The sequence below is a fragment of the Spinacia oleracea genome, chromosome 4 (assembly GCF_020520425.1).
Source record: "Spinacia oleracea cultivar Varoflay chromosome 4, BTI_SOV_V1, whole genome shotgun sequence".
Classification (NCBI taxonomy): domain Eukaryota; kingdom Viridiplantae; phylum Streptophyta; class Magnoliopsida; order Caryophyllales; family Amaranthaceae; genus Spinacia; species Spinacia oleracea.
Window position 1 is genome coordinate 67,700,284 of NC_079490.1, and position 72,089 is coordinate 67,772,372.

Here is a 72,089-nt window from a genome sequence, read left to right on the forward strand (position 1 = left end):
ACAATGAGTATATATAGAGTTAGGGTAAACATTACAATCGAATGGTCGTAAATAATCCACGTCGCCCAAAAATGACCTAAAAACAAAAATAGAGATTCAGTCGCACAGGAACCTGCACCCACGGGTTGGGCTGCGGGTTTTGCCGAGTTGAAACTGTTAGGATGCGGGAAGGGACCCCGCACCAGCGACCTTTAGCGCGGTTTCAAGAAAGCTCCTCCATGTTGTTATCTAACTAATGGCCTCCCTCTTGACTTCTCTGGTTTGTTTAGCTTAACCCATCTCCACACATATCAAACCCCCAACAAGCAGGATCGGCGACGATTGTATCTATTTGCGGGATTTTTGATGGATTTTGGGTGCTTTAGAGAAAGTGGTGACACAATATCTACAAAGGCCTATAACAAAATAAACTCAATAACGCAATGACAATAATTTGTGAGAATAACTCATTCATTCATTACCCCTCATAGTTATTTATTTTGAATTAGGTACAAATTATAAATATATATATATATATATATATATATATATATATATATATATATATATATATAATCAGGATCGGGTGAGAACCACACCTTAAGATGAGAACTGAGAACTAATCTCAACCGTCAGATCTTTCAATCGAACGGCTAAAATCATGCCCGACCAAATAAAAAAATAAGGGCAATATAGTAAATTTACATTGCTGAATGACCTCCTCTCTCAACCCAATTTTCAAGTTTTCTTTCTCTCTCTTCCCACCATTTTCTCTCTCCTCCTCCAAATCCTCTCTACTGCTTCTGTTTCCTTGGAATGCTCTTGGAAAATTAATTTTGCTCCCCTCGGTCCCCTCACATCTTCAATCGAAGCTTCAGCTCAAATTTTAATTCACCAATGGCGTTTTCGAATAGTTTGCAAGTCTTATATCTCTCCTTCTATACTTTCTCTTCACAAACCTAAACTTAGGGTTTCAAAATCCCTATCTTTTGAGCCCAACGGACGAAGATGTTTTATGTTGAAGAATGAGGGAATGCGAATTTAAGCAACTATTTTGTGGTTAATCTTCGATTAATTCGTCCTTGAAATGTCTGATGAATTCGATTCTACCTTTGTTGCTAATTTTCTTTAATTAGGTTTTCAATTGAATTTTATGTCTTTTATTTGATTTTTTCGTTCTGATTTTATTAGAATTAGGATTTTTATTGTTTTGCCGGGCTTGTGCTAGGTGTTTTGGTATGGTCTTTAGAATTCAGTTCTAGTTCTGGTCTTAGTTTTATTTGAACTTAGTCTTGGCTCTGTTGGTTATCTCAGTTCAGTGGTGACTTATGGGATTTGTTGGAACTACCTACTGATTAGTTTCTTAGGATAACTGGGTATGAGGTATGAGTTTAGTTGTGCAATTGGGAATTTTCAAAATCAATGCGAATTTATTAATTATGTGAGAAACTCCTGAATTTCCAAATAAATTAGTTGCATATTATGTAATTCAGGATTTCAGTCTAAAATTTATAGACTTACTTGGGTGATTTGTTATAGCTTGTCTTACTATGCATACTACCTATTTGATGAATCGTCTAACAGAGACATTTGTAAAGTTTTGACCCTTAATTCTTCTAAATGTTCTAATGGATTTATGGAGTATTATGTACTCTTTCATGATAAATTAGTGATTTTTGCTGTCGGGTCTCTTCCAAAACACCGACATTGTGCCCGTGAACATTTGGAACAAAATGACATGACTATGAACCCTGTCCAGTCAAAACAGTACATGTAAGCTTGCAGACAATATTAACATGGAACTTGGAAGAACCCATGATAGGTATGTGCTTGCACTTTTGAATATAACACTGTGATGTTGTGGTAATTCATGCTTATATTGGGAGGTTTTTTATGTTGCTGTTTTGGAAGAGACATGACTATATGTTCTGAGCGTGATTAACGGCTACCGGCTGATCTTCTGATCTCTGTGTGATGTAGATGATCGTTCCCTTGCTCCTACGACCTTGGGAGTTGGGATGTTCATATGGTTGTCTGACAGACTTCTCAACCCTTTTTTGCTTTTCCTTTTGAGTTTAAGATAGCTTATGCTACCCACAACATTTTTTTGTTCATGCATAATTTTCCAACTTAAAAGAAGAAATTTGTTAGAACACTTGGACAATCATTCTTTGTATTATGATTCTCCAACATCTCTAGCTCTAACTGATTGAAGCAAATCATTCTCTTAAAATTTTCTGTAGATCCTTGGAATTATTTTGCAGAAATCCTAATGTTTTTAAAGCTGAAGAACTAAACCTAACTAGTTGACAGGAATCCTACTTGTCATGATAACTTCTGGTGTGCCAATATGAGAGATAGAAGAACATAAATGACTGGATGCATTGCCTTTCACCAAGGCCAGAATTCAAGCACTATCTCCTCGGTAGTTATCAAGAAAGTCATTCAATTATGATATCTAGTTAAACTATATAGGTCATCGTTGTCAGTCCTCTTTGACAAATGCAGTACTAACCTACTTGGGAGAACACTAATACTAAGGAATCATATTATGCAGTTAGTTGTTCTGGTTCCTTCACTCTTCTACTTGATGATTACTTTTGAATTAATTCTATTTACTAAAAAAGTTATATATCTATAGGGGTTTTTTTTTGTTGTTTTTCCCCGCTTCCTACAAGGGGGTTTAGGAGGCCGCCCGGCTCGTTTAGAGAACCGTTTGAATTTTTGCACCTCGAAGGAGTCGCCACCAAACTTTATTTAAGGTCTTGTTTGGAAAGACCGCAAATAACTCTATTTTTGGATAAGGCCTTGAATCCTTGAAACGGATGGGTGAGATCCGGGCTCGGGAACGAAAATTCTTATTCGGCGAGATTTAGAAATGTTCAAGTACGTTGGCACAACATTAGTTCCAAAATAAACCCTAGATTATGTTAGGTTATGATACATATGACAAAACATAAATCATGCGGAAAACCTTAATGCCAGGAAACATATTATTTACACATAATCATTTAGCATAATTAGGAGCATAAGCTTTGTAGCGTGCCCTCCCTAGCTGCGCCCGAACCGAACAAGAACAAGTCTTTAGGACTCCAAATGTCGTCCCTCCGTAGATAGTCCACAGTACGTCCGGATCCGCCTCAAGTTAGACCAACTAGAATCGCCCTTAAGGTTACTAGGAATTTCGGCTATTGTGTTTGCAAGTGTATGGCTGATTTTTCTTTCAAAAACTTACCCTTTGAATACTTCAATCGTCTCTATAAATTATGACCCTAGGCACTTATTTATAGAGGTATGGAAAAGGAATTACAATCCTATTAGGATATTAATTAGTTTAATTAGAATCCTGCTAGGACTCTATTAAATAATCATTATCTAATAGTTTTAGGATTTAATCATATTTCGAATCCCGATTGGTTTTGGATTCCCGCACGAGCATTGCACGAGCACCGTACACCCGCGCAAGCCTTGCGGCCCACGCTAGGCGTACAGCGCTCGGCCCATTGCTGCTGTGTTCTCGCGCGCGCGCCCCAGGCCTTGGCTGGGCCTGGCCTTGCGCTGGGCCTGGTCGAGGCTTGGCGTGCGATGGTGCGTGTGGCTCGCTGGGCGACGACCTGGCTTCGTGCTGGGCCTTCGTCTAGCGGGCCTCGTCCGATGCTAATTCGTACGATACGCTTCCGATTAAATTCCCGATTCCGGAATTCATTTCCGATGCGAACAATATTTAATATTTCCGATTCCGGAACTAATTTCCGTTTCGAACAAATATTTAATATTTCCGTTTCCGGAATTATTTTCCGATTCCGATAATATTTCCGATTCTGACAATATTTCCGTTTCCGGCAATATTTCCGATTCCGGCAATATTTCCATTTCCGATAATATTTTCCGATACGTACCATGTTTCCGTTTCTGGCAACATCTACGACTTGGATAATATTTATATTTCCGATGCGATCCATATTTCCGTTTCCGGCAATATCATCGTTTCCGGAGTAATCATTTCTTTCTTGTGACGATCTCAGCTCCCACTGAAACCAAGATCCGTCGATTCCGAATATCCATAGATGGAGTATTTAATTCCATTAAATACTTGATCCGTTTACGTACTATTTGTGTGACCCTACGGGTTCAGTCAAGAGTAAGCTGTGGATTAATATCATTAATTCCACTTGAACTGAAGCGGCCTCTAGCTAGGCATTCAGCTCACTTGATCTCACTGAATTATTAACTTGTTAATTAATACTGAACCGCATTTATTAGACTTAATATTATATGCATACTTGGACCAAGGGCATTATTTCCTTCAGTCTCCCACTTGTCCTTAGGGACAAGTGTGCATTTCCTAATTCCTTTGTCGCTCGATGCTTGCTCTTGAACATAAGGTAAGAGTTGTCATCCTTATTATGTCCAGAGGTGTTTCTCGGTTTCAGAGTTCAACTGATCAAATAAACAGATAATCATAGCCTATGATTCATCCGAGCACGGCCATATATTTCACAGTTTCTAGCTCTCCGAGTGGCCTTGTACAACTTTTAAGCATCTCATCCCGATTTATGGGAGGACAATCCCAATCTTGCGATCTTGAGATTAGACTTCGTTTGATAGGTGATTACCTGAGCGTTGCCTTTATAGCCTCCTTTTACGGTGCGACGGTTGGTCAACGTCAAAGCAACCAGTTCTCAAACAAGTAATCTCATATCACTCAGGTATTGAGGATTTAGTGTCTAATAATTTTAATGAAATTTACTTATGACAGATTTTCATCTCTTACAGTAAAGTTTCATAGGTCTGTCCGATACTAGTCTTCCCAAAGTAAGTATCTATGCAAATGATTATAACATTGCCATGTCCACATAGTTCAAGAAACAGAACTACTAGTCATCTTGCATTCTAGTCGTCTAACGTTTTCTATGCGTCCAATTTTATAGAAAACTCCGGCCAGGGACCATTTTCAACCTTTGACATTCAAGTTCACTTGATAGATATTTCTTAGTCACAGGACTGGTCCTGACAGTCTATCTTGAATATATCGTCAAATTGAAGGGACTCATCATTTAATAAACCACAAATTAAATGGAAAAATGAATTCTATTCATTTATTGTGAATGATTGACCAATAATGTTTTACAAAGAATTAAACTCTAAAACTTTAAAACATTAAATAAGGACATCAAAGCCATTCTCCAACATGCTTGATTCCCATAGCTGCAGTGTGCGAGTTGTGCTTCGCCTGCGGCAGAGGTTTAGTCAATGGATCTGATATGTTGTCATCAGTTCCAATCTTGCTTATCTCGACTTCTTTTCTTTCAACGAACTCTCGTAGAAGGTGAAATCTATGAAGTACATGCTTGACTCTTTGGTGGTGTCTAGGCTCCTTTGCCTGTTGCAATAGCTCCGTTATTATCACAATACAGGGCTATTGGTCCTTTAATGGAGGGGACTACACCTAGTTCACCTATGAACTTCCTTATCCATATAGCTTCCTTTGCTGCTTCATGTGCAGCAATGTACTCCGCTTCAGGTAGAATCCGCAATGGTGCTTTGCTTAGCACTTTTCCAGCTTACTGCACCTCCGTTGAGGCAGAAGACAAACCCAGACTGTGGTCTGAAATCATCTTTGTCGGTTTGGAAACTTGCGTCCGTATAGCCTTTAACAATTAATTCATCATCTCCACCATAGACCAGGAAGTCATCTTTGTGCCTTTTCAGGTACTTCAGAATATTCTTGGCAGCAGTCCAATGTGCCTCTCCTGGGTCTGACTGGTATATGCTCGTAGCACTGAGTGGTACGCAACATCCGAGCGTGTACATATCATAGCATACATTATTGAACCAATCAATGATGCATATGGAATCCCATTCATTCGTCTACGCTCATCAAGTGTTTTTGGGCACTGAGTCTTGCTTAGAGTCATTCCATGAGACATGGGTAGGTAGCCTCGCTTGGAGTCTGCCATCTTGAACCTATCAAGCACCTTATTGATATAAGTGCTTTGACTAAGTCCAATCATCTTTTTAGATCTATCTCTGTAAATCTTGATGCCCAATATGTACTGTGCTTCTCCTAGATCCTTCATCGAAAAACATTTCCCAAGCCAAATCTTGACAGAGTTCAACATAGGAATGTCATTTCCGATAAGTAATATGTCGTCGACATATAATACTAGAAAAGCAATTTTGCTCCCACTGACCTTCTTGTATACACAAGATTCGTCTGCGTTCTTGATGAAACCAAAGTCACTGACTGCTTCATCAAAACGTATATTCCAGCTCCTTGATGCCTGCTTCAATCCGTAGATTGATTTCTTTAGCTTGCATACCTTTTTAGCATTCTTTGGATCCTCAAAACCTTCAGGCTGTGTGATGAACACAATTTCTGTTAAAACGCCGTTTAAGAAAGTAGTTTTGACATCCATCTGCCATATTTCGTAATCGTAATATGCAGCGATTGCTAACATTATCCGAATAGACTTTAGCATTGCAACTGGTGAAAAGGTTTCATCGTAATCCACATCGTGGACTTGCCTGTAACCTTTTGCAACCAATCTAGCTTTGAAAACTTCAAGTTTCCCATCCTTGTCCTTTTTCAGTTTGAAAACCCATTTGCTTCCAATGGCTTGGTAGCCATCTGGCAAATCGACCAAATCCCATACTTGGTTTTCAGACATGGAGTCTAATTCAGATTGCATGGCTTCTTGCCATTGCTTGGAGCTAGGGCTCGTCATAGCTTGTTTGTAAGTCGCAGGTTCATCACTTTCAAGTAATAGAACGTCATAGCTCTCGTTCGTCAAAATACCTAAGTACCTTTCCGGTTGAGATCTATATCTATGCGATCTACGCGGGGTAACATTTCTAGATTGACCATGATTCTCACCAGATTCTTCTAAAGATCTCTGAGTTTCATCCTGAATGTCATCTTGAGCATTCTCTAGAGTTTGTTGTTCGACTCGAATTTCTTCAAGGTCTACTTTTCTCCCACTTGTCATTTTGGAAATGTGATCTTTCTCCAAAAAGACACCATCTCGAGCAACAAACACCTTGTTCTCAGATGTATTGTAGAAGTAATACCCCTTTGTTTCCTCTGGATAGCCCACAAGGATACATTTGTCAGATTTCGGATGAAGTTTGTCTGAAATTAATCGTGACGTATACTTCACATCCCCAAATCTTAAGAAAAGACACATTTGGAGGCTTTCCAAACCATAACTCATATGGAGTCTTTTCGACAGCTTTAGACGGAGCTCTATTTATAGTGAGTGCAGCTGTATTTAGTGCATGTCCCCAAAATTCTATTGGAAGTTCGGCCTGACCCATCATTGACCTGACCAGGTCTAGCAAGGTTCTGTTCCTCCGTTCCGACACACCATTCCATTGTGGTGTTCCAGGAGGATTCAATTCTGACAGAATTCCACATTCTTTCAGATAATCATCAAATTCATAGCTCAGATATTCACATCCTCTATCAGACCGCAGTGCCTTAATCTTCTTGCCTAATTGATTCTCCACTTCACTCTGAAATTCCTTGAATTTGTCAAAGGATTCAGACTTATGCTTCATTAGGTAGACATAACCATATCTACTGAAGTCATCGGTTAAGTGATAAAGTAGCTGAAACCACCTCTAGCATTTGTACTCATTGGTCCACATACATCTGTATGGATTAAACCCAATAGTTCATTTGCTCTTTCTCCAACTTTAGAGAAAGGTTGTTTGTCATTTTGCCAAGTAAACATGATTCTCATTTACCATAATCCTCTAAGTCAAATGGTTCTAGAATTCATTCCTTTTGAAGTCTTTCTAAGCGTTTCAAGTTAATATGGCCTAATCGACAATGCCACAGATAGGTGAGATCTGAATCATTCTTTTTGGCCTTTTTGGTATTTATGTTATATACTTGTTTGTCGTGATCTAGTAAATAAAGTCCATTGACCAATCTAGCAGATCCATAAAACATCTCTTTAAAATAAAACGAACAACTATTGTCTTTTATTAAAAAGGAAAATCCCTTAGCATCTAAGCAAGAAACTGAAATGATGTTTTTAGTAAGACTTGGAACATGGAAACACTCTTCTAGTTCCAAAACTAGCCCAGAGGGTAACGACAAATAATAAGTTCCTACAGCTAATGCAGCAATCCGTGCTCCATTTCCCACTCGTAGGTCGACTTCACCCTTGCTTAACTTTCTACTTCTTCTTAGTCCCTGTGGATTGGAACATAAGTGTGAGCCACAACCTGTATCTAATACCCAAGAAGTTGAATTAGCAAGTATACAGTCTATAACGAAAATACCTGAAGATGGAACGACTGTTCCGTTCTTCTGATCTTCCTTTAGCTTCAAGCAATCTCTCTTCCAATGCCCCTTCTTCTTGCAGTAGAAGCATTCAGATTCAGAAGTGGGTTAACCGACCTTCCTCTTTTGAGATTTGGCGCCAGCTGGTTGCTTAGTCTGGCTGGCCTTGTTGCCACCTTTCTTAGCATTCCTCTTCTTTCCAGATTTCTTGAACTTGCCCCCACGCACCATAAGCACATCTTGCTTATCACTTTTGAGCGTCTTTTCAGCGGTCTTCAGCATACCGTGAAGCTCAGTGAGCGTTTTGTCCAGACTATTCATACTGTAGTTCAGTTTGAACTGATCATACCCGCTATGAAGAGAATGGAGGATGGTGTCTATAGCCATTTCCTGAGAGAATTAATGATCCAGCCGACTCATATTCTCAACGAGTCCAATCATTTTGAGAACATGTGGACTTACGGGCTCGCCTTTCTTAAGCTTGGTCTCAAGAATTTGCCTATGAGTCTCGAATCTTTCGACTCGAGCCAGATCTTGGAACATGTTCTTTAACTCACTGAAGATCGTGAAAGCATCTGAGTTGATGAACGTTTTCTGCAGATCTGCACTCATGGTGGCGAGCATTAGACATTTCACATCCTTGTTGGCATCAATCCAACGATTGAGGGCTGCCTGAGTGACCCCGTCGCCTGCGGCTTCGGGCATCGCCTCTTCCAGGACATACTCCTTTTCTTCCTGCATAAGAACTATTTGCAAGTTCCTTTGCCAGTCAAGGAAGTTTTTCCCGCTCAACTTCTCCTTTTCGAGAATAGATCGGATGTTGAATGAATTGTTGTTTGCCATAGTAAAAACTACAATTGAAAAGAATAAACAAATAAATAATCATTCACATTTTCTTTTAATAAACTTAAATTCTAGCATACATGCATAATTCAATGTTCATTAAGCATTTTATTCAAGTTATGTGTTCCGGCAGGTGTGAATGAAATGATTCCAAGATCCTAAAATCCATTGAAGAATTAAGCACATTATGTATTTAGACTTAATTCTAAAATATTTTGGGTAAGCAAAAACCTTTTGCTAATAGTCTAGAAACTATTCTTGGTTGATAGGCACGTCTAAGAACTTATTAGGTAAACCTATCGATTTTGCCACGACATAAAAGGACTCCTTACTTATATCGTCGAGTTTCACCAAAACTAAGATGTACTCACAATTATTTGTGTACCTTGCCCCTTTAGGACCAATAAGTAACACCTCGCTGAGCGAAAACTATTACTAGATTGATGTAAAGGATATCCAAGCAAGTGTATATTTTGGCATGGCACCTTTTAACTCAATTTTTAAGTTTGGAACTTAAGGCTCTTACTATGTTGGTTAGATTTTTAAGTGAACTAAAATCCTTAATCATGCAACATAATCAAGCCACAATCTCATGCATAATTAAGACATATTTAAAGCAATAAATAACTTAAAGCATGCATTAGATAAATGTGATCTAGTATGGCCCGACTTCATCTTGAAGCTTTAACTTCAAAGTCCGTCTCGAAAATATCTGTGGGAGGCACCATTTTCTTCAAATAGGATAAGCTATAATTAAACTAATTACAACTATTTGATGGTACGCAGACCATATTTGAATTGAAAAACAATTTTGGTACTTTAGACCAATTACATTCAAATTAATGGTACGCAGACCATATTTTCTATCCTATTTGGGCCATACTAGTCACTTCATAACCTGCAAAATAGTACATATACAATATATACCATTCACCCATTCATTATCATGAATGGCCCACATAGCTGGTTAGTAAAACACGTTATGCATCACATAAATATTTGCAGCAATTAATCAAGGGCACCAATAATCTACAAATTATTCAGTCCTTATTAATTCTAATCAAGTTGTTTTAACCTTAAGGATTTGTAGACCTAATCAAGAGTTTATGACTAAAAGGGCTCCCACTTAAACCAATAAATTCATATGCTTTACTAATTTTAAACATAAAAATGTATTTCTAGTCTAAACGGAAACATACAAATTTAATTAAAATTTAAAGCTCATATATATTTATAATTGAATCCACATATTTAATTTATTTTCAGTCGTATTTAAATTAATTCATGATTTTAAATTTAGTAAAATAATTAGAATAAATGAAATTTATTATAATTATAATATTCAAAATTAAAATCCAAGAAAACAATTTAAATTATTAATTTTAAAATTAATTAAAATTACATAAACTGAAAATTTCAAATTAAAATTTTAAAACGATCTAATCGTAACACAAGGTACGCAACATCACCACGCGACGCACAGCCATAGGCTACACGCACGCAGCCATCGCTGGCCATGTGCGCGCAACCTATGTGCTGCGTCGCATCTGCTGCTGCTCACCATCGCAAGGCATCATCAAAGCACGCTAGCCACTGCTCAATGCGCGCGCCAGCGCTCGTGCAGGCGCAGCGCTCGTCGCACATAGCATACGACACAAGGCAGGGCATCATCGAAGCACGTTAGCTACTGCTCGCTGCCTTGCTCCTCGCCCTTGCCCACTCGCCCATCGCACATAGCATACGACACAAGGCAGCGCTGCTGCCTTGTGCTCGTGCACCATAGCCTTGCTCGCTGCATTCGTACCGCATGGGCGACGAGCTCCCTTGCTCGTCGTCGCATGCCCGCACTATACAACACCCCTTAAGGGTAACACGTAGCGTCCATTGCTTTGTGCGTGCAAGTTATATGAGCGAATCGCATAAAAATTAAAAAAAAAAAAAATCAAAATTAATGACAAATTAATAAATCATATTAATTTCATAATTTTAGGGCGAAAAATCGAAAATTTATTAATTTATTGATTTCCGATTAACATGGATTCAAGTCTAGGTCATAAAAATTTAAAATTTAACAGAAATTTACAATTTTTATGGTGGTTTTTAATCATAGGTATCTAATTAAATTATTAATTAATTATGAAAATCAAATTAATTCTAAATTATTTCAATTTTCAACAAATTAATCATAATTACAAATTAGATTGCATAGTTAACAAGGCTAGGCATTCAAACTTGTTAAACATATACAGTAGGTCAATCAAAAATTCAAGATTTATCAACAAGAAACGCAAATATTTAATTTAACATCTTAAATTTACAAACTTTTGCGTTCGAAAAACTAAAACCTCCGAAAAGTCATAGTTAGGCTTCGAATTTGGGAATTCTGGGAATGCCTTTTACATGCGGAATTGACACAAAAATCACTCGATTTGGATGAGTAACGAAGAAACTGCCGAAAAACTGCGTACATATAATTAAATAAACGCAATTTGCAATTAATTAACAATTACGAAAATTAATCACCCCTTTTAATTCCTTGCAAATTTGTGAAATTTAACCATGTTATGCAATTTAGATTATGAAAATAATAAGAGGCTCTGATACCACTGTTAGGTTATGATACATATGACAAAACATAAATCATGCGGAAAAACCTTAATGCCAAGAAACATATTATTTACACATAATCATTTAGCATAATTTAGGAGCATACACTTTGTAGCGTGCCCTCCCTAGCTGCGCCCGAACCGAACAAGAACAAGTCTTTAGGACTCCAAATGTCGTCCCTCCGTAGATAGTCCACAGTACGTCCGGATCCGCCTCAAGTTAGACCAACTAGAATCGCCCTTAAGGTTACTAGGAATTTCGGCTATTGTGTTTGCAAGTGTATGGCTGATTTTTCTTTCAAAAACTTACCCTTTGAATACTTCAATCGTGTGTATAAATTATGACCCTAGGAACTTATTTATAGAGGTATGGAAAAGGAATTATAATCCTATTAGGATATTAATTAGTTTAATTAGAATCCTGCTAGGACTCTATTAAATAATCATTATCTAATAGTTTTAGGATTTAATCATATTTCGAATCCCGATTGCTTTAGGATTCCCGCACGAGCATTGCACGAGCACCGTACACCCGCGCAAGCCTTCCGGCCCACGCTAGGCGCACAACGCTCGGCCCATTGCAAGTGTGTTCTCGCGCGCGCGCCCCAGGCCTTGGCTGGGCCTGGCCTTGCGCTGGGCCTGGTCGAGGCTTGGCGTGCGATGGTGCGTGTGGCTCGCTGGGTGACGACCTGGCTTCGTGCTGGGCCTTCGTCTAGCGGGCCTCGTCCGATGCTAATTCATACGATACACTTCCGATTAAATTCCCGATTCCGGAATTCATTTCCGATACGAACAATATTTAATATTTCCGATTCCGGAATTAATTTCCGTTTCGAACAAATATTTAATATTTCCGTTTCCGGAATTATTTTCCGATTCCGATAATATTTCTGATTCTGACAATATTTCCGTTTCCGGCAATATTTCCGATTCCGGCAATATTTCCATTTCCGATAATATTTTCCGATACGTACCATGTTTCCGTTTCCGGCAACATCTACGACTTGGATAATATTTATATTTCCGATGCGATCCATATTTCCGTTTCCGGCAATATCATCGTTTCCGGAGTATTCATTTCTTGCTTGTGACGATCTCAGCTCCCACTGAAACCAAGATCCGTCGATTCCGAATATCCATAGATGGAGTATGTAATGCCATTAAATACTTGATCCGTTTACGTACTATTTGTGTGACCCTACGGGTTCAGTCAAGAGTAAGCTGTGGATTAACATCATTAATTCCACTTGAACTGAAGCGGCCTCTAGCTAGGCATTCAGCTCACTTGATCTCACTGAATTATTAACTTGTTAATTAATACTGAACCGCATTTATTAGACTTAATATTATATGCATACTTGGACCAAGGGCATTATTTCCTTCACACAGCCCTTTGTTCCTCCTTCCGGTTACTACTTCGGGGGAAGTGGCCCTCGGCCTTGGGGTGCAAGTCCATGGGCTTGCTATGCGGAGATGGAGAGGATGCGTCAGACTCAGATGTTTGGGTCGTATCCGTATATGCCGATGCCGCCGCCTTATCAGTATTCCTCTTCTTAGCAGGGAGTTCATCCCTCCACTAGCACACTTCGTATCTCGGAGGAGGATCCTAGTACCCCTGGGACGGAGCTGGATCGGGAGCTGGAGCGCCTTAGGAGGCGTAACAGGGACAAGGCACCCGTGATTGATGTCACTGATGGTGATGATTCAGACTGGCCCTGCATGGTAGCGAGTTCCAGCTTGCCTGGGTTGATTTTGTATAGGCTGGATTGTATTGTATTTGTATGGTTTGACACTTGAATTTTGTATCGTTGAATTTGCTTTGAACTTGAATTGGTTTGAAGTTTTTTGAAGATTGGCTTTTGTATGTTTGAATGCTTGAAATTGTATGCGTTGTGTGTGCCTTGAAATTTTGTAGCTATATGCATGCATGATAATTTTGCAAAAAATTTGAAAAAAATTTGCCCATTTTTTCCGTGTGTATATACCCACTATAAGCCCCCACTTTGACTGAGGTTTTTTGGTTGGAAAAGCGCAAGTCAAAGTATATTCAAATTTTGCTAATGCGTATGCAGACTCGACTTAGGACGCCGATCTAGGACTAGAATGCTTGAATTTTGAATGAAATTGACCCGAAATCTGTCCGAAGCGTTGATCCGGATTGCTTGAAATTGCGCGGTTTGCGGCTTTGGAATCTTGAATAATGGAGGTTGTACTCTGCTGTCCGAAACACTAAAGAGTGTGTACTCGGAATCATAAGAGAGGACGGTGGCCTCGTCCTTTGGTGCAGGCTCCCGGCGTCTGGCGCGGGCTTGGCGCCTGGCGCCTGTGGGCTGTCGTGCAAGCCGACTTTTGTATAAATAGGGAGCTTGTTGGATCATTCCTTGCATCTATCCCTTCCCTGCTATTATTGCATATTGCTTCCTCACGAAAAGGAAAGAGAGTATGGTTGTGTCCTTTGAAAGTGCCTTGAACTCGTAGCTTGGTTCGCTAGGCAAATTGGAGAAAAGGGAGCTTGATGGCATGCATCTTGGCGTGCTCGTCTCTTTCTGGTTTGTAAAATTGGATTTGCACTTCATTCTTGCTGCTCTGGAGGCTTGGGACCCGAGTCATCATGTCTTCCGTTTTAGAAATAATGAGGTATGTCCCCTCCCTGAGGAATTTAGTGCCATATTGGGGTGGCCCTTGATGCTAGATCCATGCATGCCTAGTGTTGAAGAACACTTTTTCTCTAGTTTTGAAAGGTATTTGGGCTTGAAGCCCCCACTTTTGAGTGCTGTTGTATATGGCAGAGGGGTGGATTTGTCCCTCTTTGTCACCTACTTTGCTGGGCTTGATGTTCCCAAAGTATTCCTCCTGAGAGCCTTGAGTTTTTGTATATTCGCTCGCTTCCTCTTTTCGAAGCAGGGGTTTGGAAATGGTGATGCCTCCCTAATAGAGATTGTAGAGCGGTTAGCTAATGGTCGGGACCCAATGCCGCTTGTGATTGGCGAAACATTGATGGGCCTTGATATGCTGAAGTCGGACCCCTCTTCCTTGCCATCGGGAAGTCTGGTGTTACTCCAAGTAAGGATCTGGAGCTCTCTTGTATGTTGAATTTTGTACTTGTATTTGAATGTTGAATTTTGAAATGCGCTTCTTGTATACTCCCCAAGGTTTGGCTTATGGACATGCTCATGTTGGTGGCACCACCGGAGAACATGGCGAGCTATAATAGAAAGGGACTCACTGTGCGACCCATGCTGCATGGCCGGCTTTCATTGGATGAGTGGCGGTGTACACTCTCTAGGGTTGAATCTTGTATAAGGTGGGTAGTTCCTTGGTGGGGGATTGCTGCTATGAGACATGCCCCTGGTTCTATTGCTTTGAGGGTGCCAAGCCTCACAATGCTGGTCTTCTACTCGCCTGCCCGAGTGATGAGACAGTATGGCTTGAAACAGGAGATCCCGGACTGTACTGAAGAGAACCCGAACCCTGTTGCGCTGAATGCAAATCGACTTGAAGTTTGGAGGCGGTATTGGGTCGCCAAACCATTCTTGAATATCCAGTTCCCACCTGAGCCAGTTACTCTGTCTGCTGGGTATATTGTATGGATGAGAGGCCTAAGACAGAGGGACATTTCTCTCTCCGGACCAGCTAGAGTCCGAGGTTCTAGAGCTAGACGTCCTGCATCAACTGACTATGAGGAGGGTGACGGGAGTGTGGCCCATCCGGTGCTTGACCGTTAGGAATCCAAAGGAGGTTCGTCGTCCTCCCGTCTTGGAAGGCTTGCAAGTTCCTTCTCTCGCCGCTTGGGCAAGGGGAAGATTGATGATTGATTGCGGGAGGAGCCAGGGGATAGTACTCAAGGTGCCAAGACTCGAGAGCATAGTCGCCTGACCCTTGATCTTTGTAGGCAAAATGTGTTTGAATTGTATTGCGATGAATTGTGTTTGGAATGTGTTTGGAAGATGTGTTTAGAAAGATGTGTTTAGGAAATGAAAAGGCTTTTGAACTTTGCTTCACTTGATCCTGACTTTGTATTTGAATTAGCTTTGAAGGCCTTAGGGCCAAATAAGAGTTGCTGTGTTAAATTCCGCTCGAACATGCTTTGCTTTGAATTGGCACATTTGGAATAACAACAATTGAACTTTGAAATTTGATTTGATTTTTAGGATGCCATTAATTGAGGAAATTTTGAATTTTTTTGTATTAAAGTGGCCGGGCCTCGTGATGAGGTTACCTACGTGTCCCGTTAGGGAATCAGGCCGGACGTAGTTCTGACTACCTTACAGGACCTGAATTTGGATTCTTGTACTTGAATCATGGAACTTAGACATAGAACTTCTTGAGTTGATCGAGGTTGGTAAGAGATCTGAATTCTGTTCCGTCGATGTCTGTTAGTTCGACTGCTCCCCCTGAGAGGATCTTCTTGACAATGTATGGGCCTCTCCAGTTGGGTTTGAATTTTCCCCTTGGGTCCATGGTGCTTTAGCGAAGGGCTTTCAGGACAAGCTCGCCTTCCTTGATGTTTCGGGTTCTGACCCTTTTGTTGAAATGTCTGGCCACTCGGCGCTGATAGACTTGTACATGGTGAGGGGCTCGAAGTCGACGCTCATCGAGCATGACTAGCTCGTCATACTTGCTTGTACTCATGCAGCTTCTGGGATTTTGCTTTCGAGGACTATCCTTAGAGAAGGTATCTCCAGCTCGATAGGTTGTACTGCTTCCATTCCATAGACCAATGAGAACAGAGTTGCACCAGTTGAAGTGCGAATTGAAGTTCGATATCCCCACAATGCGAAATGCAGCTTTTGGGGCCAGTCTTTGTAATTGGTAGTCATTTTCATGATGATGGTCTTGACATTCTTATTGGCTGCTTCGACTGCCTCATTGGTTTGTGGGCGATAAGGTGAAGAGCGATGATGTTGAATCTTGTACTCGGTGAATAGATCTTCACACTCTCCTTGAAAATGGGTTCCCTAGTCACTGATGAACTCGTGAGGAACACCGTATCTGCATATGATGTTTTCTTGTATGAACTGGGCCACTTGCTTGGAACCCAGTACTTTGAATGACCTGGCCTCGACCCATTTGGTGAAATAGTCGATGGTGACCAGTATGAACTCATGACCCCCGGTGCCTGTTGGAGTGATTTTTCCGATGACGTCGATACCCCAGGCTGAGAATAGCCACGGTGATGATTGAGAGTATAGTAGTGATGGAGGAATGTGCTTCAGATTCGCACACTTCTGACACGTAGGACACTTCTTGACAAAGAAGTAGCAGTCCCGTTCAAGGGTAGTCCAGTAGTATCGTGCCCTAATGATCTTGAGGGCTAGCATCTTCCCATTCATGTGGGTGCCACAGACTCCTGCATGTATGTTGTCCATGACTCTTTGAGCTTCGTGCTTGTCAACACATCTGAGGTTAGGACCGCTAAGGGACCTTTTGCATAGAATGCCGCCTTCTATGACGAAATTGGCTGATTGTAGTCGCAGAGCCCTTCGATTCTTGCTTGAAAAGTGCGGGGGATAGTCTGAATTTTGTAGATACCTTTGAATGTCTGTAAACCAAGGCTCATCTTCGTCTTGCTTGACGTTGTCAATAGCATGGACATATGCTGCTTCTTGACGGGTTTCAATTGTAAGTGGCATTTCAGCCATGCTGCTTGGAATGCTGATCATTGAGGCCAGTTTTGCCAGTGCATCGGCGAATTGATTCTCCTCTCTTGGAAGGTATGTATAGCGAAGCTCTTCTATTTGTTCAGACAGTTGTTCGAGATAGGACTGGTATGGAGCTAAACTCTCGCTTCTTACTTTCCATTTGCCGGAAATTTGATTGATGATTAGGGAGGAATCCCTGTACACTCGAAGTTTCTGGACACCCAGTGCTAAGGCGGCTTCCAGGCCCATGATACATGCTTCATATTCTGCCGCATTGTTTGTGACGTTGAATTGCAGTTTTGCTGATATAGGAATGTGCGTGCCGTCTGGGGCTACTAGAATTACTCCAACACCACATCCGTTCTGATTGGAAGCACCGTCAAAATGCATTGACCAACTGTTATCACTGGTCATTAATATTTTCTCGTCAGGTAAGTCGTAATCTTCCTCTTCTGCCTCGACAAGACAGTCGGCTAGGAAATGTGAGACTGCTGAACCCTTGATAGATTTCTGTGGAATATATTTAAGGTCAAATTCTGCTAGCATGACCAACCATCTGGACAACCGCCCGTTGAGTGCTGGTTTCTCGAATAGATACTTGAGAGGATCCGCTTTGCTTATCACATATACTGTATGGGATAGCATGTAGTGCCGTAGTTTCTTTGTGGCCCAAACCAAGGCGATGCTGAGTTTCTACAGCTGAGTGTATTTGGTTTCGTACTCGATCAGCTTTTTGCTTATGTAGTATACGGCGTTCTCCTTGCCTTCAATTTCCTGGGCAAGCATAGCTCCCACTGCTGAATCTGTTGTTGTGAGGTAGAGCCTGAGGGGCATCCCTGGCATTGCTGGTTTTAGTACTGGTGGGTTGGAAAGGTAGCTTTGATTGTTTCGAATGCATGCTGACAATCGTCATCCCACACTTTGGGCTCGCTTTTTTGGAGCTTTCGAAATACCGGTTCACAGATCATTGTGAGTCTTGAAATGAACCTGTTGATATATTGTAGTCTGCCGAGAAAACCCCGAATTTCCTTTTCATTCGTTAGTGGTTGCATCTCGAGAATTGCTTTGATTTTCGAAGGATCAACCTCTATGCCTCGAGAGCTGATAACATATCCGAGCAACTTGCCTGACGTTACCCCGAATGCGCACTTTTGAGGATTGAGCCTCATGTTGTATTGTCTGTGCCTGTTGAAAAACTTTTGAAGTACTGAGGTATGCTCGTGCCGTTATTTGGATTTGACAATCATGTCGTCGACATATACCTCAATTTCCCTGTGAATCATATCGCTCATGATGGATGTGGTTGTTCTTTGATAAGTTGCTCCTGCGGTTCTTTAGTCCGAACGGCATAACTGTATAGCAATATGTGCCCCACTGAGTGATGAAGGTTGTCTTCTCCATGTCCTCCGCTGCCATGGGAATCTGTTTGTAGCCTGCGTAACCGTCCATAAAAGAGAGTAAGGCATGATTTGCGGTGTTGTCGACCAAGATGTCGATGTGAGGCAATGGAAAACCGTCTTTAGGGCTGGCCCTGTTAAGATCTCTGTAGTCCACACACATTCGTACTTTGCCGTCTTTCTTTGGAACTGGGACGACATTTGCGATCCATTCTGGATATTTTGCTTCTCGAAAAACCCGGCCTCTAGCTGCTTGGAGACCTCTTCTTGAATTTTGAGGGAAACATCCGGTTTCATGCGACGGAGTTTCTGCTTGATGGGTTTTGAACCTGGTATAAGGGGAATTGTATGCTGACCGATGCTTGGATCAACCCCTGGCATATCATGATAGGACCATGCGAAGACGTCTACATACTCTGAAAGTAGCTTGATAAGATAGTCCCGCTCTGCTTGAGAAAGAGTTAAACCAATCTGAACTAGTTTTGAATCACTGTTGTTAGAAAGGTTGATTCTTTTTTGTTTCCTCAATTATGGGCGTCTTGTTTTCATGATTTTCGATAGCTTTTAGAATTTCAAGGTCAGTTTCCTATGAAGCAAAGTTGTGTGGATTAGGATTTGATTTTGAATTAGGACTCGAAGAGTAAGTAGAAATTGAAGTGTTATTGAAATCAGCAATCATTACATCGACTGTTTTGACTTGAAGCTCGGCCTTTAGAGGCCCTTGATTGATGCAAGACTCTAGTTCTAGACACTTAGACTCATTGCTAGACTCAGATCCAGACTCATCCTCTGACTCGGACTCGCTCATCATAGATCCTTCGCCCACAGTAATCTTGAACATTTTGCCATTTGGAGCAGTTATCTTGAGAGACTTTCTCCAGCCATTGACCATCTTCTCACTTGGAGTAATTAGCTTGGATGGGTCGAAGTCTTCGATTTGAGTGATCATTTGGACCATGGCATCTTCGGAAATGATTGGGTTTATCTCATGGCCACACAATAGACCGAAAGCTGATGAATCAAGGCATTCAGGGGAGGCCTTGTCTTGTATTGGAGGAGCATCCTCTAGAAAATGACAGTCTTGAAAGATCTCGAATCCGGGGTAAAGGACCCCCTTTGAAGAGTCATAGAAAGGTTCTGGGAAGTCAAAGCATAAGTCATCCTCTCCTTCTTTCACGAATTGCCCATTGAGTGTGAGTTGATGAGGAGGTATCTTGAATTGATCATTGCCAGCTCGACGGGCCCTTAGCTTAGCCTTTTGGTGCTTGTCATCGAACTTAGTCGGCTTGTATCCCAGTCCGCAACAGTTAGTCTGTCCTTGGGCCTTAAAAGGAGATTCGGTGGGTGGTGGCAGAGTAGTGCCCAAGAAGCGCCCACGCTTGATCATCATGTGCCATGGGATTCATTCTGGATTCGATAGCTCCAACTTCAACACTGAATCCCCAAAGGTCTTCGTGGTTGTCATCATGTTCGATCAATATCAGAGCCTTGTCGACTATCTTGGCCCTTGGATGGGACGCATGCAGGGTAATGACGTTTCCTTGGACCTCCATTCGAACTTTCTGGTGGAGTGAGGAGGGCACTGCTTTGAGGTCATGGATCCAAGGTCTTCCCAACAGGAGATAGAAACTTGCTTTGATGTTGAGCACTTGAAAGCTCACTTTCCGCTCGATTGGCCCTGTGCGGAGTAGCAGAGTGAGAGTTCCCATTGCTTCCCGACGAGTGTTGTCATAGGCACGAACACCTTGGGAGGAACTAGAAAAGTCACTAGGGGTGAAACCTAGATTTTCAGCAGTGCGGAGAGGACACACATTGATGGCTGATCCATTGTCCACTAGAGTCATGGGGATGATCTTGTCTTTGTATTCGACAGTCAGATAGAGGGCCTTGTGATGGCCTACCCCCTCAGGTGGGAGGTCTTCATTAGTAAAGGTGATTCCTTCTTCCAGATTTGTAAGCAACCCGATCAATTCGTCAGGAGTGACTTCAGGGGTGACATTCAGTTTGATCAGAGCATTGATAAGAGCAGTGCGGTGCTCTACAGAGGAAGCCATAAGCTGCCAGATATTAACCTCTGCCTTTGTGCACTTCAATTGCTTGATTAGAGGGTTCTCCTCGGTGGGTAGAGGAACATTAGTTGTCGGTGTCGTTCTGTTGGCTGGCTCTTGAATTCGACCAAACCTAGTCATGACTTGAACACTGTTTTCTGCCTTAGGGTCCAAGTACCAGTCGGCGCTCACGATTTCTCGGCATTCATCGTCAGAGTTGTTTTCAATAGGAGGGTCCTGGTATGTGTCTTCATCATCGCTGGCCCAGATCCCACAAATGTCTCCTTGAGGTAACCCAGATTCCGAGTTTTCACATGGCTGCACAAGGTGTGGCACAGACCCTTGGCTATGAAATATTTCCTCTACCTCGAATGGGCCCACAGCATGGAAAAGAGTTTCTTGATTGTCTTCGAGAGCCCTTATGCGAGCCTCTGCTTCCTCAACACGTTCATAGAGCTCTGCTACAGCTGCTGCAAGTGAAGTCATCTTGAATAGGATTTTGAGAGGAGGAGTCTGAGCACCTAATTAGGACATGGTTTTGAACTTTAGAACTTGAACTCCCCGACACATGATATGATATGCATGCAATGAATGAGACCTAGACTTGACCCTAAGTGTCACTCCGAAGATTCGGGATTTTGGATTTTGTACTTGTATTCGGGATTTGCAACCCGTTGGAAATGTTTGAGAGGAGCGTTCATTCTTTTGTGAAAGTTGGCTCTTGTACTAGAACTTGGAAAAGGAATATTCCGACCTATTGGAAATTGGACTTATTTGAAGGGGATTTCAAACCGCTTGAGAATTTGGAAATTGGACTTGTACTAGGAAATTGAATTTTGTATTATTTCAAGGGAATTTCAACCCGTCAATATTTCAGGGGGATTTCAACCCATTGGACTTTGAATATTTGAAGGGAATTTCAACCCGATTGAAAGGGAATTGATTTTGTATTATTTAAAGGGAATTTCAACCCGTCAATTTTTTAGGGGAGTTTCAACCCTTAGGACTTGGAATATTTGAAGGAAATTTCAACCCGCTTGAGAATTGGAATTTGTATTATTTCAGGGGAGTTTCAACCCGTTGGAAGATTGGTCTTGTATTATTTTAGGGGAGTTTCAACCCGTTGAATGGAATCTCGAACTTGTATTATTTCTGGGGAGTTTCAACCCGTTGGAAATATTTGGAATGGGGTTTATATTATTTTAGGGGATTTTCAACCCGTCAATATTTTAGGGGAATCTCAACCCATTGGAATTGGAATATTTGAAGGGAATTTCAACCCTTTGGAATTTGTATTATTTTAGGGGATTTTCAACCCGTCGGAATTTGAATTTGACTCGAAGTTTGAACTTTGAAATGGAAAAGGACGCATTTTGTATGTAGAACATGAAGCTTTGTATTTAGAAAATCCGACATTATGTCGCCGTGGATTTGAGACATTGAATTTGGGAACTTGAAAGTCCGGCATTATGCCGCCGTGGACTTGGAGTGTAGGATTTGAGATTTGAAGGTTTGGAATTTTTGAACTTCGAGCTTGAGGTTTGAAATATGTAATGGAAAATCGGCATTATGACGACATGGATTTAGAATTTGAAGTTTTGAGCATAGGACTTGAAATTTGAAAGATTGACATGGAATTTGAGGTTTGAAAGTTGTAGTTGAAAAGTTGGCATTACGCCGGTCATGAACTTTGGCATTTGAACTTTGAGGTTTTGAGACTTGGAATCGGCAACTTGACTTCGATGCTTGAAGACTTGAATGTTTGAAATAGGAAATCCGGCATGACGCCGTTGGATTTATGGTTTTTGACTTTGAAGTTTGAAGCTTGAAATTTGGACTAGAAAATTTGGCATTAAGGCGCCGTTGGATTGAGTCTTGTCTTGAAACTTGAAACTCGAACTTTGGACTAGAAAATCCGGCATTATGGCGCCGTTGGGTTGTATTTGAAAATTGAAGTTTTGGACTAGAAAGTTTGAATTTGAACTTGAAGCTTGAAGACTAGGAAATCCGACATTATGACGCCGTTGGGTTGAATTTGACTTGAAAATCGAAACTTGAGTTTGGAAAATCCGGCATTATGGCGCCGTTGGATTTGAACTTGAAAATTGAGGTTTTGGATTAGAAAATTTGAACTTGAACTCGAAACTCGAAATTTGGACTGAAAAATCCGGCATTATGACGCCGTTGGATTTGAACTTTGACTTGGAAGAAGTAGGAAATCCGGCATTATGGCGCCGTTGGATTGCATTTTGAACTTGAAAATTGGAATTTTGGACTCGAATATCCGGCATTATGACGCCGTTGGATTGAACTTTGAATTTGGCATTTGGAATTTGGACTCGAAAATCCGGCATTATGACGCCGTTGGATTGAATTTTGAATTTGGCATTTGTGCGTGAGGCGTGTTTAAGGATTTTGAATCAAATGGAGTGACACTCCTAAAGACCCTAAAATCGGCGATTTAGATGCATGAGGTTTGAATGATGCTCCTATGGGTTTGGTTTCCAAGTTGGAGGCTAATTGGTTTTGGCAAGCTAGAACTCGAGGTTAGCCATTCACGCGTGCAAAGACGCCCACACAATGCACAAGTAGCACGTTGTCACACTAATCATGAATATGAATGCGACATGCAAAGTTCTCAACCTAAGGTCGGTCTAAGTTTTGTATGATGCAAGTCGTCGGCTTCGGGTGTCGAAAGGTACTTGGCTAAGAGACGGATCCGGCGACAAGCTTTCACATCCCCCTAAGGGAAGTGTGTGTCGGCAGACGGCCTCCATACTTGACATCGGGAATGTCAAGTAAATGCCAAGTTTCGGTAGGCGCGGAAATGGTCACACACTTTGGTCAGGAACCGTATGGAGAGTCACCATTTCGTTGCCCCCGGGGCTAGCCCGAATGTAGAACATATCCGTTAGGGCAAGGGTAGAAATTCATTTTGCACAATATGGTTTTCGAAAAATGCATGAAATGCCTAGAAATTGAAATTGAAATCGTACTTGAATTTGTATTTGTAAAGCTCGTTTTTTGGCACTCGTTCACGAGGCTTGGGAGCGTCCTTCCAGATGCAAAAAAAGACTAACTCCCAACACGAAAAAGTTGAGCAAAAGTGGGCGACAAGCCACTGTGAGCCACTGTCCTGGATGCAGGCAGTGGCGTTGGGCGCAGGGGTTGCGCCTGGCGCCAATGCTTGCATCCAATACTTCGGCAGATTAGTGGCCGGTTGCTCGAAATTTGCTCGCATTTTCTAATTGAAACTAGAAAATTCCCCAGTGGAGTCGCCAGGATTGTAGGGGGTTTTTTTGTTGTTGTTTTTCCCCGCTTCCTACAAGGGGGTTTAGGAGGCCGGCCGGCTCGTTTAGAGAACCGTTTGAATTTTTGCACCTCGAAGGAGTCGCCACCAAACTTTATTTAAGGTCTTGTTTGGAAAGACCGCAAATGACTCTATTTTTGATAAGGCCTTGAATCCTTGAAACGGATGGGTGAGATCCGGGCTCGGGAACGAAAATGCTTATTCGGCCAGCTTTAGAAATGTTCAAGTACGTTGGCACAACATTAGTTCGAAAATAAACCCTAGATTAGGCTATGTGGGTTTGAATTTAGAGCAAAATAGAATTTCTAATTGTACGGTGGTCACTTTGCTATTTAAAGATTGATTCAAGGAACCTAAGGCCGGTTTGTCCAAAAATATCTTCGTTAAGCGTGATGTAACCTTTGTATTTTGTTGTATTTAGCATGTTGGTGATGAAAGCGATAAAGCAAATAAAGCAACATCACAATACTAAATAAAGTGCGGAATTAGTAAATACAAGACCCCCTAGAAAAGGACTAGGGAGTAGGTCCACATTGCCTAGAAATGGACTAGGCAAGTAAAGATGCGGAATTGAAAGTGCAGAATTGAAATTGCGGTATTGAAATTGCGGTATTGAAATTGCGGTATTGAAAGTGCGATATTGAAAGTGCGATATTGAAAGGTGCGATATTGAAATTGCAATATTGAAGGGTGCATAATTGAAAGTTGTACTTGGACACATGAGATTCGAACGCCAAGCGGCTCCTTAAAAATAAGTGCGCCCGACACGAATTCAAAGCAAAAAATCTCAACTTGGGAGAGGTTGCTCAACCCAAATATCCTAGATTTTGCATGTTAAACTTGAAATTGAAAGCTTGAATATTGAAATCTTTGAACTTGAAATGATTGAAATTTGAACTTGAAATGATTGAAATTTGAACTTGAAATGATCCTAGTTTAGGGAAATAACTATGAATAACCCTAAACATGGCAAGATCTTTGAAAATTGAAGACTTGAACTTGTATATTGAAAATGGAGTTTTGAATCTCAAAAGACTAAACCTTTAAATGTTAAAAGGTGTTATCTTTGATTACCCCATGTTTGATGGTGATTCTAGCCCAAGAGATGATTATAAACAATTTGGACATCCTTGAATCTTCGAAAATTGTATTTTGTATTTTGAAAAAGTTTGTATTTTTGGAAAACATGTGTGATTGTTGCAAGTGGTGTTTTTTATTGATTAAAAACACCAACTTGCTAATCATTTAGAAATCAAAGCAACATATTAGATTAGAATGGGATTCGGATTTACCTAGTTAGATTTAGGCAAGAGCTCCCAATTGCTTTGGAATTTAGGAATTTTGTATGTGTTTTTGAGGAGTTTTGAGTTGTATTTTGAGGCGTAATGTCGAAATCACGACGTTGTATTGTTGTGCTCCCCCCTTTTTCAATGGAAATGAGGGGTATTTATAGGAGGGAATGGTGCAAAACGCCATCACACGCCAGCGCAAGGCGCCAGGCCAGCAGTGCGCTGCTGACGTGGCTTGAATGCCGCCAAAGCAAGGACGGGGAATCGTCCTTGTTTCGTCTTGTAGTGTTGTACCTGTTGTACGAATAGTACTAGGTTTGGCGTTTTGTATTTTCTTGGAGGTTAAGGCATCGTTTAGCGTCTAAAAACAAGTCTTTCTCGGGTTTTTGAATTCCGGTTTTACGGGACAGGGCCCGGCATGCTCGGTTTTGTGGGTCGGCGCCCGAATTTGACTTGCCTTATATGATTTTGAGTGGAAAAGGCCTAGTAAAACCAATGGGATGGTCTACTAGTTGAGTTTGTACTTGGATTTTGAAATTGGATTTGGAAAGTTGTATTTTGTACCGAGAACCGAAAGGGGAACGGTCACGGGGTTGGATTTTGGATCTTGAATTTAGGAAGCATTCTTAGCAATTGGGATTTCCGCCTGGAGTTATTTCAATCACCTAACAAGGATAATGGTATCGTCATCATCCCAAAGGGGAGACACAAATTAGGTGTCTACAATATCTACATTTTAAATTGAACAAAATGCAAAGTGTATGATAATGTTCTAACTATTCCTATTGTATGGTAAGATACCAAGATACCACTAGCCTACTAGCTCAATTGGTAGATCATTGTGCAAATGCACAAAAGATGTGGGTTCGAATCCCACGTAGGTTCGTCTTTACTTTTTGTATTATTTTATTTACTTTTAATTGGAAAACCTTTACTTTGACCTTGTATACTATCCTTGAAAACCTCAATACCGTGAACAAACTTCAAACTAAGACGTCATGTCTTGTTCCCAATGATATTATTCTTATGATAATTTAGATAGGATAAAATGTCTCATGTTTATAGAGTTAGTAATATTTGATTTTTGAGTTTTTCAAATTTACCTTTTAGTTTACTTTATTTACTTATGAGTTTATAGCGTTTACTTTTTTTTCCCTGTTGGTGCAGATCAGCAGCACCAATAAAAAAACAACATTGTGCAGATCAACATTGAGCAGAACAGACAACCGCACCAACTGAACAGCAAAACAAAGTTGAACATTTCGGAGCAGTGCAAACAACCTCACCATCCACCTCTGCAGACTGCAGCCCAGGCTTAGAACAAACACAAAAAGTATCAGCAAAAATAAATGAAGGAAATAATGCCCTTGGTCCAAGTATGCATTAAATGTTAAGTCTAATAAATGCGGTTCAGTATTAATTAACAAGTTAATAATTCAGTGAGATCAATTAAGCTGAATGCCTAGCTAGAGGCCGCTTCAGTTCAAGTAGAATTAATGATATTAATCCACAGCTTACTCTTGACTGAACCCGTAGGGTCACACAAATAGTACGTAAACGGATCAAGTATTTAATGGCATTAAATACTCTATCTATGGATATTCGGAATCGACGGATCTTGGTTTCAGTGGGAGCTGAGATCGTCACAAGCAAGTGAATACTCCGGAAACGATGATATTGCTGGAAACGGAAATATGGATCGTATCGGAAAAATAAATATTATCCAAGTCGTAGATGTTGCCGGAAACGGAAACATGGTACGTATCGGAAAATATTATCGGAAATGGAAATATTGCCGGAATCGAAATATTGCCGGAAACGGAAATATTGTCAGAATCGGAAATATTATCGGAATCGGAAAATAATTCCGGAAACGGAAATATTAAATATTTGTTCGAAACGGAAATTAATTCCGGAATCGGAAATATTAAATATTGTTCGTATCGGAAATGAATTCTGGAATCGGGAATTTAATCGGAAGCGTATCGTACGAATTAGCATCGGACGAGGCCCGCTAGACGAAGGCCCAGCACGAAGGCAGGCCATCGCCCAGCGAGCCACGCGCACCATCGCACGCCAAGCCTTGACCAGGCCCAGCGCAAGGCCAGGCCCAGCTAAGGCCAAGGGCGCGCGCGCGAGAGCACAGCAGCAATGGGCCGAGCGCTGCGCGCCTAGCGTGGGCCGCAAGGCTTGCGCGGGTGTACGGTGCTCGTGCAATGCTCGTGCGGGAATCCTAAAGCAATCGGGATTCGAAATATGATTAAATCCTAAAACTATTAGATAATGATTATTTAATAGAGTCCTAGCAGGATTCTAATTAAACTAATTAATATCCTAATAGGATTATAATTCCTTTTCCATACCTCTATAAATAAGTGCCTAGGGTCATAATTTATAGACACGATTGAAGTATTCAAAGGGTAAGTTTTTGAAAGAAAAATCAGCCATACACTTGCAAACACAATAGCCGAAATTCCTAGTAACCTTAAGGGCGATTCTAGTTGGTCTAACTTGAGGCGGATCCGGACGTACTGTGGACTATCTACGGAGGGACGACATTTGGAGTCCTAAAGACTTGTTCTTGTTCGGTTCGGGCGCAGCTAGGGAGGGCACGCTACAAAGTGTATGCTCCTAAATTATGCTAAATAATTATGTGTAAATAATATGTTTCCTGGCATTAAGGTTTTCCGCATGATTTATGTTTTGTCATATGTATTATAACCTAACAATAAAAGCCTCATTAAAGAAGAATCGCAGCAGCACAACAACATAGAATAACATAGAACACTTTATATTTCTTGATGATTCTTTACTTTTGAACCAACTTTATTTACTTTTACGAGTTATTTATCTACTTCTAAATTGTAAAGGAAAATCATGTAAAATTATAGTAGAGCAAAGATATTAACAATACTTTTATTTATTTCAATTAATGATAATGAAATAGAAAACAATTTTAATTTACTTTTGAATCGATTCTGTTTACCTTTACGATAATTTTTTTTGAGTATGCGGACTCGGCTTTGCAAGCGGAGGCAATTGCGTGTCTTAAAGGCCTGGAATGGGCTGCTAACAGGAACATAACTTCACTAAGGGTTCTCTCGGACTCGTACCTGCTGGTGGAGATGCTAAGGGATGCAGGGCTAGTTGATATCAGGCTACATTGGACGATCCAGTAGATTCACTCAATTGGGCAAGGTTTAGAATATTGCAGCATTACTAAAGTTGAAAGGGCTCTACTGCAGCTAGCTGAGCGGGCTCACTCTCTCACTACTACAGCTTCTGCTACTCTTGTTTCTTTTTCTAATCCTTTGTAGTTTCTTGTTCTTTAAGCTAAAAAAAACTCCAATTTTTTTTTATAATTTGTTTAAGAGTTTTTTCTATTATTGTCAAAATATGACATATAGCAAACAAACGAGCCTTAAATTGCATAACTTGACCAGAGTAGATGAGAATGAGTCTTAGCATCCTAATATTAAGTATATTGAACATTTAAAGGACTTAGAATACCTATTTAGCTTCATTACTTTAGAGTTGGGAGCGAAAACAACAATTATAGTAAAAAAATGTCATATAACGATCAAACGAGTCTTAAATTGCATAACTTGACCAAAGTAGATGAGAATGAGTCTTATCATCCTAATATTAAGTATATTTAATATGTAAAAGGCTTAGAATACGTATTTAGGTTCATTAGTTGAGAGTTGGGAGCGAAAACAACAATTATAGGCAAAATATGTACTATAACGTTCAAACGAGCCTTAAATATGCATAAATTGACCAAAGTAGATGAGAATGTATTTTATCATCCTAATATTAAGTATATTAAACGTGTAAAGAGTTTGGAATACTTATTTAGGTTCATTACTTAAGAGTTGGAACCGAAAACGGCCATTTAAGTCAAAATTGTTCATATAATTCAATTATTGTTTTAAAATAATGTTTATATTATATTTTACAATATTCATGATTCTAACTAGATTATAATGTGTTTTTTTTTTTGGATTTGATTATAGGCCAGTATTCATAAAAAAATTAAGGGAGCGTTCCTTCACGACTGATGAAATAAAATGTGTTCGAGACAAGTTGGCACGATTTATTACTAATGAATGTCTTTGATTGTTCGCGTTTTTAGCATTATAATGAATCTAATACTGTAGTTAGCTGCTTTTCTCCATTAATTAATTTAGATACAATATGTTTTAACCCGTTGTTTGATATTTGTTTTGATTTTTTTTCCACTTGTGTTATTGAATAGTGTATGGATGAGCCAAGGGCATGTTTATTGGTGTGTAGTATGTACGTTGTGGTTGAATGAGGTTGTTTGATGTAGGTACAAGTTTATAGCTACAACATATTTTGGTACGGGCCTGGCAAAATTTACAAAAAAAAAATATGAATATTATGTGCTTGGGGTATTTTTTTTTTTAATACCCCAAGCATTTGATAGTAGCAGAATTTATTTAAAAAATATTGTTAATATCAAGTTCTTGGGTGTTCTTGAAAACCCCAAGCACTTCACAAGTCAAGTGCTTGGGGCTTTTCTTAAACCCCAAGCACTTAACATGTCAAGTGCTTGGGGTTTTCCATAAATTCGAAGTTAAGTGCTTGGGGTTTTTCGTAAACCTCAAGCACTTAACATGTCAAGTGCTTGGGGTTTCTGGAACCCCAGCCCACTTAACATGTTAAGTGCTTGGGGTCAACCCCAAGCACTTGAAATATAGCAAAGTGCTTCACCCTCAAGTGATAGGGGCATAATCACCAGCACTTGATGGCATTTTACCCCAAGCACTTGAGGTTTTTTCTACTAGTGGTCCTTAGAGCGGCCAACTTCTCCTCATGCTCCAGCAACTTCTTTTCATAGTTCCGAGCATCCTCCTCAGCCTCCCTCAGAGCATCCGTCTCCGATCTGATCTGGACATCCGCGTCCTCATTGATCTGTCTAGCCTTCTTCTCAGCATACTTCTCATGATTCGCAATCTGGTCCTTGTGCTTCAACATCTCCTTATGCATGTAAAAGCGGTAATGCCTACCCTCGGCACAACGGATGAAGAGTTGTCGCGAGCCAAAACAGACTTAATTCACTTCAAAAAAAAAACCCTTACATCAAGTATGAGGGACTGCATGGCCCCAAAGTACCCCAGGTCAATTCCAGGAAGAGAGTTCACATACTCCTCGGGAATTGCATCGTAGAAGGCTGAGAGGATCTTATCCTTTTCCACTGAGCTAAACCCGCCGGATGGAAGAATGTTCGCCACCTCGGCCCGCTTCATCCGTTTGAACATATCACCTGAACCCATATCCATATATCAATCAAAATACCAAAACTACTAAGTTATCACGACGTCCTAAGTATTAAACAACTAACCAGCCGGCGGAGACATTTATACGTCCCCAACAGGAGGATCTTGGGACTCCTTGCCCTTCCTCTCTCTCGACGAGGAAGCGGTAGCCTGGCGCAGCAGCACCAGGGACATCAACCTTATCAGTGGCCGCCTCAGTAGCGGCCGCTTCGGCCACGGAATCTCCATCGACAGCCACCTTTGGAGACGTCTCCTTTGACTTAGGAGGAAGGTTAGTCGCTTGAGGAATAGGGGCTCCCTCTCCCCCAGCCAGAGGGGCTGACGGCTTCGACACCGACGACTTCGCAGTAGCATCAGCAGTGCCCAACTTCTTGAAGAAGGAACGCTTGGGCTTAGGGGTTGCCGCCGAAGAGGCAGGACGCTTCTTCGTAGCCGACGAGGTAGGCTCCTAAAAATGAAAAGGGTGAACAAACAAGCATAGATCTTAAAAGAATACAGAAATACGTCCAATTGAACAAAATATACCTTAGAAGCGTCACCAGAAGCACCCTCATCGGATTTCTTTGTGGAATCTTTCTTCTTGGCCTCCACGGCCTTGAAGATGTCATCCGTATACACCAGGGACAACCAGGTAGGTACGTCCACCAAACCCTTGTCTTCTGGGGACAGACGACTCATGGCAAGATCTACACAAACCAAGGGGATTAGTGAAGGATAAGAAAACAAGGCTTTTGTGGAAAATAAAATACAAAACTACCTCTATTCAAGTAGGGTAGAGACCAACGGCCGCAAGGAAGACCATGTTGGTGAACTGACCCACATGGGGAAGCCAATTATTGGGCACCCACGCGTTACTCTTCGCAGACAGCCGATACATTTCGGCCTGAAATAAAGGCTTTATGAACCTCCATTCCCTTGACAGAAGACGAGGATAGGCGTCATCCCTAGACAAATAGCGAGGCCGGGAATTCCAGCGTGAAAGACGCTCTGAAAGAGGGAGGTCCTCCATTCGAATAATAGACCATTTTTTCCTCCACCATACCCAGCTAGAGGACTTACCCACTACCGTCTTATACCCCCGCCGGCTATACAGGGTGAACCATTCTTGGGGAGAACGAGAAGAAGGAGCGATATTTACAAGTCTAACAAAACCAGGAAAAGAAGGGGTGACGTCACTCGACGAACACTTGGCGATATAACCGAAGACATTCGCCCAAGAATTAGGGGTCAGCTGGACTAGGCCAATGTCATAACCATCTAAAACGTCCATTACATACAAAAGGATGCAGAGGAAACCTAAGACCTTAGCTAAAGGCGGCCGTATAAACAGCAACCTCTCCCAAAGAAAGTCGGTCTACAGTATAATGGGGACGAGGGCACCTAAAATTAAGACTACGAGGCAAGAGCAAGAAACGCTCGAAGTCACGTCCTTGCTCCCTTAAGTACCTCAACCATTTCATGCTGGGAAGGATGTCAGAAGGAAGCAAATCCACATCCTCTTTCCCACGAACCATAGGAGGGTTTTTGCAAACTCCTCGTCAGAAGAACTGGAGGAATCATCTTCAAAATCCTCACGCGGGACACGAGGACGGCGAGCCACAATCTTTCTTCTCCTTGAAGAACGTGCCGCCTTGGAACCCCCGTCTTCTGAATGATGGGAAGAACTAACTCCACCCCTATTTTCTTGGGACGGGTTCGAAAAAGGAACCCTGTTGTCCCTCTCGTGGTGCTCCCCATGCACCTACATTGGATGTCTGCTTAACACGAGCCATGCCGTCCTGCATAGGGAACAGGACGTCTGACTTAAGAAAAGAGGAAAAATAAAAAACGGGAATGCTGTCCAGATACAAGAGACGCGGCAACTGATAGGACGCCTCCCCAAGAAATAAAAGCATAAAAAATAAAAGTAAAATTTCAGAAACATGCAGAAACAAGAAGTTAACAAAGATGCTTACCAATGAGTGATCAAACTGCTGAAATAATCAGGTAAATTGTCCAAACTCCAAGAACAACGAACGAAGAATCCACGAACACTCAATACGAACACAAGAAGATCGTTGAAGGGAAATTACTCTTTTTCTCTCTAGAAATCTCTTTGAAAACTAACAAAAGGCAAATGAGAGAAAAACAACGATTTCTGAAGATCTTAAAGGCAAAAACCAGGCTTCCAAAAAAGCAAGCACACGTGGCATGCCACCACAACAAGAAGGCTCCCCCACATGAGCAAGTGGCACCCTCCTTGAGGGGCAAATGATGTAGCCTAAAATAATAGACTCCACCTGGCTTTACTACAATGACCAAAAAGGAAGAAAAAGATTCTCCAGCATGGATATCCATAATCCATATTGAGCCCATAGACCCAGGGCCCATCTCTCCAGCCTATGACCCCATTTGGTTGGAAGAGTCTCTGGTCAAATCATGGCAAAAAGCCCAACATGCAAAGGGCCCAACAGGTCTAAATCAGACCCCCTATTATCGGACACGTGTCCTAATCTGGGAAAGCACCCACTCATCAGGCCAGGGTTTGAGGATCAAATCCCAAGAAACCCTAACACTATAAATAGTGCAGATCCCTAGATAAGAGGGGGCATTAAATTCATTCCCACCTACCTCAAGTCTTTGCTCTGGCTTCTCTTTACAGATTACTTCTCTTTAGCTTATACTTACTTAAGCATTAGAGGGAATATTCCTACGGGAATATTTTTGTTTTGCAGGTTGCCAGAGGATCGTGCCAGCTCATACTTGATACCTCCAAGGAACATGTGACACGTCATCACCGTAAAATATCCCACAACAGTAAGGCATCCCAAAGGAGCATGTTGATTGTGGTTGTAACTCAAGCAATATTGGTACATATTGTGGCAAATGAATAAGTTATGACATTAACTTGTTAACCAAGAGTAGTTTGGGTATTACTAGCAGTTGGTTTTTGCTTACCTAAAATCTTCAAAGGATTAAGACAAGCCAAAGCATGATTAAGACTTAAAGACTTTTAGGGTCTTGGAATCGTTTCATTCATTTTTGGACTATTTATTTATTGCATAAATGGAATGTTTAATAGCTTTAATGATTGCATGTGTACTCTTTTTTTAAAGTTAATTAAAGTATGATAAATGTTTTGTTTCCTATTTCATTTTGTAGAATATGAATTATAATGTATATAATTGTACATCTTCAACTTTATTGCATTTGGATAATAGAACTGCGATATTTCTTCGATCGTTTGGTAACTAATTTTGAGAGCAATTCTCAAAGGAAAGGAGACTGATAGCGTATCTTGGATGTTATTTTTCTTATAGTGATTTTCATGGTTGTTTTCAACGAAAAGTTAAATATTAGACCAATTGGACCTCATACATTCAGAATACTAGGTAGTTTTGGAATAATGAAGTATTGAGTTAAAACTCATGTATTACCAATGGTTAACAAACAATTACCTTTTGATTCACTGATGAACTAGACTTATTAGATGTGGTCATTCAAAACGAATAAAAGGAAAGGGACTTTGTAAACATAACAAAGTATGTAATCAAGCAAAGAGTAAAAGCTTGTGGGCTATAAGAAACTGTGCTAAAAATGATAGGAAACGGGAACGAAATGAATTCAAAATTCTATTTCTACCTTGAAGTTTATATTAAAAAGAAACGACTTAGGAATTTAACTCCTATGGTATTGGATTACCGCCTGAGGTTCTAAATTTTGTTAAGAACTCAAACTTTGAAAGTTAAGTCCGGTTGTTGACCTACAAGTGAGAAATGAAATCTGTTTGTTTTAAAATCCTTCAAAAGGCTGGAACTTAATGCATTTTGTTCCATTAATCATCATAAATCATTTCTGTTTGGATGGACACAGAAAGACTCACATTCAAAGTAAACAAAAACAATCGTTGAGTGATTATTTGAATGAAATGGTCATTTATGGGTTGAGTCGTATGATTGATTAATAAACAAACAATTCTCTTGACACTCAAACTTCAGAAGGTTCAAATTTAAATATCTTGATTTGTGTTCCACGTATCTTTGGCAATGTTATACGACCATATCAACAAGACAACATTATAAGATTTAATGGCATGGATATTTTTGAAAGTTGATTAATTTAAGACGCATGAGTCTTACTTGTTAAACATGACATAGAAATGAATTGTTGTTAGAAGGTTCTAGACAATTATGTTCATGGACCAAATATGACTTATCTATTTCACAAGAACTTGAGAAAATATGGTTATATTTACTCAAAGTGAAATACATGAATGCTTCAATGCGATTCACAAAAGGACATAAAATCAACTTGACAAGATATCTAAAACTTCTAGACTAGATCAAGATGGTGTTTGCATGAGCCAAGAATGATTATCAAGATTGTTTATATGTCATTATTACAATCAAAGCCCCACAAGAATATAATATGTCTAGTTGGAGAGATTGAATTTTAATCGATTAATGATAATCTCAACTATTTTCCTATACAATTTCTAAATGATACTCTCAAACGACTATCACACTATTTTAAAGTTGTCAAAGCTAGAAAAAAGATATCATAAGGATTGAACTTTGTTTCAGTATATCTTTTCAACATATATATATTTACTCTTATATAGGTAACAATTATCTATTTTTCAGGGATAATATTTTTCATCTTAACAAAAATTATTTCTTCAAAATCACTAACAAAGTATAAATTTAATCATTTAACCTTTTAAATGTTTATCTATCAAGTTTTTTTTTTCCTGGGATTAATTAAGACGGCCTAACGAGTCACGACCATAATCAATGTCTCAAATCGTCCTCTGAATAGAAAAATCTTCAATGGTTGCTGTTGTAAAAGAAAAAGGAAATACCAAAATGACAAGACGAACAAATAGAAGGGTTTATGCTTCGTGGGAGCAATATAGAAATTCTAAAGGGAGGGGCAAGTGCCGTGACAAGGGGTACGAAAAGTCTCCTCTAGACAACAGGGGATGACCATCACATAAATTGCAGCAATATACTACCGAACGATTAAGGAATGATGAATAATTTACATTTCTCCCTTAATTGTATGGACGATAACCTTAAGAAGTCAACTAGGTTTTATCAAGGCCTACTTTCTCCAAAGAATCACAAGCAATCTATAAGGATTTTCTTCAAATTATCAATCAATTCTTGCATTTGTTCTCTTGAATGCAATGGAAATGGATAGACACAAACACAATCCAGCTTGCCTTGCCTTACTGTGTCGAATATGGCAATGGATGGGCCCACACCATGAGTCGAAGCACAACCCATGTAATCCTCTATCCCTAATTCCTCATGGTTCTCATTCGTTTCATCAATCACTGGATCTTCAAAGACTGAGATAAAGGAGGTTCTCAGGGAAGAAGATGGAGTCAAACCTGGATTTTCAATGGCCCGGCACATAAGAAAGTTGAGGTCTGCCATGTCTGAAAAGTGCTTGTTTGAGTTCTTTGCATCATCGAAGGATGTGTAGGTTCTTCTCGCGAGTTCCCACAGCTCCTCGCCTCCCTTCATGTCATGAGTGTTGAGGATGGCAGAATGGTAGAATCCTGAATTGTGATTTTCAAACAGAATTATGAGTGTTCATAAGAAAAGCTAACAACAAATTCATCTCAATAAAGAAAGAACTTACTTCCACATAAAAGCTGACAGTACACAAATTTTTTATTTCTAGCTGCTTGTATGTATTTCCATAAACAAAAATAAACTGAACTAACTTATCCTTTTCACATGCAGCCTCCGTTTGTTTCAACGGATAACATTTTCAAAGCAAAATGATTTCTATAGAAAGTAATCAAGGGAAACCTTAATGGAAAATAGTTTTCCTTTACTTGTTTCCTTATAAGAAAATTTATAAAGAAAAACATAAAAGTGGAAATCGATGAGAGAAAAGTAAATGTAAGGGATTAAAGTGGAAAATGCGGCATCTCTTCTTTTCAAAGGAAAGTTGGTTTGAGAAAGGTGTTTTCACCTTTGGACAAATTGTTTTCCACCATTAACAAAACAAAGGAAAATGGAAAATTCATTTTCCGAAAAAGTGTATTCCGTCAAAATAAACGGAGCCGCAATTCAAGAGCATGGAGAACATATACGGCTATTTACAAAACATTGTATCCCATAACATATTTCTAGTTGGTTAATCTTAGAGAACTCAATGCAATAGAAAGCAAAAATAATTTTGACAAATTAACTCAAAAAGGGAAGAGAGGACATCTACCATTTTTGAAGCACATTCTCAAGCCCATTACACCAGACAATTAGACATGGGTCTCAAGGAACACATGACACGCACAAGTGAAATATCACTAATGCAGAAACGACGGAAAACCTCAAATAATTTCATTTTCTTTTGGCAAATTTGCAAAAAAAAAAAAAAAAAAAAAACCTTTTATAGCTCAGATTTTGCGTGAAACAACCGCAAATGCAAACCTTACACAAAAATTTCTTTGCATTCACACTCACGTGTCGGACACGTGATGCTCTCTTTTTACTACTTGCAGCCATTTCCCCTCCATTTTTTACTAACCTTCCTTTCCTTTTATTTTTCACCAAACCCAGAAAACTCGAAAAAAACAACTTTCCTTTGGAACAAAATCTTTGAAATTGCAAGGTTCAAATGTGGAGTAATTCTCAATTCAATCATTCCAAACCTTATTCCCTCTGTTTCGGAAGGCAGTTCAAGGCAATTTAATTGACTTATTATTCAATTAGATGGTAGTTGATAGTGGGGTTATTTTCTTTTACATAGTGAAAATTGTGCCAACTTTCTGAGGGGGGGGGGGGGGGGGGGGGGGGGGGAGGGGTGGGGGTGTATGGAATCACAAAATAAATTGTGAGGGGAAGGTGGGGATGGGTGAGTTGAATTTTTTTAATATACTTTTAGGAAGTATGAATATAGGTGGGTTCATGATTAAATGAGAGAAATGATATAAGTACAAGTATGTCATTTATAGAAACCAGGCGAGTACCAAGGGACAACTTTATAAAGAAAGCGAGGCCAGTATTGGGAATAATTCGACTGTGTTCATCCACATCAATGTAAGTTTTGTGTCATAATTTTCTGGAACTTCAATACTTCGTTTATGAAAATTAGGGTTTTTCCCCCAAAATCTTTGAATTGAAATGAATTGGATGGAAGTATAGCAGAGAATATCTTTGTCCCTATCCCATCATCACCTAGCATAATGTATCTTCGTGTTGTACGATTAGAATCAGTGACATGAGAGTACAGTCAACACAAAGTTCATAATTTCGGAAGAACGATGATGGCGATATATTTAAGAGGTTCACTAGTGTTGAGGGTATCAGACCATAGAAAAGATAGAAATCAAACTCACTTAATCACTGGAACCTTAGAAGACATTGCTTCTAGTATCATTCCCATAAGGAAGCCCAAGCTTTGTAAAGGAAATAAGGGACTCACCTAGTTAAGAAAAAAATCATCGGATTGATGCAGTCATAGATGACCCACAAATGTTGGACATGGACAAAATAACTGAAGAGAAATCTATTTCATTATGAATTAACAACTTATCCAAAAAAATATTCTCTAAATAAATATGAACACTAACCAGAATTTTTTTCAAGATTATCTATAATTGGAAATAAATAAAGATGAACCCCATCATCAAAATTTGAAGTATACAGATAAATCATAAATGTGCGGGGAATTAAACAATTCATAATAAGGTTCATGAGTTTGAGAAGTCAAGCAACTTTAATGAAATAAGTCGCATTAAAAAAAATTGAAAAACTTTTGTTAAATTGGTAAGTATCAACTACTCATTTAAAGTTATTACCTATTGCAACAGAAATTCGAAGTTTTAAATACTTATAAGACGCTAAGCTACAATCTTCATTTCCAAACAAAGTTTTATTTTATGTTGCACATAGTGTGCTTCACAAATCAAGGAGCCTAAACGAAGTTTTTTAAAACCAAACTTGAAGAGGCAAAAAAAGGATGAAAATTAAATAAATAGAAGGAACTGCAATCTAGAGTCGAATCCAGCAGGCGGCCAACAACAAAATCTTTTCAATAAATCGACAGCGGACAGGCTACAACAACGAATCAATTTTCCTGCTCCAGCAGGAAGAGTAGTCACCGGAAAATAACAGGAAGGTGTAACAGACAGGTGATACTAAATAAGCAGGAAAACAATGCTACCAAGGAAAAGAAGAGAAAAGGCACAAATATTTTGCTTCATTGATGATTCGCAAAAGCACATGTTGCAATCTGATCTATGTAGCAAAAGTATATTTTTAATCCTCAGCAAACCTTCAAATGGATAGCATAGAAGAGACTTCACGGACTTACCAACATGATAGCTAGAAAGGGCAGGCTCAAGAAGTTTACGACAATCAATCAGTGTCACCACAGCATACTTCTCCCATTCACCATCAGGAAGGCATTTGGACAATCGTGCAGCAATTAAAGCCGCTGCTGACAGGGCTCCACATAATTTAATCCCTCTAGACTTGCATCCCTGCAAATTTGAATCAGCAAATATTTAAGCAAGACTTTGACAGAAGAATGCATGATTATTAGAATTACTAGTTACTACTCTTCCCTCCTGAAAACGGTATGCCAAATAGGGATGAACCAATGTTTTAATATCTACGAACTAAAACTCACACTACAAACATCAGTCAAGATCACTAGCCTTGGGCTGCAATATGAAGTAGAATTTAGTTTTAACTTTCGTGTTCCTACTTGTTGCTGCAGCTCAGATAAGATCATGATCCTGAGAAGAGTCAGGGTCTTTCTGTTTTCTGGTTTCATGCTACAAGGAAACGGTTTTCTACAAGTGCATGCATCTAAATGCAATAAACCAGATTGGCAGATGTGCTTGCTGGTTCAGACCCTTCTTGGTGGGTTTAAAGCATATAGTTTTGAGTTATGCTTTTGTTACTTTGTCCATTTCTGATGCAGCCAAAGATTCATTTGTTCTTTTGGCTGTGGGATGTAATAGACTAAATCAAAATGGCTCTTAAAACCTCTTCGCCTCCTTTCATGAAGTAGAAGATGGTCATCCTGTTGTCGTCCCGTTATCGCTTTTGGGTCAATTGGAAACAACCTCTCCGCAATTGCGGGGATAAGGTTGCGTACATCCGACCCCCCCTTACCCCGCTTCTTGCGGGAGCCTCTTTGAGGCAATGGGGTAATGATAATGATGAATGTTAGTAGACACGAAGTAGTGTCCGTTTTCGATCAAGCTAAATATTCATTTGTTCTTTTGGCCGTGGGATGTAATGGACTAAATCAAAATGACTCTTAATACCTCTTCTCTTCCTTTCCCTGAAGTAGAAGATGGTCGTCTCGTTATCGCCCCGTTATCACTTTTGGGTCAATTGGAAACAACCTCTCTGCAATTGCGGGGGTAAGGTTGCGTACGTCCGACCCCCCCCGCCCCCCCTTACCCCGCTTCTTGCGGGAGCCTCTTTGAGGCAATGGGGTAATGATAATGATAATGTTAGTAGATACGAAGTAATATTTCGCCGCATTTCTAAAGTTGTTTGTTTTTTCCCTTTATACATGAGTTGAACATTATACCTCTTCTAGCTAACTTGAAAACGGTTCAATACAGTTGATGGGACAACTTGGCCCATGGTGTGACCTCGTCCAGGAAAGCTTTACAGGAAGGTGGGTGTTTAGGGTTTAGTTTCTGACTACTTCTATTCCTAGCTTTATATGTTTAAGTACCTTTTAGTGTTGCTCTGAGACTTCTGGCCAAGTAGTATAAAACTATATTACTAAACACTTGCACCCAAAGAAAAAGTAATTTGAGTAAAGTATATTAAGATACAGCAAAATGGGAGAGAAAATAATGAAAGAAGAGGGAATGATAAGAGTAACACAAAAGGAAAGGGTGGAAAATCAGAGAAATATTACCAAAGTAAATTCATTCTCCATATTCAGTTCTATTGTCCTAAAAACGAAAGGGGATACAAAATAACATTATGTCATATTTTTGGGCAAAGATAAAACAGCATCAGAAGCTGGGAATGCGAACAGAGTGTTATGGCTGATTAAAAGTTCAAAACTACGGAGTAGACGCAGTACAAAATCAATCGGCCAAAAGCAATGATATGCTCACAGAAAGAAAAGCTAACTTCATATCTAAGGGCAGTAAGCAGTAGCAATAGGCGGTTGATGAAAAGGTTTACTTGTTGGCTTGTTAATGAAGATCATAAAGGATAAAGCAGATACATAGTAACCAGTTGAGGTTAATAGAAAAAAGTGCTAAATACTGCCTAAATGTGACGAGGTGTGTGATGGAAACAAAGGGAGAGGACTTACAGAGTTGGGGAGTGTCTGCTCTAAGGTTGACATCGGTTTGTTTGTTTAAACCTTATCTTAAGTACTTTTTATCTTTTTTCATACACTTCTAATGAGGAAAGAGAACTCCTTTTCAAGCTAAGCAAATTTATTAAATTTTCCTAACACTCGACCGCTCCTTACCCCGCTTCTTGCGGGAGCCTCTTTGAGGCAATGGGGTAATGATAATGATGATGACTCCCGACCCCCCCTTACCCCGCTTCTTGTGAGAGTCTCTTGAGGCAATGGGGTAATGATAATGATGATGACTCCCAATCATCATTCTAACCCTTTCCAAGCACCCCACACAGTAATGTTAAACGTGACAAAATTTCTCTTACAAATATCCAACATCCCTAAATTTCACATAGATAAATCTTCTATTTCCATCCGTATCCGCAACAACTCTACCAAGGATCGCCTTGTATGGAGAGGCTAGATTATCACCAGGTTTAGTAATGATGAGTTCGAATGAACAACAGGAAAGAATGGAGGAATGGAGCACCAGAAAATCTACTTGACAGGTGACATTCTACTCCACTCAGCAGAGATTGGAACACTGCACTTGGTTATGGTCCAAACGATCAGATAATTTGAAAACGCCAACCATGGACCGTTGAAGACCAAAATTCTCTTGTAAGTTCTCGGAGAATTCATATAGTTTCATAGCAAGACGACGAATAGTGTTAGAGGCAATGCACCAGAAAATATGAAAGGAGGTTCAAACAAAATTTCAGAAGTTGGAGGAGATTAGTCTTTACGAGTATTAGAATAGGTTGAAGAAAGACATCAAAGAAGAAACAAAAGTGATTTCTTTTTCTTTTGGAAATATTTGAAAGTGTTGTGTGATGACAAATTATCTGCTTGTAGGTACAATTTTCCAATATCATCAATGATATTGTGTTGATTGATGAAACAAAAGGAGTGGAAAGTAAGTTGGAGTTATGTAGACAAACTTTTGAATATCGAGGTTTTAGGCTGAGTAGAAACAAGACGGAATATATGGAGTTTAAGTTTACTGAAGTTCAAGAGAGACGGGCGATTACCTTAGATGGGAAAATTATCCAAGGCTCTGAAATGTTCAGTTATTTAGAATCTATTATCCAAAAGGAAATGGAATTGGATGGCGATGTGGCTCATAGAATCAAAGCATGTTGGTTGAAGTGGAAAAGTGCCACGGGGTTCCTATGTGATCCAGGCATGCCCCAAAGATTGAAGGGAAAATTTTACCGCACGTCTATTCAACCGGCGTTGTCATACGTCACGGAATGCTAGGCAGTGAAACATTTTCACATGTATAAGATGAATGTGGCGGAGATGCGCATGTTATGTTGGATGTGTGGTGTTAGAATCCAACCTTCCTTTACTTGTATTCCTCCTTTCTATTGCTTTCTAGGATCTTTCTAATAGTTTTCTAGGCTTTCGGGAGAAATATTATGTTACTGTAATTCTAGTGTTCACTAGCAAGTTTTAGCTAATTCAAAATAAACCTCTACGAGGGGTATGAACCAATACCTCTCATCAGAAGTTGCATTTGCTTAATTCATGTGTTGTTGCTAGCCTTTATAGATATTATGCTGTCGCATGCTTTTAAGCTTTCTAAGACCCAACAAAGTCTCCCTCCAAACAGATACATTCTCGTCGACGGTCCCGCTTGTGCCTGCTGTGCGCACACAAGCGCCCCGTTCGACCCTCGCTCTTGTCGCCAATAGGCAAGAGTGCCCTTTCAGAATCAGACGCTTATTCGTGCCCCTACGAGTCACAAGACACTCATTCCGCACAAGGCTTGCCTCCTTGCCGCCAATAGGCAAGAGGGCGCCGCACGGATCCGGTGTCAAAACACTCGGACCGTGACAGTTGGTATCAAAGCCAAGGTTCAAACCTAGGCATCGAGAGACCCAAGAAGCAAACTGAGATGGAATCAATCGAAGAAAGACTAGCCTGGCTAGAAGGCAAGGCAAGTCAGAGAGCTGGACCCGACTCGAGGAAGTTGTGATTGGCCAGGCCAAAGAGATAGAAAGACTCGAGGGTGCGGTCGATGAGCTCATGCAAGAGAAAGAAGCGCTTCAGGAACAACTCAACTTTGTCCAGAAGTAAGCTGAAGATGCCCAAGAAAATGCGCGACACTGATGCGCGCTGCAAGGACTGATTCGAGTGGAGGTGGTGCGATGAAGATCAAACCTCCAAAGCCTCGAGACTACAGTGGGGCTAGAGACTCGAAGGAAGTTGATAATTTCCTCTTCGACATGGAGCAATATTTTAGAATATATCGAAGAGGGAAAAATAAAGATAGACACCTGGGAAGAGTTCAAGAAGGAACTCAAAGATCAATTCTATCCCGAGAACACCGAGTTTGTTGCAAGGATGAAGCTACAGGAGATCCGCCACAAGGGCTCTATACGCGACTATGTGAAGGAATACTCGGCCTGCATGTTGGACATCCAAGACATGAATGAGAAGGATCGGTTGTTTAACTTTGTTCACGGGCTACAAGAATGGGCGCAGCGTGAAGTATTGAGGGCGAAGGTTGACACTCTTTCGGCCGCTACGACTGCTGCGGAGCGATTAATGGACTACTCCACAGGGAGGGGACATCGCTCGGAAGAAGAAACAAGGGGGACGCCTACAAGCTTGGAGGGACCGACCCCAAGCTCACCCAAGAGTGCGAGAAGTGACTCAAGGGTGTCGTCCAACTCAGTCGGAGGATTCAAGAAAGGAAATGGGGGAGGAGATTCACAGAAATCCTGGTCATCACCTTCCGTATCAACAAAGGAATCCAAGATCAGCACGCCCTCGAGAAACATCAGCAGACTTAACTGTTTGCTATGTCGAGACCCACACAAATGGTAGGAGTGCAAACACAAAGGGGAGATCGACAACCTACAAGGAAGTTGTCGACCATGTCCGTGGAGGAAACCCCAAAAGAGACAGAAGAAGAAGCATGCAATGAAGACGACGAGCCCCGCAGAATGAGTTCCGTCTACATGATGTATGCAATGGGGAAAGAGGCCCCGAAGACAAGAGAGGAATCCACAAACATGATGTACGTGGACCTCGTGGTAAATGGGAGGTGCTCGAGCCATGGTAGACACCGGCACCTCTCACAACTTTGTGACCAAAGCAAAAGCCCGAAGATTGGGGTTAGTGCTCAAGAAAGGAGGCGGTAGCATGAAATCCGTCAACTCCATAGCCAAGCCGATTTTCAGTGTGCCAGAACAGGTGGAAGCAAAGTTGGGAGACTGGGCTGCCATCAACATGGACGACTTCAACCTTGTACTTGGATTGGAGTTCCTCCGCACCAGCAAAGCAGTTGTGATGCCTCGCTTGAATTCTTTGCTTGTAGCAGGTGGACAAGTTTGTCTAGTTCGAAGTACAGGTACTCCCACAAAGACAAAAGAGAAGGGCCGATACCTTTCGGCAATGCGAGTGATGGAGCCACTCAGAAAGGCGACATTATAGATACCCCCTCGCATCAGAAACAAGAAACAAGATACAAGCTCAAGCCCAGCCGCTCCGAACCAGAAACCAGAAATAAGGAAGACTTGGATTCACAAGATTCATCAACCTAGCAAGACACAACAAGATTTAAGAAGACTCCAACAACCGCCATCAACCAACAGCGCAGAGAAGACTACAGAGTTTAGAGAAGGAGCTTTTTCTTTCATCTTTTGTAATTCTTGTAAGTCGACGAGGGCGTCGACAGCTTAAGTGGGGGAGGATGTTAGAATCCAACCTTCCTTTACTTGTATTCCTCCTTTCTATTGCTTTCTAGGATCTTTCTAATAGTTTTCTAGACTTTAGGGAGAATTATTATGTTACTGTAATTCTAGTGTTCACTGGCAAGTTTTAGCTAATTCAAAATAAACCTCTATGAGGGGTATGAACCAATAGCTCTCATCAGAAGTTGCCTTTGCTTAATTCATGTGTTGTTGCTAGCCTTTAAGCTTTCTAAGACCCAACAAAGTCTCCCTCGAAACAGATACATTCTCGTCGACGGTCCCGCTTGTGTCTGTTGTGCGCACACAAGCGCCCCGTTCGACCCTCGACCCTCGCTCTTGTCGCCAATAGGCAAAAGTGCCATTTCAGAATCAGACGCTTACTCGTGCGCCTACGAGTCACAAGACACTCATTCCGCACAAGGCTTGCCTCCTTGCCGCCAATAGGCAAGAGGGCGCGGCACGGATCCGGTATCAAAACACTCGGACCGTGACATGTGGGCATACAAGGATCGTTTGAGGAATGAAATTATTAGGAAGAAAGTAAGGGGTTGCACCGATTGAGTTTAAGGTGATGGAAAATCGTTTAAGATGGTTTGGGCATGTAAGCAGAAGATCAAGTGATGCCCCGGTTAGGAGGCTAGAAGGGTGGCAAGGTGATAGAATTGCAAGGGGTAGGGGAAGAGCTAAGAAAACTTTGAGGAAGGTGATTGAGCACGATATGAGCTTTCTTGGGATTGAGGAAAATATGGCGTTGGATAGGACAGAGTGGAGGGAGAGAATATACATTGATGACTTCATTTGACTTATACAACTTCCATTTTGACTATTCTTACTTTTTGAAATGTACGTATTTTACTTATTTATGTATTTTAAACTTTACTTATTTTTATTATCCGTTATAATATTTTTTCTGTAATATATTTATATTTTCCTCTTAAATTACTTTCATTAATTTCACTTTCTCCCTCTTTCTTGTTTATCCTTTTAACTTCCCGTTCCTTTCTGGTTTGATTGGTGACAATGACGACCTCCTACGACGATTCATGTTAGCCCACCCCAAAACATTTTGGGACTAAGATTTTGTTGTTGTTGCCACCTTTCTTCTCGTCTTCTAGCCAACTTGCTTACCCCCCTCTTCTAATTATGCAGGTACATTTGAAATAGGTCTATAAACACCTCTGTTTTATTAGAAGTAACACCTTAATTTGATATTTTATGAGAATTGAGAGGTTCCAAGCCTTCATAATGACTAGTATATGGGTGAAGAATATCCCTGTATATGATTTCAACAACATTACGGTATAATAAACGTGTAAGGGCTTTAATAACAGAGAGTAACAAGTGATAGAGTAACATAACACTATGTTGCCAAGTGATTCTAGAAACTAGTATTTACCTAATTGTCAGTGAAATGGCAAGTTGGCAATACTTTCCCTAAAAAATAAGCATCATCCAACCAAATCCTTCTTTGAGTGAAACTACAGTAAGATGAAAGTAGTAAATTGTGTGTACTTTTACTACACATGGTGGTCGTCAAAGAGTCATACCATATCATCAGCAAACATATAGTGCTAGGTCGCCTACATGTGTACTTGGAATTAGATATTACATCAACCAAAAAATAACGGGTGGAAGAAATGTCACAGGAGTTGGATAAGCATAAGCAGTTGGTGATGCTATTAGTTTTACACTAATTGGACAAGCCATTCCCACAAAATCAGGGAAATTCATCGGCCACAGCCAACACCAAAGGAAAAGGAATTCATCTGGGAATGCAATGAAAAAGATTTGGACTTGCTAGTTAAAAGCCTAAAATACATATAAAGTAAACAAAAAATACCAAGAAACTTTTACGAAACTAGCCTCGTCTTGACTGTCTTGCAATGATTTATTTTCTTGAATACTCCCCCGTCCTGGAATACTTGAGACGCTTTCCTTATAAGGCCGTCCCGGATTACTTGCAACGTTTCTAAAAATTGAAACTTTCATTAATATTATATCAATTCCTAGTTACCCAAGGACCCACCTACATTCTTACTCCCTAAAAAAATATTAAATTTTTTTACTACTCCCACCCCCACCCCCCTACCCCTTTAAGATTTTGACACATCCCACTACCTATATTAAAAAAATACCTCACTACCAACTACCATCTGATTAACTAATAAGTCAATTACAATGTATTAAACTCTGTGTCAGTTAAACCGTTTCGAGTATTCCGGGACGGAGGGAGTACCTTTCTTGGTACTCCGTACCTCGAAGCAAACTTTCCTTTATTGACAACTTAACACCTGGCTGATACCTAACAATATGGGACCTACTACGTCCACCATCAATTGTTGCTTCAAATTCCTTCAATTTGATTAAATTTATCACAAAACAGTTCAATCAACCCATCATGTGCACGCGAACTCTTTTTTAGGACAACATATGACGAGCCTAATTCAATAGCAATCCATGAGTCATTCTTATGAAAAGGGTAGTCCCTCATGGAGCTAACCAAAAACTGAGTGAATAGGCCCACAATACACATGAGCCTAACCCCTTCGGTAAATTTTGCTTGAATACCTTTCTTAGTTCCTTAAATTGAATTTTCCTTCATTCACAACTTGACCCCTGAGCGCTAACAATATGTGATCTATCACTACAACCAACATCAACACCAATTCTTGCTTCAAAATCCTTCAATTTGATAAAACCATCACAAAACCATTCAATCGGCCATCATATTATGAGTTGCTTTCTAAGATGTGCACATCAGTAGTAGTACAACATTCACCCTAAAAATGCTGCATCTCTCTGAAATAGCACTCTAGCAGGCTTAAGCAACTCTCTATCTATATCTATACACCTAAGTATCTATACTACCATTCCATAATAAATGTCTCACTCTAATACTATTTAGTACTCACCTTTTCAACCACCACAATATTTTTCTTCAATAACCTAATGTATTTGGTTAATGATGTGTTTATATCCCCGCATTGAGCTCCATACAAAATATCAATTGCTAAACAATTTACAACTACGAAATTAAAATCCACCTTTTACCATCATATCCTAACAATCTAACATCAATTTTTCAAATTTACCCATGCAATACACAAATGCAAGTCCAAGTAAATTAACATACGAAGTATAATTCCACATCATGTCACAAACTCAATTGAAAACAAATTCCCAAAGTAGCATAATGTGTATACCTCAAGTAGCATGGTGGTATGATCCGAATCCAACAGCAACCGTACCGCCCTTGAGCGCCGAGGCGAACTCGGGTCAACAAACTCCAAATTACTCAACCGAAAGGAATTCAGCGAGTAACCCAGCATATCAACCCCACGAGACCAGAACCGTTTAGTCGTCCTTCCACTCGGAATATATTCTTCAACCCCCAACCCCACTTCTCCGTCTTCCTCCACAACTCCCTGGGACCCACTACCACTCTTCATCAACCACATCAATTCCTTCATCACCGCAACCGCCGCCGTCCGATCACATGCCCCAGTGTGAAGCTTCATCATCACCGCCCATTTTTCTCCTTCCTCAATCTCATACACACTCGCGTGCAAGACATCAATACCTTCAGTTTCTGATGAACGGTCGAGATTTTCCCAGGGGTTGTTGTTGAGCTCCTGTTCTAGAAGGATCTGGAAGGGGGTGATATCAGTGGGGCCCACATTGGATTGAGATTGGATGATCCGGGCCGTTGATTGAGTATCCAAGGACTGGAGACGGAGGGAGGAGGAATGAGGTATGAGGAGAGAGAAAGTGGCAGTGAGAGCATCGAAGTGGAGTTTGGCGCGGAGGATTGGGTGGGAATTCTGGAGTTTGTGGAGAGCATTTTGGAGACGAGTGAAATTAGGGTGTTTGTTGAAGAGGAGAGATAGTACTGTTATTCCTGTGCCGCCGCTTGCCGCCTTGCACCAGCTGTTTTCGGTGCCGCTGATTGAGCGGGGTTTCGCCGACGATGGCTCGGGATCCGAGTCCGACATTATGGAGGAGGAGAGAGGAAGAGTGAGTGATCGAAGTAGTGGAGCTTTTCCGAGATAATATAGTTGATTGGGAAAATTGTCCCAATCAAATGGCATTTTCGTAAATAAATGAACATTTTATTACGAAAATGTCATTAAAAATGGGCTTAACTACAGTCACGTGCTATTTGATGTGGGCTCATATACAATCAACATTATATTTTTGGAATACATCAACAATCTTGTAATATACCGTCAACGTTTCGCAATATACAATAAATATCCATTAATATGCCATCAACAACTATAAAACTACAGTCAATCACTTACGACTAACAATATTGAATTTTAGTAATACATAATCACTCATAGAATATACAGTCAACGACTAATATTAAACAATCAACACCAATTAATATACAATCAAGAACTACCAATATACAATCAACAGATAAAATTATACTGCCTATACTTTCCCAGCAAAATATTTACGAATTTGCCATTTGATTGGAAAGTTTTCCCAATCATTGAGATTAACTCGGAATTTCTCGAAGTAGTGCATGTATGCCTCAATTTGCCTCTACATATATTAATCTGCTAGTACAGTATCCGTGCCACGTCATCCTTTCAACAATTTTATGTGATGTTATTGTCAATCAAAAACTAATACAATTAGGTTCGAACACAAGACCTTGAGTTTAGAAAATAACGCTCATAACCATCTTAACCAACCACTAATTGTTATTTATCCATGCACATTAATTATAAATACATGTTAACATAAAGTTTAAAACAACTGAATCTTTATGTTACCTTTTGTTTATATGGACTATATTGGAATAAAAATAACAATTAAATCATTATGAAAACCATAAACTAACATGATATCATAAGTCTCATAAGCATAAATAATATAAATTCCCAACATATATCTTATTTCGTGTTTATTAATTTGCATCACTTAGTTCCATTAGAAAGTAAATTAAACGAATGGAAGATGATCTAATTAAAAATTACTTGGAATTATAAATGTCATAGTATACATATGTAGTTGATGAATTTAATAAATCTTTTCACTTTTATAAAATACATGTATTTTGGTCAAATATATATTAAGTTGAAGAAGAATATCGAATTTCAATTATTCAAAGTAGTAACCGGAGCATCGTCCGGGCCACACACTAGTTATATATTAAAAGGCGTTTATAAAGAAGTTTATGTACCACATGACGCGCTGTCTATGAGTATTTCACTTCACGTAAATGGCATTTATTAAAAATATAGAAATGGAGCAATGTATAAGGCTTGAACTCTTAAAGTTCGCTACTAAGCTATAACATGTTACTTAGTATATGTTATTACTAGTCTTATATGCACGCGATGCGTGCGGAATTATATAAAAACTTAAAATTGTATTACTACCACTAAATATAAATATTGGATAAAAAATTGTTCACAAAGTTCATATTTAAAAGGGAAGCTTCCATTAGTACACTCCTATTATTGATTTTTGCCAATAGTACACTTCAACTATTAAGTTCGTTATTATCTTAAACTTTTTCCATTAAATAGATTAACCATATATAATTATTAGGATTAAAAATAAAAAAGATAAAAAATAAATAAAACATAACAATGATGTTATATGAATGTTTCGATGATGGAATTGGCAGCCTTTGTCCTCTTCTGTTCTGCTGGCATCCTTGTTGAGAGCAGCTCCCTCTGATAACACTGTAAAAGTGCAACAACCTTGCTCAAATAGGATTCTTGAAACTTGATATCAAGTTGGTAATTTTCCCTCTCAAAGTTTTGTAAGGGTACTAAAAAATTGTGTGCAACCTGCAAGTAGAATAAACAATCTGTGGGTGATTAATTACATAGAGGACAAAGAATAAAACTTTGGCAGCAAAACAGTAACCTTATAAGCACCCATAAATTGCCATTTGCTCTTTCTTGTACTTGCTCGCGCAACTTCTTCAGCAGTTCCTCCATTTGCGTGATTTGTTCATGTAGATATAGCAAAGACACTTCTTTGTCATATTCCACAACAATTTCTGGATGGCATTGGAACATCTTTCTCCAGCTCTTTAAGATCTTTTGTTGTACAAACTATGGAATCCAACTTAGTCTCTAGGTTGCATATCCACCACAATCCCCTTGGGTGGAAACACCTGCATCACCAAAATAAATCAAAGACAAAAGATAACACATTAAATAAGCACCATTAACAATGGCAAAGTAACCACTGGATTCTAAAGGCATAAGGTGGCTAAAACTGCAACATTAAAGATGGAACTTAGAAACCACGTTCTGTAACAGAACCATATCACAGTGTCAAACCACAAACATAGCATAGGGGGGAAAAGAATATTAGGTACATACCCTTCAAGTTAACAGGGGAAGCATACATTTTCAAGTTTTTAGATAACAGAGGAAGAAGAGAGGAAGACAGAGGGGAAGAAAACTTTTTTACATTCCTCGTTCATCAAATTTTTAGGTTTTATCTGTTTTTTACTTTCTATTTTTTAACTAAGTTGCTTAATGAAAATAGCCAGGATAATAAAGAAATGATAAAATTTGTTGGGAAATGATACAAAGAAAGATACAAAGTCTTATATGCACGCTTCTGATTCATAAAATAAGAGTAAATAAATTTAGTCAAACAGAAAAATCGAAATATGCACTGAGTGAGCAGAAATTAGAACGACGGAACCCTCATGTGAAGACATGTATTTTGATAAAATGAGTAAGGTACAAAATCTCGAAAAGCGACAATTAGAAGGTGAATAAAGGTTTCAATATCGAATAGGTTGATTCCGATAATAATAAATAGAGTAATGAAGCCTCTTCTATTATATCACAACAGATGGGATCCTATAGTTATCCAGCAAGAAATTTATGTACTTCATTCAATAATTTTGGTCTATCTTACTCTGAATTTTTTATTTTTAGGATCCCATCTGTAATGAACATTCAATAGAAAATATATAGTTAGAGGAACGGGGTAGGCCATGACAGATCACAACAAAATTAAAAGAGATTTTGTGTCACTGGATGCATTTGACAAAAATATTGTAGCTAAAATTCTTGAACAGACTGTACTTTGAGAAAGAAGCAAAGATGAAAAATTACATCATCCAGCAAGGAAGCTGGAGTTTGTGCACTCCCTCCCCCACATTCCCTCGTAGAACCAATAAAACTGCTTCAACCTACGACAACCAAATAATTCAATGTTACACAGAATAGACAAAGTCTCCAAGGTTGATGACCAAAAGGGATTTGTAAACATTTCCAAACAGGTTTAAAACTGATCAAGCCCAACAGGTATATAGGTGATGATTGTGGATCTTGAGAAAAGATGCAATGGGAATCAAATATAACTGCAACGGAGGATGTGGGTAAATCAACTGATCAAGCCTAACAGCACCACACCACTATCCTAATGCTTCACAACATAGAACTTCACACCAAACAACAGCGGAGGATGATGATATATCGAGCAAAATGAAACAGTCTATCTTACCTAATGGATGAATAAAGTAATCAAGCTTACTATCAGATTCATCTTTCTCAAAGAAGTAGTCTTAGCTGAGCTATAATAAAAAAAAAACTCATTGACAACAAATTTGAATGTGAAAAGATCCAAATCAATCCAATGTGACTCCAAAATATACTAAAATAATTTTCCAGAACCCCTCTCTGCAAACACTCTCTTCCTTCAAAACCCCATAAGATTAACATCAAACACTACCCGATAACTAACATATAAAAGCAAAATACAGAATTGTACAAAATCAAAAAAATAAAAAAATAAAAAAAAATGAATGCAGTACCTTGTGAAATCCATTGTTCACAGCGAGCATCAAGCGTACACTGCTTAAATTTCACCGATCTATTCGCCTGTTACATAAAAAAACTCCATTGTCAGACCAAAATCAAACAAATTACATGCAATCGACAACAAAAACCGAGAAATCATCATGTAAGTCAATGTTATGAATATAACTATATATTTTTCTTTCCAAATAGGTTGAAGTAATACTGACGTTGTCCAACATGTCGTAGTTAACCTTTTGAATAAGTTGGTGGAATCAGCTTAGTAGTCACAAACATGATAAAGTTATAGGAGTATTAAACTTTGACTTTCCGATTTTTTTCAGTTGAAACCCTTGTACTTTACTCAACTTGTTTTAATTTGCTCAAAATTTTGCATTTTCTTTGTACATTTACATATTGGTCTTCTAAGTTACAAATTCATGCATACTTGAGAAGAAGAAATATACTTATACACAAATCTAGACTACGATGTCCACTGAACTAATTGCTCATAATGTATATTTTCATATTGTTTGCAATTTTGTACCGTTCTTTATTAGATTAAGTTTGTTCCACATATATCTTCCTACTTTTTATTTATTCCAATTCAGGAAGCTTTCTTTCCCCCTCTTTTCTACAACTTCACTCAATCCATTTCACAGTACTCGTTTCTCTAAATAACTTTCCCTTTCCTGTCGTTCCTATTTAAACAATAAATTGGAAAATCTTTTAAGAAACAGATTACATGTCAGACCAAAATCAAATAGATTACATGCAATCGAAAACAAAAATCGAGAAATAAAAATTCAAAGTGAAGAGATAAATAATTAAATTAATATATTATATATCACACACATTTGAAAGCTAACCAAACCAAACCACTTGATCTTACTAATTATACCTGAAACGCTTTGCCAACATCAGGAACTTGGAATTTAAGGTCCACATTCGGGGTTTTTTCAAGCTCCAGCTGTTTAGGAAGCAAAATAGGTCCATAGACATCCCAAACACCAACTGCTTGTTAATCTGCAAATTCAATTCAACACCCATTTTTAAATAAATAGAGATTGAATTTCCCTCTTGATAATTAAATTCAATCCAAAATGAAATTTGAAAATTCACCAAAACCAATCAAGTATTTCGTTATCATTGTCGACCTATTTTACAGGTAAGAGTTGCAATTAAGGAATTAGAATCTCGAGGCCTTAAACCCGGAGCTGTGTTTGCAATTAATCACAGGAGGATTGACCTAAAATACTCAAAGGCTTAATACTATTATAGAACTCTGTCGCTGCATGATTTAATAGTATTAAGCCTTTAATTATCGAGAAGTATTAAGCCTGATTGTCAGAGAGAAAACACCTGGGAAAAACCAGGAACACTACGCCTAAATACAAATGAACAGGGACAGAAAAAATTGAAGCAAACCCAGAAAATTCCCATATCAAAAATCAAATAAAGTTCAAATTTTTTTACAGATCATAGGAAACCCTAAGAAATTGATGGACGATAATGACAAAAATCCCCCAAAATCCCCCAAAATCATCCCTCAAAATCATAAATCAATTCAGACAAAAATTAGTTTTCCTTCAACTTAATTATCAATAATTAAACAATAAAATAATAACTAAAAGGTAAATATACCTTATGATCAGAAAATAGAGGATCTGCGACGCCTTTACGGTAAAGGACGGCGCGTGAATCGCCGCAATTAGATACGACAATTTTCTCCGGGGTTACAACAGAGACAACGGCGTGGATCCCACGGCGTCGCACTAAGGTGTTTGCAACTCACAAAGACAGCTCGTTGACGTCGTAGGGCCGATGTTGTTCTTCGATCTCTCTCCTACCTCGTTGCCCATCAACTTAAAGCTTTGAGACATTGTCTTCTTTCACCGTTGTCCGCCGTTTACCTTTGCCGGATGCATGAGATAAGAAGGTCGCCGTTGTCGTCGATTTTCTCTGGGGGTTTAGGGTTTAGATAAGAAAGTATGAGAGAGAAAGTGGCGAACTGGCAAAATTAAGAAAATGAAACAGGTTTGGCGTAGGGTTTCTGATTTTGCGAAGGATATGAGGGTATTTTCGTCTTTTTGCTTGGGGACACGAAAAGTTGAGTTACCAAAACGCCCTCAGCTGTTCCTTTATATAATAGAGATATACGGAGCATGTTACTCCGTATATGTTAAAAGGGTATTTCATTTCATGTAAATGGCATTTATTAAAAACATAGAAATAGAGTATATATGTATACGGCTTGAACTCTTGACCTCATGTTTAGATAATGAAGTTTTCGCCACTAAGCTATAACATGTTACTCCGTATATGTTATTATTATATAAACAAAAACTAATAAATGTAATAAAAGGCAAATCGATTACTAACATTTTCAAATAAGAATAATATAAATGTTCCCTAATGCACTAACCCGGGGCATCGTCCGGGCTTAAACACTAGTTTTGAATGAAATCTAAACCATAGTTATTGAAAATTATCATCAATAAAGTTTAAAGATATTCTTCTACTTAAAATTTATGATGGATAGATATGTTATGATCTTGTTGAGTATCTTAGTTTATTTTTATTTTTAAAGTAAAACCACCAAGATTATGTATATAAAGTTATTTTCACCCCTGGTTGTCACTTATGTCACAAAATAAACATTTGCATACATCATTTTCGATAATCATATCCACCTAATACCCAACATACCATTCAACGTTGTACCCAATCACTTAACACCCAACACACAATCTACTTTATTCAAAAGAGATGACTTCGAGGCGTGGTGGGTGCGGTGGAGGTACCTCATAACCGTACATGTATATCTTGTCTCTATCCCGCCACCCACGTAGGTACAATACTCATCCTCATCTCAAACTCAAACTCAAACTAAATTATATCCTCATAGGGTACAAAATAAAACTCGTCTCTTCTCCATCACCCATCTGGGAATCCACACCTACCTCAAGCTCAACCCTAGGTCGCACAATTTTTTTTTATTTTTTTTATTTTTGGTATGAGAGTTTTGAATTTAAAACATTGTTCTGGAGTGTTTGGAAACTCAATTGTCTGATTAGGGTGATTGAGTAAATAACAAAACTATAATATGCAGGTTAATATTAAAAATATATATATTGATATACTTATAATCAATTAGATAAAAGGATAAGCGAGGCGGTCATGTCCAGTCCAAAATTCATCATTCACATTACCCACGCTGGATAACCTGTCACCCGCGTCAGATACATTTTTGTATCCCCATAACACACAAAAATTATCTCCATCCCCGCTCAGTTGGAGCCGATGATAGGGGTCAACCATGTTGGAGCTGATGTTAGGGTTCAAAAAATTTCTCCATTACCGCATCATATAACTAAGTTACTTATATATCAAATAGTTCATTATTGTGAGGATAATATAGTACTTGTGCGATTCACGATTTATAAAATTTTAATATCAATTTATGCACTAAATTAAAATCAATCTACTTACTGAGTAATACTGAAAACATTTACATTAATATATTAATAAGCTACGAATATGAAAATGGACTATGAAATTCTATTTAACACTCCTATTTTCTTCTTTTTTGAATGTCCAACAAAAAATCATTACAATTAGAGAGTGACACTTATCAGCTCCACATCGATGCATGGTAGATAAAATTTTAATATCAATCTAGATATATAATAATTAAAACCAATCTACTTTAATAACTGGGTAATAATGGACATGTGTATATTAATAGATTAATAAAATCAAAAATATAAATATTGATTTTAAAATTCTCGATCTTTAATACTCCTATCTATACTATTATTAAAAGGAGTTTCAAAAGAAGTTTACATGACACATGGCGCTCTGCTTATTAGTCATTCACTCTATGCGATTTTTACATACATGAAAAAAATGTGAAATATGGTTTGCATAAGAGGTTTGAACCCCTAACCTTGTGTTTAAATAATAAAGCATTTACCACTATGATATGACGTGTTTCATGTTATCATTGTGAAAATAAAAATAAATAAATCAAAATGTTACTAATGTGGTAACCTGAGGCATCGCCCGGGCCTAAAAACTAGTTTCTTCTTATTTGAATGTTCAACCACATAAAAATACATTCCCCTATCTTATTTGGAATTTATTATTTTTCATAACGGTTTTTTCACGAAATGCCCCTGAGGTTTGCAAAAACGCACCAAATACCCTCGCGTCTTTTGAATCACATAATATACCCCTATTTTTTCGTACTGTTCATGAGATGCACTTGGAGTTAACGGACGTTAGTCCGCCGTTAGTTACGTTTTAGCATTTTACCCTTAATTTGGGTTTGGCACGATTTACCTAGAATTGTTTTACAGAAATTAAAAAAAAAAAATCTCAATCTTCTTTTCTTTCTCTCTCCTCTCCCCAGTTCTTCCTCCTCCTTGAATTCTACTGGAACCCTAAAAAATCTGGGTAGATCTGCAAGAACCGCAACTTTAGACATAAACTCACACTTTCTATCTCCTACTTTTTTTTTTGCAAGGGTTATCTTTGCAGCCGAAAGTCGACATACACGCACGTTTTTCCGATGGCTACGCCGCCACCGGAGATTTCGCCGTTGATTTCGGCAGATGACGCAACAGTGGATGCGCCGCCAGCGCCTCCTTCGGGAACAACAGCCGCCATACCGCCTGGACCTCCAGCGGTTGTTTCACCGGTGGGCGTGAGTTCTGTTTCGTCGCTGCCGACTTCGGGGATGTCGAAGGATACATCGACTGCTTAATTCGGTGGTTGGAATTGGGCTTGGAGGGTTAATTGTTATGATTGTTGTGGGCATTTTTGTCTTTTTCTATAAGCGGAGGAAGCGGAAGCAGGCGGAGGAAGATCAGTTATTAATGGCTGCTCTGACTAAATAATTAGAATTATCTGATTAGGTATTTGTTTGTATTAATTATTCATTAATTGGTTGCTTGAACTTGTATGTTGAAGGAATTTGAATGTGGGCAAAGGGAGTAGTGTGATCCAGTTTGTTCATTTTTAGATCGATCATTAACTTTCTCTGGACTGATTAGTCATTTTCATGGTGAAAATTCAATCTCCAGTATTGTTTTTCTTTTTTTGGAGTAGCAAAAATAGTAATACGATTTCGTTTTGTTCATTCTAGTACTAGCTAGTAGCTAGTCTGTTCCTTGGGTATGTCTTCTTAATTAACGAGTGCAATGTGACGTATGATAGCAACCAATTACTTACAAAGCTCTTTGATCTTGTGACGATATGTCATGAGCTATGTACGAGCAATATGATACAGATTGATCAAACTTGATTATACATCTTCTGATTCCTCTGCATTTTGCCTTATTGATGAAGTTAATTTGTCTAACCCAAACAATTAATGTCAATGATCTATGCTAAAACAAAATAGTTTTCATTTTTCTATCACTTGCATTGTCCTTCCCAGATGCTTCCTGTTGTTAGGGTCCAAGGGAAGTTAGTTTCTAACACATAGACAACAAAGGAGTGACCTTGATAACATATTTATGATGCCTACCAACATAGTGTTGCATCACATAGTTACCCAATCTTTCTTTGTTGTTCCAGGTTACCAACAAGGATCCTCATTTATCATACTAGGGCAATAAAAATTGTCTTACCAAGTGAGAAATATGCAAGTGAAGTGAACGACTATATTTTGATCCCTAGGTGTAATAAAACTAGCCGTTAGATTCAATTCCTGCAATTTGGGTATTTGGTGCAAATAAGTTTACAAATAGGTGTATATTGTGCAATAAGTTTATAAATAGGGGAATTTGGTGAATTATAAACATGACTTAACGGAGGACTAACGGAAGGTCGGTTTAGGGGTATTTAGTGCAAACTTGGAAAAAAATAGGGGCATATTGTGTGATTCAAAAGACGCGAGGGTATTTGGTGCGTTTTTGCAAACCTCAGGGGCATTTCATGAAAAAACCGTTTTCATAATAGGGTATTCGAATATTCTTTAATTATAATTAAGTCATATCCTGACCTGTTATATGTTTTTTTTATATACCAATTGATGTTATGCAACAAAAAGTTGTAAATTAAATTCATAATTACCATTTTTTTTTTCTTTTTTAAACTTGCAAAATAGTATTGAGATACACAACTTAATATTGATTGTTTTTTTTAACTTGCAACACAATATCGCGATACACAACTTGCAAGATAGTACCTCGATACAGATTTATAATAGAGACATATCAAGAGTCACACTTGTCAGTTTTGCATTGATTTCTTCTCTTTTAATTAGTATAGTAGATAGATATATATAAATAGATTTACACTTTCCGTTTTAGGTCTAGGAGAGATCGATCAAGAGTGACACTTGTTAGCATTACATTGATTTCTTCTCTTTTAGTATTGTAGATAGATAAAAAGATTTACACTTTTCGTTTTAGGTTGTTTCATAATGTTCTTGGCATTGTGCTTTATAATATTTTTAGACATAAAACATGTATCATTTTTATTTTATTTTTCTTACACCCACCCATCTTTTTACGCTTTATTACCTCCTTATTTAATTAAAAGATACACTTTATATGATCGATCATATTTAATTAAAAGATACACTTTCCTTTTTTGGCATGCCATGGTCCCCACTCCCTACTTCTAGTTATATTAATATTTCTCTTCTTTTTATGGTACCCACACTTACTCACGTCATCTTTTTACTCCAATAAATAACTCACCCACTATCTCACTTTCATCTTATTTTAATAAATTCAACTCACTCCTTCAAAAAAAATATTCAACTCACTCTCCTAAAACTACTTGCCTGTCAAAGTGTATATTTTAATTAAATACAGAGGGAGTATCTCTAATTTTATCCATATTTTATTATATTCACCCACTTTTTGCACACTTTCTCCCGCTTGTTTTAATATTTTTTTGCAAATAGTAATTGTAAAGGTAATTATGAAATAGAGGTAGTAATAAGTATCTTTTATTTTGATTAATTATGCTAACTGAAATCTTACTTGAGCATTGTTTTGAAAGCTAAAGTACATTAATTTATAATCTTGTTAATTTTCTAAAGTACATTAATTTATAATTACGTTAATTTGCTTTGCATAGTTTATACCCTAATATACCCTAACATATATGAACCAACATAATATAATTTAGTATAATATCAAATTGGTGAGCGATGCACGGTTTGAAAATCGTAATATTAAATTTGTAGAAAATACATAATACGTAGGGGATTTTCTTATATTTTAACTTACGAGCCTTAAATGTGCATGACTTGACAAAAGTGGGTGATAATGAGTTTTTAAAACGTTAAACTAATTATAATGAACATATAAACGGGTTAAAATACTTATTTAAGTTTATTAGCGTGGACCAACGTAAAATATAACTAACTACATGTCAAATCACATTAAAATTTAAAAACGCGCGGCCCATTTCTCTTACCGCTTACGCTCACACATTTTGACATAGTCATTCTTTATATAATATAGTAACGTTACTAAGGATATAGTATCCTTATTTATGTGCATTTTATGTTGTGTTTTATTAAAATACCTATAACAAAATGAATATCTATAACAATATAATAGGGACTATATAAATGTGAGAGTAACTATCACAATAAAAGAAATTAATCATAACCATAAAAGATTGTTATAAATTTAAATTGTAATTATAACGGGAATAATTAACTATAATGACGAAGGAAGAACTATATATAACAAAAAATACCAAGTATAGCAAAACAATAGTAACTAAAACAAAAAGTGAATAACTATAATAATAACAAAGTAATTATAAAATCATTCTTATTTTTCTAGTTTTTCAACTTCAATAAACACACTATTCTGGCACTTGAGTCAAAATGCTAATATATTCAGTGAAGGTATTGAGTCGTTCATCAACTTTGGTAGCTAAAAATTATATTCGCCAACATAAGAAAATATATACCAAATATAACTACTGATAGAATATTTATTTATTTGGTCAATATTTTGTATAGAATTAATTTGTTAACTTTCCTAATTTATGGCCTAGTATCACGTTAAAATACAACTCTATGTGATGTATATATTGACTTCCACAAATCAATAATATCTCAGGGAATTACATTCTCACATGGTATCAGACTAGGTCACCTTCTACCCTAGTCGTCATTCTCCTTCTTCTCCCTTTCTTCTCCTACTCACCATGGCTGAACCTTCAAAATTTCATTATGCTCTCACGGTTACCAATGTAAAAACTCTGATCCCCATCACGTTGGACATGGAAACCGGCAAATACCATTGTTGGGCTACTCTATTCAAAGTTCAAGCAAATGTTCACTCTGTTCTTGAACATATTATCCCTCCAACTGAAACCGATGTTGCGAAATCCTACCTCGCCGCCAAACAGACTGACCTATCTCTATGGACACGCGTTGATAACGTTGATTTGCAGTGGATTTATGGCACCGTATCTCCTGATATTCTGGACACAATTCTGATCCAAGATGACCTCGCTAAAACCGCATGGAAAGTGGTAGAAATTTGTTCCATGACAATAAAAACACGAGGGAAGTATATCTCGAAACTCAGTTCACAAAAAAAAGTCATGGCAGATTTCCCAACCCTCCTTGCCTATTCTAATCGCCTGCAATCTCTGGCCACCCAGCTTGCCAACGTTGGTGCCCCTTTCTCTAAGCACCGACTTGTCCTTCGCCTCCTCGCCGGACTTCCAAAGACGTACCGGCATTTTGTTACCCAAATGCAGCAGAAAAAGAAACTCCCTGGGTTCGTGGAGATGGTCTCTCGATTGAATCTCGAAGACACCACCAACAAGGAGTGGGCCGCGCGTGACAACGGGGGTGTTGCACTACTGATGGCTAATGACAACGCACCACCCCCTCCACCACCTCAGCCTCACACAATAATAACAACCACAACCACAAATGGGAGAAACAATTACCGTGACAAGAAACCGTATCGCGGCAAGGGTAATAACAACAACCACCACCATGGAGGGCATAACAGTGGTGGGGGCAACTACAGCGGAAACAACTCAGGCGGGGGTCATGGAGGGGCTGGCCGAGGCCGCGGTACACAAAAAACACAGCACGTACTGGCAGTTCGCTACCCAGTGCGCTTGGGACCACCTCAATGGGTTGTACCACCCTGCCCGTATCCAACAGTGTCGTGGCAGCAGCAACCGCGACCCAACTCTCAGGCAGGGGTGCTTGGGGCTCATCCACAACAATCATACAATGTGTAGACTTCCACCCAGGAAGGTTATACTCCAACAGATATAGAGGCTTCCATGCACACTCTCTCCCTCCATCAAACGGATGATGGTATATGGACACCGAAGCAACTTCACACATGACTGTAAACTCAGGTAGTCTAACATCTTATTTTAAATTGAGCAAAAATAATTGTAACAGCCCGCCCTTAACGAGCTGCTTGCAAGATACAATTAACACCTGCTAAACAAACTTTAACTCCTCAAACAACTTCAAAGATTTAATCACGGCTTAGCCCATCACAAAGACACTAATTAAAACCCTTAAACTTAATTAATTATTAAAATTTCGGCAGCATTTCCCCTAAATATGGACAACCTAAACCATTGCTTAGGATATTACGTCTGATTTTCTTTCACCTGCATCAAATACAACATTCCAACATATTGTAGGGGAATACAGTTAAACATAATAACATGTGCGGAACAATCCCCAAAGCCAGGAAACATGTATAAAGCACAGATTAAGCAAACTTACATTCGAAGCGTGTTTTCCACAATAATATGTCAACGAACACGAACTTAGAACTCCACTTGTCGTTCCTCTACTTGGTTCCCCGACATGTTCAGATCCGTCTTGATAATCGTAGCTTAGACAATCATTCAAGAGTTTGTGCTTTTGGGAAGAACACATCCATGGAGGCTGAGAGAGAATTAGGGTTTCTCTCTCCTCCTTAGGGTTTGATGTGTGTGGCTGATTTGTTGCATTAGATTAGGAAAACTTGTGTGGAATAATATTATAACCCCTTAGGTTATAATACTATCCGGCCAAGCCACAAGGCAAGAACCGGACAGAAGCCCATACGCGCGCACCACACAGGCGCTAGGCCTTGGGCCGCGCTGTGTGCGCTGCTGCTGCTACTCCTCACATGCGTGCGCGCCCAGCTAAGGCATGGGCCTTGCGCGCTGGCTCGCTGCTACGCCCAGTGGGCCTTGCGCGCGCCTTGGCTCGTTGGGCTGGCAGCGTTGCCTCCTCGTATCCGCGATTAATATATTTCCGATATATTATTTATCGTTTCGTATATGACGAATCACCGTCGTATGATACGATTTATTCGTTTCACCTAGCTTATGAATATTCGCGATACGATATACGATTCCGATGCAAGGTCGTATCGTATAATACGTTTTCCAACTAATTCCCGAAAAGCTATTCAATGAATTTCTGATTCATTTAATCCGGTGATCTGTTACATGCCATTGGTGTGATTATGAATAAACTAGTCTCTTTAATGTAACTAGAACTTAATGAATTCTTTTTGAAATCTCGATTGATTTTCGAAGAACTTAATTTAGAATTAACATAGCACATATTTTATTTCAAGAAAACCATATTGTATTTTCTAATCATAATTCGTGTTTGAAAACATAAAATTCAATAATTATATTTATATACTTAATGAATATTAATCAATCAAATTATAAAATTGAAAATCTTAATTTCACAACTATTCAAAAGCTTTCTCGAAACAAACCAATACTTTCAAATCTCTTGCTTACAAAATATTACTTCCTTGATAGTTAGGAATACTTTCTACATAATCAACTAATAACACACCAAAACACAATCTAATTTAACAAACTACTTCAATTGAATCGGGTAAAGTAGAATTGAATAGATTGGGTAAAATGGAAAGGAATACAGGAGGATGGTTTGAGATTATACCCTTAACGGAAATAGGGAGCATATGTGAAATCGAATCAACAAGAACAACAACGATGGCTGCAGCAGCAGCTCGAACAACAGCAGGGGCCGGGGCAGGGCAGCGGCAGCAATAGCAGCAGCAACCGCGGCTACGGCAACCCTTGGCTCCGGCGGTCGATGGAAGAAGAGAAAAGGCGAAGGAAGGAAAAACCCATAACATCACCATGAAAAGAGGAGAGAAATCAAATGAGTTAGGGTTTGCTTAATTGGGGTTTTAATCAATTCAAATAGTTAATAGAAAAGGCTAGAGAATTACCCATTTCTTGAAGCAGTACAAGCGACAGCAACAACGGCCACCATGGTGGCGGGGAACCAAGGAGGAGATGGAGGAGAGACAAGAAAGGAAAGAAGCAACAACAAAATCAAAACAACAACAACCAACAAAGAACATCTTCAACAACCGCACCAACGCCGCTAGTGAGAACGGCACGACCGACGGTGCGACGGCGCAAAGAAGCAAAGGGAAGGATAGAGAAAATCGAGTGTAGGGAAGGAGAGAGAGGTGAGGTCGGGTGAGAGAGGTAGTGAGGGTGAGTTTCTAGAGCAATTTTGAGATAACAATCACTTAAACACTAGGCAACTAAATGGGCTAGTTGACTTCTCCTCAAATTGACACTTGGCAAAAGGTGGGAGAACACATGGTTGACTTAGCTTGATTACCAAGAGTAACTTATAAAATCAAATTCATCTACATTGACTTAATAAGGGTAAATCGTTAAAGTAAAATAATTTCACTAGTTCAATGAATAAAATGCGAATCAAAATTTTAAATTATCGAGGCCAAAGAAAACAATAATAATTTAGAATGAAATCAATCTTTAATCTTTAATCTAATAAATTTCCGAAATTCCTAGTTGTTGCAACTCTTCGGAAATCAATCTTTAAACTCGAATTAATTTCAGAAATGGTTGAAAAACGAAATTACGCTAATAAACATACTTCACACCAAATTAGAAGTTGCTGAAAATTTTGGGCTATTACATGGTACCACCCTTAAAATAAGTTTTGTCCTCAAAACTTCAAACTTTAAATCACTGAAATAAATTCATCATTTTGAAACCACATCTTTAAATCATGGTGTAGAAAAATAATCATGGTATAACAAAATAAATCATGGTGTAGCAAAATATAACAAGATAACTCGATTTCAAAATAGGAAAATCTCAATGTTGAATAAATTGAATCTTGAAACTACCAGGACGGCTCCGAGTAGTAGTACTCTATTACTCTAAATAAATTGGAATCGAATTAGGTATTGAATCCATTCAACAGTAAATGGATTAGGAGATAGATCCTCTTGATTCAATTAGGGAGAGATGAGGTTAGATAGATTGACAATGAAACAACGTACCTCCTCGATTAGGAGAGAGTGAATGGAATACATAATTATCTTGAAGGAAAGAACTTCATAATTAATGTTTCCGGGTCATTTTTGAAAAGAATATAAAATTTTCTATAAAAAGATTATGATTAGTATTTGATTAAAAGTATCTTTAAAACTTGACTATTGCTTTATATTTCTCTTTAAACACAATTTTTATTATTTAAAACGAAAATATTAAGACCTTTTAAAATGATAAGTTCACACTTTAAGGAACGCCAAAACAATATACGACTCACACTTTGATGCTTCTTCACAACACTCAACCCTTCATCACAACGACCCTAATTCTTAGGCTCAAACTATCTATTCTTAACCCTAATTCTAATAATTCAACAAGAAAACAAAGAAATAATAAGGAAATTCTTAAGTCACAGCTGCCAAATGTATGATTGTGCTCAAACTTACATTCTCAATTTCAACTCTAGACAAATTATATCATAAGCCTAAATAAAATTGTGAACCCTTCCATAGAATCCACTTTAGCTGTTAGTAATTTATTTCCAACTCCAATTCTCCAGATTAATATTTCGTAACCTAAGATTCATCATTTCACATTATCAAACCAAATGGAAACTTCTAATAATCAGGCTAATCAGGAATCCACAAATCCTAACTCATTTATTAGCAAATCAATTAAATTCAAGACCTTAATAACGACTAGGGTTCACCTTTTCCAAGTATTACTTTCTTAATCTTTGCATCTATAACCAAGTTAATCGAGGACCAGTCCTTAAAGTCTAGTACAATTCATTTCTCCACTTAACCTTCAGAATAAAGCACCTTCAACTGGAATCATGCACGAACCCTTAAGATCGAACTCTCTAACATATTCACCCATTCTCCAAACAATAGTACCACATATCGTCAACAATACACAATATTCCACACCACTACCCTTACCTTTATGCCTTTTTCATTCTAGACTTGACCTCCGCCTTTTATGAACAAGGATTTCCCCTTTATCAACCACCAAATTAAAGATCAACTTACATTAACAAAACAAAGAACTCTAAAGTTTTAGATACTCTTAAATCACAGTTTGTATTACAAACACTTAACTTCCTCAAATGGCCCTTAAATATTGAACGTTGATGCTCAATACTCTCATTATTAACCCAATCAATCTTTATTAGATCTACTATTCATATTCCTAATCGATTTCCTTTATTTAAATAATCTACAAAACTCTCACTTGCTAAAATTAATTCCTATTTATATAACTCAAATTATCGCATATGGCCATCTTGGTCTTACAACTAAAAACTTTAAACACTAGTCCTTGATAACCCTACGCCACATTGGAATTCTCAATCCTCTAATTGACATCACAAACTCCAAGGAATCATTCCAAGGGCAATTCATACATTCCTCGACTCATAATCAAACCAATATATAATTCCCAAATAATATGCCACGATATGAGGATCATAGCAAGCTCAAATTCAACCTCAGCTCTGATACCACCTATAACAGCCAGCCCTTAACGAGCTGCTTGCAAGATACAATTAACACCTGCTAAACAAACTTTAAATCCTCAAACAACTTCAAAGATTTAATCACGGCTTAGCCCATCACAAAGACAGTAATTAAAACCCTTAAACTTAATTAATTATTAAAATTTCGGCAGCATTTCCCCTAAATATGGACAACCTAAACCATTGCTTAGGATATTACGTCTGATTTTCTTTCACCTGCATCAAATACAACATTCCAACATATTGTAGGGGAATACAGTTAAACATAATAACATGTGCGGAACAATCCCCAAAGCCAGGAAACATGTATAAAGCACAGATTAAGCAAACTTACATTCGAAGCGTGTTTTCCACAATAATATGTCAACGAACACGAACTTAGAACTCCACTTGTCGTTCCTCTACTTGGTTCCCCGACATGTTCAGATCCGTCTTGATAATCGTAGCTTAGACAATCATTCAAGAGTTTGTGCTTTTGGGAAGAACACATCCATGGAGGCTGAGAGAGAATTAGGGTTTCTCTCTCCTCCTTAGGGTTTGATGTGTGTGGCTGATTTGTTGCATTAGATTAGGAAAACTTGTGTGGAATAATATTATAACCCCTTAGGTTATAATACTATCCGGCCAAGCCACAAGGCAAGAACCGGACAGAAGCCCATACGCGCGCACCACACAGGCGCTAGGCCTTGGGCCGCGCTGTGTGCGCTGCTGCTGCTACTCCTCACATGCGTGCGCGCCCAGCTAAGGCATGGGCCTTGCGCGCTGGCTCGCTGCTACGCCCAGTGGGCCTTGCGCGCGCCTTGGCTCGTTGGGCTGGCAGCGTTGCCTCCTCGTATCCGCGATTAATATATTTCCGATATATTATTTATCGTTTCGTATATGACGAATCACCGTCGTATGATACGATTTATTCGTTTCACCTAGCTTATGAATATTCGCGATACGATATACGATTCCGATGCAAGGTCGTATCGTATAATACGTTTTCCAACTAATTCCCGAAAAGCTATTCAATGAATTTCTGATTCATTTAATCCGGTGATCTGTTACATGCCATTGGTGTGACCTTGTAGGTTCAGTCAAGAGTAAGTTGTGAGCTTAATATTCATTAGAACTCACTGATCGGAAGCATTGCTCCAGCTAGCTGTTCCGATCACTTGATCTCACTGAATTAATTGTTCGCAATTAATCTGAACCTTGGTATTAGACTTAATGCACCTTGGGTGAAGGACATATTTCCTTCAATCTCCCACTTGTCATTCAGACAAGTGTGCATCCACATTCCTTTGTCACTTAGTGTTACTTACTGAACATAAGGTAAGATCCAAGCCATCCTTATTAGGTCCAGAAGTATTTCTCGGATTACAGAGTTCAACTGTCAAACTTTTGCAGAAGGTTAAGCCTAACCATTCTGAGCACGGCCATGCATTTTACAGTATCTAACTCTCCGAGAGGCCTTGTTACACAACAAACACCATATCCTATCAAAGATAGGAGGACAATCCATTCTTGCAATCTATGAACACTCACTTTTATTCATAGTATGCCCAATAACTGCTTTTATAGCCTCCTTTTACGGTGCGACGTTTAGCTAGTATCAAAGCGAACTAATTCTCAAACGAGCAGACATAATCGCTCATGTTCTGAGGAACGGTTTCTAATCACCATTAATGAGAACTACCTATGACATGACTTTAATCTCTTAAAGGGTTCTCATGGTCAATCCGATACAAGATCCAATAAGTATCTATGCAAATGATTTCTGACATCCAGTCCATCGAGTTCAAGAAACAGAACTATAAATCAACTTGTAATCTAATCTTCATTAGTCATTGGTCGTCCACCTTTCAATGACCTGGATTAGGGATCCTTTGTGACTTCAATATTCAAGTTCACTTATGGGTGTTTCTTTGTCAAAGAATCCATCTTGACATCCCATTTGAATGATTTGAATCACATGGACTTATCATTTAATACTAAACCAAGATTAAATGAACTATGAAATATAATTTCATAAATGATAAATGTTTAAACCAAATGCTTACCAATTTGTGGGCCTCTAACCCAAAATCAAGCATTTAATGTTTTACAGATATAGGCCTTTCACCCAATACTTAAAACATTCATGGAACTCAAACTTGATTCCATATCTGCATATAAATGTTGTGTATCATTCAATGCAGAGGTTTAGTTTATCATACTTTGCTATCCTTAGCATCTTTTCTATCGAAAGCCTTTCGATGTAAGATGAAAAGATCTTTGAATATGTTTCTAGAATGATCTAGTCTTTCGTTGCTGTTTAGAATGATAATCATATCTAAAATAGAAAATCATCCAGGTAGCAGACTTGTGATCAACCTGAGTTCATTGAAGAACTCCCACTAAAAATAATTCCCTTTCATTGCTTCTTAGGCAACAATGAATTCATTTCAATTATGTAGAATTTAAAATGATGCTTCCTTTTGGAATGCTCCAACCAGTTCACATAGATGTGGGAGATACATCTTTCAACTGAGAACTTGGAAACTAATCATTGATTCAGTTTCCCATGCATCACATATGGTTTAGAACCTATGTTACCACCTTTTAATCACGACGCCTAATTGCCCGTGTATGTTTGTGGTTTGCCTAACAAAAATATTCAACTTTTGCTTAGGCAAATGCATGTAGCATCAAAATTTTAGTTATCTTCACTTCCTCTTATCAAGTGCTCATCCTACATATCCAAATGTATTGGATGTTCTTGATACTGTTCCAATGATCTTTGATCCAGATCAATAGAGATTGGTATAAACTCGTCACGATCCAATGTTCACGAGTTATCTTGGCGATCTATATATCACATTATACATGATTGATTGTAATGCAAAAAACCATTCGCATTTTAAAATCCATCCATGTAACTTTTAGCTTCATTCTGTTTCAAGAGACACTGAATCTTGCTAAAATCTTGGCATTGCCATGTGATATAAGGTGAAGGCACCTCTTCAAGGTCCTTCATGCTTAACTTTAGTGATAACAGCCTAGCTTTATACTTAGTTAAAGCATTCATAACTTAGACTTAATCATATGGGATGAGAGTCTCTTTTGAGTCTCTCCATTGTGTTTGATTTAGTATTACTTTTACAGAATCCAAACAACGCTTTAGATCCTATCCAATAGATCTTTAACCCAGTATGTTCTAAGTTTCGCCATGGTTCTAATAAAATACTTTCAAATCTAACCATTTAGAATTTGAATGTCATTTTCAATACAGAGATATGTATCTTATATATAGAACCAATAAACTGGACTTAGCTCCCACTAAACTTCTCATCTATAAGATGATCCATATTTTCATAAAGCTATGATTGCTCAATAGCCTTTTAGACAAATATGGTCCAATTCCCACTTGCATGCTTTAATCTACGAATAGATTTCTTAAGCTTGCTCTTTTATCTAGCATCCAAAACTTTTACATTGTGTGATGTACAAAATTCCTTTCTACAAGTCCAACTGAGTAAGGTGTTTCGTTTTCCAATTGCCATATTGCCATATGCAATGATTGCTAGATTTATCCAAAATAGTTCAAGCATTCCGACTTGGTGAAAAAGATTTCAACATTATCAACGCCGTGAAGTTGTTTACAATATTTAACCACCAATCTAGCTTCTCTTTTGTATGTGTATACAATATCATCTTTGTATGTTTTGAAAACATGTTTGCAACCAATGGGAGTGAACCCTTTATGCAAATCAACGTTCTATGTTTAGAAAACATGTTTGCAACTAATGGGAGTGAACCCTTTATGCAAATCAACCAAATCATAGATTTGATTCTTCAAGATGAAGGTACTTTGGATGAAATGGCCTCAAACCATTTTTGTATGGCCTCGAACCATACTTATGTTTCTGATGGCCTCAAACCATACTTGGGAATTTTTAATTCGTCGTAGCTAACCTGTAAGTCGTATGTTTTTGAAGCACTTTCCAAAGTCTTCATAGTTTTCATTCCTCAAGATATCTATGTATCTATCTTGGTTGAATTCTATTCCTTATACGATTTACTTAGGTATTGAACATCAAACGTTAGTGTCTATAAAGACATTACTCAAGTCCTTTGAGTATTAGGATTCTCTTGAAGCACTTCTAAAGTCTTCCTGAAGCTCTTCCAAAGGCTTCTAAGTACGGAGCTTTTCCAAATACTCCTAAGTATCCTACATTTGTTTGTTGCTTGACTCGAAGTCCACTCGAGGTCAATTTTCTCCCACTTGCCTTTTTGGAAATATGATGGTTTCCTAAAAGACATTATCTTAAGCAACAACCATATGTTCTCAGATTTGTGGTAGAATCAATACCTTTTGTTTCTATGAGTCGCTCATAAAAAAACATATATCTATCCTTGAGTTTGTTTGATGAAACACTAACTCCCACTGGGTTCGACAACCCTAGATATATATGTACTGAAAAGATGTACTGAACCGAAGTTCAATCCTTATGACATCTTATCCTTAGCTTTGACAACCTTGTTTAGTGTGATAGTCACTTGAGAGTATCATTTAGAAACTATATAGGAAAATAGTCGTGATTATCGTTAATCGAAATAGATTCCGATTTCTCCATTTGGACATACCATATTGTTATGGAGCTTCGATTGTTATAATGCCATATAAACAATCTAGATAATCTTTCTTGGCTCATGCAAACATCACCTTGACCCTAGCCTAGATGTTCCAAAATTCTTGCCAAGTTGATTTTATACCCTTTTGTGAATTACATTGAAGTATTTCACATATTTCACTTTGAGTAAATATAGCCATATTTTCTCAAATTCTTGTGAAATAGGTAGGTCATAAAATCCATCTTTGGCCCATGAACTTCATTGTCTAGAAACTTCTAACAATAGTCCATTTCTATGTCATGTTCAACAAGCAAGACCCACGTGTCTTATATTAACCAAATTTCAGAAATCCATGCCATGGAATCTTAGAATGTTGACTTGTTGATATGGTCGTATGACATTGCCAAAGATACGTGGAACACAAATTAAAGTGTTTGATTTGAACCTTCTGAAGTTTATGTGTGAAGAGATTCGTTTGTTTATTAATCAATCATATGACTCAACCCTTAAATGACCATTTCATTCAAATAAACACTTAACGAATGTTTTTGTTTACTTTGAATGTGAGTCTTTCCGTTGTCCAAACAGAAATTGATTATGATGATTAATGAAACATAATACCATTAAGTTCCAGCCTTTAGAAGGACTTTAAAACAAACATGATGACCCTACAATTAATGTAGCAAAACTTTGCTTCATTTCCCACTTGTAGGTCAATAACCAGACTTAGCTCCTGGAATTTGAGTTCCTAACAAGAGTTAGAACCTCAAGCGGTAATCTAATACCATAGGAATTTATTTGCTAAGTCGTTTCTCTTTAACATATACTTCAAGGTAGAAATTGAATATTGAATGCATTTTTTTTGTTCCCCTTTCCTATCCTTTCTAGCACGTTTTCTTATAGTCCTAAAGATTTTACTCTTTGCTTGATCTTCTTGCTTTGTTAGGCGTACAGAGCCCCTTTCTTTTATTCACTTTGAATGACCACATTCAATGAGTCTAGTTCATTATCGAATCAAAAGAAAATTGGTTGTTAACCATTGGTTAAACATGAGTCTTTAACTCAATACTTCATTATTTCAAAACTACCCAGTATTATGATTATATGAGGTTCAATTGGTCTACCA

The 72,089-nt window shown here is 38.7% G+C and overlaps 2 protein-coding genes across 2 annotated transcripts; both read right to left on the minus strand.

The window, feature by feature from the left end:
- Positions 1-26,577: 26,577 nt before the first annotated feature.
- LOC130472458 (uncharacterized) lies at positions 26,578-33,080 on the minus strand. Its single transcript, XM_056843501.1, has 3 exons — positions 31,236-33,080; positions 30,776-31,158; positions 26,578-30,697 (listed from the first exon to the last, which is right to left on the minus strand). Exons 1-3 carry the CDS (start codon positions 31,386-31,388, stop codon positions 30,694-30,696), a joined length of 540 nt encoding a protein of 179 aa, XP_056699479.1. The 5' UTR covers positions 31,389-33,080; the 3' UTR covers positions 26,578-30,693.
- Positions 33,081-35,560: 2,480 nt separating this feature from the next.
- On the minus strand, positions 35,561-48,843 carry LOC110802632 (uncharacterized). The gene is made up of 3 exons (XM_022008072.2): positions 47,944-48,843; positions 39,021-39,189; positions 35,561-36,255 (listed from the first exon to the last, which is right to left on the minus strand). Exons 1-3 carry the CDS (start codon positions 48,826-48,828, stop codon positions 35,810-35,812), a joined length of 1,500 nt encoding a protein of 499 aa, XP_021863764.2. The 5' UTR covers positions 48,829-48,843; the 3' UTR covers positions 35,561-35,809.
- Positions 48,844-72,089: the final 23,246 nt, after the last annotated feature.

What these genes read in the sequence shown, in the direction of transcription:
- LOC130472458 (XM_056843501.1), bottom strand. Translation starts at nt 31,388, where the DNA reads ATGAGTCGTCTGTCCCCAGAAGACAAGGGTTTGGTGGACGTACCTACC. An exon ending in CTTCTGGTGACGCTTCTAAG is followed by an intron (nt 31,159 to 31,235) that starts GTATATTTTGTT and finishes TTTCATTTTTAG; the next exon opens with GAGCCTACCTCGTCGGCTAC.
- LOC110802632 (XM_022008072.2), bottom strand. Translation starts at nt 48,828, where the DNA reads ATGCCATTTGATTGGGACAATTTTCCCAATCAACTATATTATCTCGGA. An exon ending in ATACCACCATGCTACTTGAG is followed by an intron (nt 39,190 to 47,943) that starts GTATACACATTA and finishes TCAAATTTGCAG; the next exon opens with GGATGCAAGTCTAGAGGGAT. An exon ending in CCTTTCTAGCTATCATGTTG is followed by an intron (nt 36,256 to 39,020) that starts GTAAGTCCGTGA and finishes ATCACAATTCAG; the next exon opens with GATTCTACCATTCTGCCATC.